This window comes from Cryptomeria japonica, chromosome 8 (assembly GCF_030272615.1).
Source record: "Cryptomeria japonica chromosome 8, Sugi_1.0, whole genome shotgun sequence".
Classification (NCBI taxonomy): Eukaryota; Viridiplantae; Streptophyta; class Pinopsida; order Cupressales; family Cupressaceae; genus Cryptomeria; species Cryptomeria japonica.
In genome coordinates, this window is record NC_081412.1 from 204,781,843 (window position 1) to 204,853,931 (window position 72,089).

A 72,089-nucleotide genomic window follows, 5' to 3' on the forward strand; every position below is an offset into this window, starting at 1 on the left:
TATGAAGGTTTTTGACACTCATTTTCAGAGTTTAAACCACTACTGAATCCAACATTTTAGATTCTATCTTGAGTAGTACATTGTTATTGGATTTAACCATCCAATTGTAGTAAGTGTGACTCCTATTTTGTGATTGAACAGTGAGCTCTAGGTGGTTGGACTTCCTGAATGTGCAGACCCCATTTGTATACATTTACTATCTACAGTAGTATCATCTGATTGTGGGTAAGGTTTCCCACTGTGGTTTTTCCCCTTACCGGGTTTCCATGTCAAAATATTTGTGTCATATGTTGTGGATGTTGTTTCTATTTTTTTTTAATGCGTTAAGTTATACCGGTGCTGCTATAACTATTAATCTATTTTATCAGGACTAAGTTTTATTTGGAATAATTTGCATTTAACTTATAATTTATTGACAATTGGTTTACAACTGATTTATCCCCCCCTCTCAGTTGTCCTTCCCAGTCCCTAACAATTGGTATCAGAGCTAAGTCCTATTTTTGCAGAAGCCTAACAACTTGAGGAGATTTTTTGCGACAAATATTTTTCAGGAAGGACAATCCGAAACTTGATTGAACTATGGTATATGGAAGATCACAATGGAAACATATATGAACTGCATTAGAAGAGATATATGGGATGTTACTAATAATGGCTATGTTTATCCTACTTCGAATCAACCTCATCCACCAACATTGGCTAAGGACTTGGAGAATGATTGCAAAGCAAGAGAAGCACTTCTAAGCACATTATCAGATCAACAAATCATGAGATTATCAGACCGATCTACTGCTGAACCTATTTGGGATAAATTAGAAACATTGAATGAAGGAGATACCATTATTAAGATTGGAAAACTGGAATATTACCGGGTCAGGTATGAAAATTAAAAAATGGAAGAAGATGAAAGAATTTTTCCATTTATGGAAAGAGTTAATGAAATTGTTTTGGGAATACAATGTTGTGGAAGATCCTTATGTGAAGATGAAATTGTGTCAAAATATTTAAGATCTTTGCCACCAAATTACAAAATGAAAGTGACTGCTATTATTGAGTTGAGTACAATGCCTAATACTTCAGTTTCTAGAGATACTTTGGTTGGAAAACTTTCAGCATTTGAGCTTGAGGAATTTTGTCCTCTTGCTATAGTAAAGACTGATTTAGCTTTCAAACCATCATCATCATTAGCATCAACATCATCATCATCCGAAAAAACTAATTGGAAAGCACTTTATGCAAAAGAACTTGAAGATATGAGAAGAGAAAATGAAGAAATTGAAGAACTTGAAGCACTATTTGCAAGAAAGATGTCTAAAGGTCCAACAGGAAGTAAGTATGAAGTTAAAGCACCTTTCAAATGTTTTATGTTCCATGAAGTTGGTCATATGGCTTCTAGGTGTCCTGATAGACATGCAAGATTAAGGAAGGAAGCAAAAAAAACATATAAGAGTAACCTTGAATATCAAAGATATAGATTTAAGAAAAATAGAGATAAGTCATGTTAGTATGTAGATGAAGGTGTTACAGATGACTTAGATGAAGATCCAATAGATAGTGAATCTGCTTTTATTGCAATAAAAGAAGATCAACAAGCACCTATTGTCAAACCGGTAGAGCAGGCATTGACATGAAAAATTGAACAAAAGGATGAATGGATAATAGATAGTGGATGCTCATATCATATGACTAGAGATAAAAGAAAATTATTATCTTTTTAGGAAATTCATGCAGGTCTAGTAAGATTTGGAGATGATAAAGCTTGTTTAATCAAAGGAAGAGGCACTATATCTTTGGATGGTAAGCATAATACTGACAATGCTTATTATATAGAAGGTTTAAAGCATAATATTTTTAGTGTTGGTTAGTTAGTGAAAAAAGGATTTCAGTTACAATTCAAGAATGGAAAATGCAAAATCATAAATAGAACTAGATTGGAGATTGCAACTGGTAATCAGACTAAAGGTATATATCTTTCATTTGAATACCAGTGATAAGACATGTTTGATTGCACACATTGATGAAACTTGGTTATGGGATAAGAGACTTTGTCATGTGAGTTTTGATTGCATTATAAAGATCAATTGAACTAAGGTAGTAAGGGATTTACTTATGATTGTGAAACCTCATAATCTAGTATGTAAGGAATATCAAATGGGAAAGCAAGTTAGAACAACATTTAAGAGCATTACTGAGAAAACCAATAATATTCTTTATTTAATTCATAGTGATTTATGTGGTCCAACAAGAACAAGAAGTCTATAGAGAGATTGATACTTTATGCTAATAATTGATGATTATTCTAGAATGTGTAGGGTTGCTTTTCTTAGGGAGAAATTAGAAGCTTTTGGAAGATTCAAGATATACAAGGCAATGATAGAAAATGAAATTGGCAAGAAAATCAAATGTTTGAGATCAGATCAAGGAGGAGAATTTACAACTAGAAAATTTAATGCATTATGTGAAGTGAATGGAATCAAAAGACAACTATTAGCACGTCGGACACCCCAGCGGAATGGAGTTGTGGAAAAGAAGAACATAACTATTCTAGATGTAGCAAGAACCATGTTAATGGAAGCAAATCTACCTCATGTATATTGGAGAGAAGTAGTTAATACAATGGTTTATACTTTCAACATAGTTCACCTCTAAAGTAAAATTGGTAAGGCCCCTTATGAACTATGGTTTGGTCATACTCCTACTCTTAAGTACTTCAGAATATTTGGATGAAAATGTTATATTAGAAGAGATGAGGATATTGATAAACTTGATCTTATAAGTGATGAAGAAATATTTCTTGGTTATTCTTCTAGAATGAAGGCATATAGATGTTTTAATAAAAGGTCACATAAAATCATTTAGAGTACTAATGTGAAGATAGATGAACATTTTAGAGGAGATTCAAGATCTATAGAACTGACAGTTGAAATGATTATAAATGAATCGACACAGATTGCATCAGTACAAAGTGAAGATCCAGTCATAGTGGCATCACGAGAGAACTCTACTATGACTAAAGAACAATAACCTATGAAATTAAATAAGAAAAAAACCATCTATATGTTCACCAGCAAGATATATGGTTCACCGGTAGCGATGATAACTTGGAGATCAATTGGTTATGTCGAAGACATGGATTGGGAGTTTTGATTTGGTATTTTTCTTATTGGTCTAATTGGGTTGACATATTTACCTTTACCGATAGATAGGTCTAGGCTATGGACCAGTACATGATATCTATTCTAGATCAGCATGACACATTATGGAGATGGTTTATTGATTGGATAATATGGTAAATGTATTGAGCTAACATATTGTATCGCATCAAGACTTATTTGTAATTGATTTTATTGTAATATCTTTAGTGAGCTGACCTCATGTATAGGTCTTAGGTTTTGTATATATGATTGTAAGATCTTACTGAAGATCAAGGATCATGATGAGAGTGTGCGAATAATGAATAGCGAAAATAAACAGATCCTTGTGCGAATCACAAAGACATTATTTGAAGGTTGAAGAAAGGTTATGAAGGTGTGTTACACTCATTTTCAGAGCTTAAACCGGTACTAAATCCAGCATTGTAGATGTTATCTTGAACAGTACATTGTTATTATATTTAACCATCCAATTGTAGTCAGTGTGACTCCTATTTTTTGATTGAGCAGTGACCTCTAGGTGGTTGGCCTTTCTGCATGTGCAAACCCCATTTGTATACACTTACTATCTGCAGTAGTATCATCTGATTGTGGGCAAGGTTTCCCATTATGGTTTTTCCCCTTATCGAGTTTCCACATTAAAATATATGTGTCATATATTGTGGATGTTGTTTCTCTTTTTGTTCAATGCATTAACTTATACTGGTACTTCTATAGCTATTAATTTGTTTTACCGACACTAACTTTAGTTGGAATAATTTGCATTTGGGTTATAATTTATTGACAACTAGCTTACAACTGATTCACGCCCACCCTGTCAATTGTCCTTCCCAGTTCCTAACATTCCACACACATGCTCATTCACTTTCTGCATAAAAGAGGTAATATTCTCATCTTCAGGCTCTCATACTTTCCTTTAAGGCTTTGTAACTTAGTAGGTTTCACATGACGGTCACCTTCATGCAAGGTCTCCAACTTTACCCAGATCTCATGAGCGATCACAAGATCGATCACATTAGTCCTCTCAAAATCTTACAAGGCACTTATAAATGCTTCCTTGTCTCTAATATTTTATTTTTCTTGCTTCAACTCATCTGGAGTAGTAGGACCATTTTGAGGAACAATATAGACACTCTTAGTGATCTTTAAGTACTCTTATCCACTACATATCAAATTACATTGCATCCTACTCTTCTAGAGAGTGCAGTTATTTCCGTCAAATCTCAGACTATCTTTCTTAAAAGAAAAGGTTGCAATCTCAGATCTGTCGAAGTTGTCAAGCTTCTTCCAGAGGATCTAGCTCTGATTCCAATTGTTGGGAAATTTTCAACAAACTCAGAGGGGGGGGGTGTGAGTTAGTTTGCACCAAAAACTACTGCAACTTAAACCACAAATTAGATCTAATAATAAACAATTAAAGCATAAAACAACACCACATCAACAACACACATGACACCGACATTTTTGACTTGGAAAACCTAGTGAAGGGAAAAACCACCATGGGAGCCTACCCACGATGAGATAATACCCTGTTAGGAGTTAGTGAAATATTACAATGGGGAATGAACATGCATTCAAGCACACTACACAAATTACAAAGACTCAGAAGGCTACAAACCTCAGGGAAGTCTCACTGACTTACATAAACATTCGAATGACATCCAAAGAATCATGAGTTGATGAAATGACATCTCAACATGGCTAAGTATAGTTCCAGTTAAGTACACTGACTGATCTTCTCTACAACACACTTCTTCACACTTCCAAAGGATCAAATCACTTGTTCACACTCTTATTCACATTTACTCGTAGATACCTCTCACAATGATTAAAGAGCATATTTATACAAGTCATCAACCAAGAAATATAGGTTGGCTCAACACATGCTACATATTACAAAAATATAATTACACAATACAATAATGCATGCGAACCAAAACAATGTCGGCTAAGACATAGTCTGGACCTAAACAACCACCACAAATATGAAACACTTCCAAGAATTATGCCTCGATCATCTGCAACATGCTACACCACCACAAATATCACATAACATGAAGAACGTCATCAGATCAAGAAAATATTCAATAATCAGCACAAAAATCAATGCAAAACACCAATACACACAACACAAAATCTAGAAACATCCATAGACAACTTGAAACGCATCGCATCAACCACAACAACTCACATTATTAGAATCATCATAATCATTCAAATGGAGCATAAGAACACAATACAACAGTCTGTCAAACTGAAATATTATCTTCTGGATCTCCAAATCACAAACCACTCAAAATGAGGACACAGATCAATGCCTAAAATACCTCCCACACATTTGCAACCAAAGATATTATAATTTCAAAGTAGAACATATGGATTTACCAAAATCACCAATACTAAAGAACTAAATAACTAGCCACAGTATTGGATCTCATAACTTGATCAAATCAACACGCAGACCTCTAAAACTATAGTTGAATCATCTAGAGATAGGTATCTCAAAACCTATTAAACAACATCATCTCATCTGCGAAATATAAGCTAAACCAACTCAACCATCTAACTGCAATACAAAAACAAATATTGACTTCACTTATGTTGACATCAATGACAACATATCAGCCAATATCCAGTATCAATTGTGTTCAAGAATTACAATTTATTTCCTTGCAATGTTGGCATCTACATTTGTCATAGTTGGTAATCTTATCGTAGGGGAACTCCATGGTAATGTCCAGAGTATCTAAATTCTTGAACTCGTTAGGTTTGGGGTGTATGCCCCTGTCTCAAGACAAAAAAAAAATCTAATGCAAACTTGTCTGAAAATAGTCAGCAATAAAATAAAGTCTAGGGAAAACAAAGATATTTACCCTCTTATCAAGGAGAATAATAATCTTATTGAACTTATATTGTTGAAAAGAAAAATTAAAAGCAGAGTCCTCTCACATGTTATGCATGACCAAATAATAGTACACTCTACCTAAAATTATTCACTTTGAGCTTTAGTTTTTGAATCCTATTAAAAAATTGATCAACAGCAAAATCCTACATGCAAAGAAAATATTATTTGATAAACAAACTTTGGATTTGTTTGAAAATCTAAACCCTACAGAGTGAACCCACAATAGTGGGTTAAACTATTTTCCCAACTTGGACACTGCAATATTTATTTTTAAAAAAACATCAAATTCAGACACCTATTACTTGTAAATCGTAAGGAATTTGTAGATGATGTGAACTAGTGATTTGTATCATTTTGTATTTAGATTCTAAATTTTTTTTTGATAATTTTTGTAATTAATTTGCTTCCATTTTTCTATCTCCCTCGATTTTTTTTGGTTTTTTTTAAAACAACATTTTTAAAGAGTGATACTCACTCTATATAGCATAAGTTTTCTTCTATAATAGATATGAACATGATTATTTTGAATTTAGTTTTGTAACATCCATATCTAGTGTTTTCAATTGGTTTTGTAACATTATCTTCAAAATTTTATATTTTATTAAGATTTGAAGTCGAGTAAACTATAATTTTGACATATGTCCATTTGATATTACATAACTTGTTGTATATGTAATGAAAATAAATTTATTTAATTTTTATTGGAAAGAGTACTTCAATACTTGGTGCGTAAATTATTTTCATAATTTTTTGGGTGACTTTTACTATTTTTTGATAAGCATTGAACAAATAAGTTCATGTTCGGTGAAAACCCTACATTTATAAGAAATAAAATAAAAATATATTAATGAAATTAAATATATGAAAAATCATAATATTTGGAAAGCTTATAATAAGGGCTAAATACTTTTAAAAAAAATTTCTAAATTAATTCATTTAACCCCCCAAAAGCTAATGTAAATTTTTTTTTTTCTCAGCATTTCATAGATGCAAAGGAGACTCCATTGAAAGTATGATTTATAAGTAGAGAGGTTCTATCTAATAAATATTCATCTAAAAGCCTTTGATCTAACTCTCTTTAATTAATTACTTCAAATGAGACCTCTTAAAGCTTATAACATTATATTTTCCAAAAAATGTATGATTTCAGCAAAAATCAGGTTGTACAAAAAAAGTGGAAACCAACATTGTGAATTCGCCCTCCAAATTCATAAAAGGTAACTAAAAGTCCCTTAAAAATATAATAGTGGGAAAAAGAGGTAAAAGGGAACTAAAAACTTAGAACTAGACACCACCATAAGCACTATGAAACCAAGAAGGAAAAAAAACATTAGTACCTATTAACACCGCATTTGATACTCATACCCATTTGAATCAGTCTCACGTCTCAATTTTATACCCACAAACCACATAAAATAGAGCATTTCAGTCAGTCAAGATCACAAGGGATTGAAACGGGTTGCAGGCTACGGGTTGCTTCGATACCCATTTTCAAGTCCTTCTTTAGGGGTTTTCGTCTATTTAATATACAGGAAATGGGGAGCCACGGATCAAATAGGCTACTCTCATATGGATCTCATGGGCTCACGCACCTCTTTAAAAATGAAGTCAAAGCAATATTTATTACAATTAAAAGTGTGAAGAAATTGAAAATCATAGAGCTTGCAAATGAATAGAATTCTCCTAGATAAATAAAAAAAATTAATCAAAATTACAGACAAACTGGGTGTTCTAGAAGCGTAGAGTGCGGCTATCTCCTTCACAGGCGGCTTGGAATAGGGAAATCGACCCATTGCTGTAATTTCTAACTACATGAAATAATGAAATAGAATATCTGTAAAAACAAACAACTCTGATAAAAGAAAAACAAAAATCGATTTACCTAGAGCAACATGAAAATGGATGTAGCAACAGTTGAATAGAGGTTTAAAGTTATATTGGGCAACGTATTGTCCTGAGTGAGAGAGGGTTATTTAAAAGAAATGTACGAGCTAAAAAGTTCGTCACCATTCCATTGGTCGTCCATATGCTTGCAACTTGACAATCACCCCTACGTGTCATATGAAATTTCTATTACGGTTTGAGTATTTCAGTGTCTTTCATTTTGACATTTAAAAAAAATATTAGTTGTCTATATATATATATATATGAAATAATCAAACGGGTGAAAGAGAGTCACAACGTCATACCATATTTGTAAGCAAGTGGTATGGCATCGTGTCTTTCACTAACACAATAGTAAAACAATCATGACAAACATAGCATCATCTTCATTATCATTATCTGATATAAACTTTAATTGAGGTTAGCACATAACAAGATACCATCATATCATCATAAGAAAATATAAAACTCACACATATAATGAGCCCATTTAAATTACCAATCCTAAGTTCCTTATCATAATAGTCCTGAATATATTGTCAACAACATAACACCATAATATCTCATACACCAATATGGAATGTATAGGACAAGTTAAATCGTCATAAGAAATAATCATGAACCACATATCCTAAATAGTGCAATAATCACAAATGTCATCATAGTCCTAACTTCAATAATCAAACTAGAGCATTGAATCAATATGGTAATCATAATGAATCTACTATTGTCAAAGAGAATATAAATATTAAGAATGAAATAGAAGGAATCCAGAACATGAACACATCTAAATTTTTTATCACATCCTCTCATAAAGGGTGAATAAGGGAGGGACACTATATCCCGCCCCACCCCCCCTAGAGCTCGACTTACTCCTAGAAGTCACAAAGCTTAAGTTAAATACATGCATGCATTAGTCTAAAAAATGTTATGAATATTGCCAAATTATACCCTTCGCTCAAGACAATTACAAACAATATACCTATTCTTCTTATTAAAGGATTCATCAATCAATAAAACATCTTAGTTCAATCATTTTTGGAGCTCAAGGTGAGATAAAAACAACCAATTTTTTCCTTTACTTCCTTCAATCATTCAAATTAATGCATTACACAAGAGGTAAAACAAGAGATACCACTCTTACTAGTTACAATGAGCATACTAAATCATTATAATATCTTCAAGCGCATCATTTAACCATATTTTTTAGGGCAAATCCATAAATCTAGTCCCCGAGCTAGCATCTTAAAATGTAAATCACTATAATTCATACTTTTCAAGCATGAAAATACACCTTAAACAAATATACATATGCAAATAAGAAGACAAATATGCTTTTTGCACAGCATTTTACACATAGACATTTCCTATCTTATTGAGGAAGTCATGTCAAACATCTATATGAGGGACAAAAATTTCCAAAAAATAAGCTTCCTCAAAGTCAAATATGGTCAAGATATCACACAATAACCAAAACTTATAATACATATACTTAATAGAAAATAAGATTTATGGTATACAAACATCTCAGCCTCCACACACAAAGCACTAATCATGTAGCACAACACTATCTTAATTATGGAGGAGTAAATCTCGCTACCTGATACAAACATTCAATGCACCCTTCATTCAATAAATCATTCATAGGCATCCTTATCAATTAGTTATACATGAAGCATACGTAGGCACTCATTGAAGACATGAAATATATAGTTCATTTACATTTAACTATTTCATATATTATAAACTTCTTAAATCCAGGTGCACTTCTATCTAACATTTCATTAAATATAGTTACCAATACATTTCATCCTATAAACATATTTCATTTACTCTACTAACATGAGTATTATCTAATTGTTTGCCTAGTCTAGTGCATTTCTTTGTGGTGTCTTCCCTTGCACACACTATCAGAGGTTCAAAATTAACATGATAGAAACAATACTTAATGCAAAACAAGGGCCCACAATGCTCAACATTCAGAATGACCACTATAGAGAGCAAAAAGAGAAAGCCCAAAATGAAAGATCATCAAATCCAATGCTAAATCACAAAAAACTGATGGTGAAATCAACAAGACATAAAGTATGACAAGTGCCACCACATAGAACAAAATGTATGAAAGAATAATCTAGTGATCGCCCCTAAAATAAATAAATCTAAAAATCAAATTAACTCCAATGATGCTTCATAGAAATCACAAATAAATCAAGGCAATATAGCCAGCTCATCCAATCCACACCATGAGGTGACTAATATCAGTTACACAAAAGGAGGTAACTATTGCACAAGAGCGGTAATGGGACAAGGAGCAGGGAGCGGTAACATGGGAGTATTCAAATTTCAAATCCACAGCAAGGTGAGAACTCTAGCTCCAATGGTGGGAGCGGACAGATGGTTGTTGGCTCCACAGGAGACAAGGATAAGCCTCTGGACTTTCTGGAAGCTATAGCCATTCATCTGACTAGAGGTACTCTACCAAAGGAGACAGTGGGTGATAGTTCTAATACTAAATGTTTAGTACAAATGAAAAGCTAACAAGATGAGAGGGGGGTGGGTGAATCATACAAACTTATTCCTTCATAAAAATATCAATTTCAACCTCGGTAACCTATACATCAGTAATATAACCAAAACTGCTAAACATGCAAACTCAAAAGCATATAAACATCATAACACTCATAACACCAGATTTAACGTGGAAACCCAAATAGGGAAAAACCATTGTGGGATTTTGGACCCACTAAGAAATATACTCTTCTAGAGTATGCTCGGTTAAAGCAAATCATGTTAAAGATTACAAAACACATTGCTAGATGTGACCTGGTTAAGGGATTTCCCTCAAATCTGTTAGGATCTTAACTTTCTTAGAAGTGACCTTGTAAAAGGATTTCAAACACTCAATCAGAATGTCACCTTGCTAGAGTATTTACAAATAGGACTGTTAAGTCCACTCGGTTAAGAGATTTTCTATCACTTTACAGAATATCAGTAATAAAAATCTATCTGCAACTTCACATGTAAAATGCTAAAGCAGATTCTTATTTGCTCAATACAATCTATTCATAGGACTTATCTTGTCCTTCTGCTGGGCTCTATAATCTATTTCTCAAACAGGTCTTCAAGCTACAGTGCTCGGTAAATACTGTGTAGCATCCCCTTTTCTTACACTTGCTTGCATACATTGTTTATCAACAGTTTCCTATATATAAACAATCTGCTAATTGCTTAATCTTCTTGATCACATTTCCCATGATCAATCATAGCCATTAGATCTTCAAACTTGACTAGGTTCAATGTATCCTTCGATCTGAAAAATGTTTTATCCAGCCTTGGAACTTGCATACATTTCTTGGAACTTGTGCTAGGGTATTGTGGTTCAATCTAAGCTGTAGATCTTCTTGTCGATTTTCCTTTGCCATAGATTCTTTAACAAACTTGATGCATGACATACCAATCATTTAATCAGTTCCATCTCATCAGCTTCCTTCATTAAATAATGCTTTTATTCATTCAATGCATTCTATTATTACTCGGTTGCAACTCGGTGAATACTAAAATTCACTCAGTAGACATTCCGCCTGAATTAACTGATAGCGATAACCTTAGGGTTTACCGACTAGGTTCTTTTCTCGGTAACATAGAATAGTATTAACCTTGCAAACAACAACATATGTAAGATATCAAAACAATCTAGAACATCATGATCTCATCATTGTCTAACTCGGTAATAGTTGCCCATTGAATAACTTATTTATCCCCTCATTCACCATATTCTTTCTGTGTCTTTTACCGACTTCTTTATACTCATCAAAACATACTTCTGAAGATATGGCAACATCATACTGAATTAAAAAATTAATTTCTTGACATGAATGAAAAAATAATAATATTAAGATAGTAAATATCCTTAATCAGTTATATCAATAATCATCAACAACCTTCCCAATATCCTTGTTGAAATGCCAACAATCTCTCATTGTAATTGGAATGTCAATAATCTCTCTTTGTCTATTATAATACCAACAATCTCCCTCTTTGGCATTGATGGCAAAACCAATTGATTTGACCTAATTGATTCGGATTTAGATTGCTGTAAAATGCTCAAATGCTCTCCCCCATACATGAGTCTTCTCCCCCTTTGAAAACAATGCCAAAAAGTAAAAGAACTAAACCATAATTTCTTTTGCTGAGAAGTGAATTCCTTGTTGATATGTATCTACTCAATCTCGGTCGTAGAATTTTGTCTTCAATTCATGTCCCCTGTTATTGTTTCTTGTACACCTTTAGAAAACCTCCTAAAGTGTGTAAATCGACATCAAATCCTATAAGATATTCTCGGTCAGTGAGTGGAAGATAGGGGTAGGACCCCTAACTTGCTTCTGAGATACTCAAAAGTGTCCCTTGGCAGTGGCTTGGTGAAGATATCTGCTATTTGTTCCTTTATGCTAACATACTCCAACACCATTATGCTAACATACTCCAACACCATTTTCTTCTCTTGAACTTCTTCTCTAAGATAATGATATTTGATAGAGATGTGCTTTGTCTTAGAGTGCATAACAAGATTCTTTGAAATGTTAATGGCACTAGTATTGTCACAGAATATAGTTACTGGCTTGGTAACTTGCTCATTTATACCTTCCAACAGTTGTTTGATCCATGCTATATTAGTGCAATTCAATGCTGCAACAACATATTTAGCTTCTGTTGTTGACTATGAAACACATCCTTGTTTCTTGCTAAGCCAACTCACTAGTCTTTCTCCTAAAAAGAAAGCTCCTCCACTTGTGCTTTTCCTGTCATCAATGTTGTCTGCTCAATCAGCATCAGTATAAAATTTTAAATCAAAATCATTTCTTTTCTGATATACTAAGCCATAATCTTCAGTGCCTTTCAAGTATCTGAAAATTCTCTTGATTGCTGTCATGTGTGTTTCATTGGGACCTACAAAAAATCTTACAACTATACCTACTACATGTGCTATATCTGGTCTATTGTGAACAACATATTGCAATTTTTCAATCATAGATCGGTAGAGTGTCTCATCAACATATGCAGATTCATCATTCTTTGATAATTTACAGTTGGTAGTCATAGGAGTACTTACTGGTTTTGAATCCTCCATTCCAAATTTCTTCAAGATTTCCTTTATGTACTTGGATTGGGTAATGAAAATCTCATTTTTCAATTGCAGTATCTGTAGACCTATAAAATACTTTATCTCACCGATTAGTGACATCTCAAATTCTTTGCTCATTTTATTTCCAAAGTTCTTGCATAGAAAGTCATTTCCACAAAATATAATGTCATCAACAAATATGGCTGAGATCAGTATTCCATTGTCTTCATCCCTCATATACATATTGTTGTTTTCACTTGTTCTTATAAAACCAATTTTGATCAAATAAGAGTGCAATCTGTCATACCATGCTCTAGGTGCTTGTTTCAAACCATATAAAGCTTTGTTCAATTTACATACCTAATTTTTATTCTTGTCTTCAACAAGTCCTTCAGGTTGTTCAATAAAAACTTCTTCTTCTAATATACCATACAGAAATGCAGATTTGACATCCATTTGATATATCTTGAAATTCTTGTAAGCAGCATATGCCAACAATGTTCTTACTCCTTCAAGTCTTGCCACAGGTGCAAAAGTTTCACCATAATCAATTCCTTCTTCCTGAGCATAACCTTTGCAAACTAGTCTTGCTTTATTTCTAATGACCTCACCTTTTTCATTCAGCTTGTTTATGAAAATCCACTTTGTACCAATTACATTTTTGTCCTTCGGTTTTGGTACCAGTGTCCATGTGTCATTCTTCTTGATTTGATCAATCTCTTTTGTCATAGCATTTATCCAATCTTCACTGTTGAATGCTTCTTTCACTATCCTCGGTTCAAATTCAGATATCAGACATGTGTTCTGTCTTAGTTTTTTCCTTGTCATCACTGGATCATCCTTATCTCCTATAATCTGACTTGATGTATGATGTCTTCTAACATATTTGGCTAATACAGGCTCGGTAGGCTTTGTATGATCTTCTTCATCACTCGGTAACTGGATATTCTCTTCATTTCCTTCAGTAGTCTTCTCAGTAAGACTTATCGGTTGAACATAGACAAATTCATCATAATATTCTAGTTCCTTAGAATTTCCTTCATCATTTCTTTCTGCAAATTCATCAATTTTCACATTTGCACTTTCTACGATTTTGTTAGATGACTTGATCAGACATTTAAATGCTTTGCTTCTAGAAGAATAACCTACAAATGTTCCTTCTTCACTTTTCTGATCAAACTTGCCATTTCTATCATCTTTGTGTACATAGCATCTACTTCTAAAGATTTTAAAATAACTTACATTAGGTTTCTTGTCATACCAGATTTCATATGGTGTCTTCAAAGTTCCTTTATTCAGTTGTACTCAGTTCAGTGTGTAAACTGCTGTGCTTATTGCTTATCTCCAAAATATTTGTGGCACTTTCTTTTCAATCATCAGGGTTCTGGCACAATCCACAATAGATCTGTTTCTTCTCTCAGCAATTCCATTTTGTTGTGGAGTTCTCAGTGCAGAGACTTGTCTTTTAATACCATGATCATTGCAGTATAAGTTAAACTCATTAGATGTGAACTCACCTCCTCTATCTGATCTAAGACATTTCAGTTGTCTTCCTGTTTCATTTTCAACTCTTGCCTTGTACCATTTAAACATTTGAAAAGCTTCTGATTTTTCTTTCAAAAACATTACTGACATCATCCTTGAGTAATCATCCACAAATAATATGAAATATTTATCACCATAATAACTCTGAACTTTCATAGGACCACAAAGATCAGTGTACACAGGATCTAAAATTCCCTTAGAAGTGTAAAACTTACTTGTAAAGCTTGATCTTGTCATCTTTCCCATCTAGCATCATCGGCACATAGCATTCTCAGGTTTCTCAAGACTCGGTAGACCTCTTACTCGGTGCTTCTTACTTATTTTGACCAGATTATCAAAATTTAAATGACAAAACCTTTTCTGTCATAACGAGGTATCATCTATCTTTGCATATAAACACTTATTCCAAGTTGAGTCAAGGTGAAATGTGTTACCTTTTGTTTGAGTCCCGGTAGCAGCTAACTTTCCATGCTTGTCATGAACTTTGACAAATCCATTCTAAAATTCTATTCGGTAACCTATGTTGTTTAGTTGTGATACACTCAACAAATTGTATTTCAAACCTTCAACCCAGTAAACATCATTGCAATTTGCATTGTCAAGAAGTGTTATAGATCCTTTACCTCTTACCAGACATAGTGCATCATTACCAAATCTTACACAGCCTCCATCATAATCTTCTAATATAACAAACTTGTGTTTATCACCTGTCATGTGATGTGAACATCCACTATCTATGATCCAAGAATCATTTTTACTTACATGAGATAGTAGGGCTTTTTCTTCATACCTTTCTTCATCTAATCCATCTTTAATAGCCACATAAACAACTTCCTCTATGTCAATTTCATCTGATTTATCATCATTAGATTCCTCATCAGCTATTAGGCATGTTTTCTTATCTCTTCTTCTAAAATCTTGGTGTCCTCTGTAATGATTATCTTTCTGTCTGTCATCTTGGTAATCTCTCTTTTCACTAGATTCTCTGTCAGGACAGTTAGAAGCCATATGTCCAAACTTATCACAATTGAAACATTTCAAAGGTAGCTTTCCCTTGTACTTACCTTTTCCTCTCAGTAGCCTTCTAGCCAATAGTGTTTCAAACTCTTCTTGTTTCTTGATTTCCTCATACAACTTGTGTACTTTTTCCATATTCTTGCAAAATCTCTCACTTGCTCCACTGTGATCTCCTTCAGTGTACTTATTCATTCTATCATTGTAATCATTAGATTCATCAAGATGAAAAGAACTGAATGTAGATTCAACTTTATTTACCGATGACCCACTGTTATCAAAATTACTTAACTCAAAAGCATGTAGCTTACCAATAGTAGCATCTAAAGAAACTGGCATATTGGGTACATACCTCAATTCATTGATTGTAGAGACTCGAATTGCATAAGCTAGTAGAAGGGTTCTTAACAACTTACTTGTTATATCCTTTTCTTGAATGGTTCCACCTGCTCCTTTGATTTGATTGACAATCTCTTTTGGCCTTGTACTATACTGGGTTATGTTCTCACCTTCATTCATCCTCATAGATTCAAGTTGTCCTCTTAGACTATCCACTTTTTCTCTTTGAACATGTTCATCACCACCATATACAGATATGAGCTTATCCCACATTGCCTTTGCATCATTGTAGCCTTCTAGATCATTAAACTCTAAGTCAGTCAATGCAAATGTTATTTCAATCATTGCTTGGATATGTTCTTGCTTTGCCTTTATCTCTTCCATTGTCAATGGATAGGTGCTCGGTGTAATGAAATCATTCTCCAGATAATATACAACATATTCTCCAACTTCTGATAAGTGCAGCTTCATCCTTTTCTGCCCTGTAGAAAAACTTGACTTGTTCAGCTTCGATGCATCCCTTTTATACATCTTTGGCTCTTTGCCTCAAGTACCTTTAAACTTTTTTTTTGGAGTCCCTAGTACCAATTGAAAGTTCTGATACTAAATGTTTAGTACAGATGCCAAGCTAACAAGATGAGAGGGAGGGGTGAATTATACAAACTTATTCCTTCATAAAAGTGTTAGATTCAACCTCAATAACCTATACATCAGTAATATAACCAAAACTGCTAAACATAAACTCAAAAGTATATAAACATCATAACACTCATAACACTAGATTTAACATGGAAACCCAAATAGGGAAAAACCATAGTGGAATTTCGGACCCACTAAGAAATATACTCTTCTAGAGTATGCTCGGTTAAAAGCAAATCCTATTAAAGATTACAAAACACATTGCTAGCTGTGACCTAGTTAGGGGATTTCCCTCAGATCTATTAGGATCTTCATTTTGTTAGAAGTAACCTTGTCAAAGGATTTTAAACACTCAATCAAAATGTCACCTTGCTAGAGGATTTACAAATAAGACTGTTAAGTCCACTCGGTTAAGAGATTTTCTGTCACTTTACAGAATAATAGTAATAAAAATCTATCGGCAACTTCACATCTAAAATGCTAAAGCAGATTCTTATTTTCTCAATACAATCTATTCATAGGACTTATCTTGTCCTTATGCTGGGCTCTATACTTTGTTTCTCAAACAGGTCTTCAAGCTTCAGTGCTCGGTAAATACTGTGTAGCATCCCCTTTGCTTACACTTGCCCACATACATTGTTTATCAATAGTTTCCTATTTATAAATAATCTACTAACCACTTAATCTCCTTGATCACATTTCCCATGATCAATCATAGCCATCGGATCTTCAAACTTGACTAGGTTCAATGTATCCTTCGATCTGAAAAATGTTTTACCCCGCCTTGGAACTTGCATACATTTCTTGGAACTTGTGCTAGGGTATTGCGGTTCAATCTGAGCTGTAGATCTTCTTGCCAATTTTCTTCCTTTGCAATAGATTCTTTAACAAACTTGATGCATGACATACCAATTATTTAATCAGTTCCAGCTCATCACCTTCCTTCATTAAATAATGCTTTTATTCATTCAATGCATTTTGTTATTACTCGGTTGCAACTCGGTGAATACTAAACTTCACTTGGTAGACATTCCTCCTTCATTAACTGATAGCGATAACCATAGGGTTTACCTACTAGGTTCCTTAGGGTTTACCAACTAGGTTCTTTGCTCAGTAACATAGAATAGTATTAACCTTGCAAATAACAACATATGTAAGATATCAAAACAATCTAAAACCTCATGATCTCACCATTGTCTAACTCGGTAATAGTTTCCCATTGAATAACTTATTTCTCCCCTCATTCATCATATTCTTTCTATGTCTTTTACTGACTTCTTTATACTCATCAAAACATACTTGTGAAGATATGGCAACATCATACTGAATTAGAAAATCAATTTCTTGACATCAATGACAAAATAATAATATTAAGACAGTAAATATCCTTAATCAGTTATATCCATAGTCATCAACAACTTTCTCAATATCCTTATTGAAATGCCAACAATCTCTCATTGCAATTGGAATGCCAACAATCTCTCATTGCAATTGGAATGCCAACAATCTGCCTTTGTCTGTTATAATGCCAAAAGCAGGTTCCTCTGGGCTCTTGGAGGAAGGGTCTAGTGGGGGACCCATCCCACGTGACGACTCTGGGGAGAGCGGAAAAGATCCAAAAAAATGGTCTTCCCTCTTTGGAACAAGACGAACTGGTAAATCTTCTCTTTCTCTTGTGAAGAATATTTCTAACCTATCTGGTGGTAAGTTTGCTATCTCTATCCCTTATCTAGTTCTGGATCACAACATAAATAGTATGTTAAACTCCTTGGTAAATAGATTTATGGGACCGCGTCAAAATATTAAAGTTGTTACGGCCTATGCTAAGCGAAAATGGGCCCTTAAAGGTAATGTGAAAATTTCAGCTTTCCCTAAAGGCCTTCTATCTTTTTATTTTTCATGTGAAGAAGATAAACTCATGATTCTCCATGGGAGCCCTTGGTTGGTAGGAAAGACAACCCTATTCCTTCATAAATGGCAATCGAACCTGAATATGAACGACTCTCTCTTGACACATGTTTCAGTTTGGGTTAAGCTTCCAGGCTTGCCTCTTGAATACTAGGCAGAAAGCATCTTCTCTGGAATTGCAAACTCCTTTGGAGAACTACTTTCAATAGACCCAATTACAACTTCAAAAAGGAGACTCACTCATGCTAGGTTTTGTGTAGGAATAGCCCATGATGCAAATATGCCAGAATAGATAGATTTAGTACATCCAAGTTGGGAACTTGGAAGCAACATATTGAATATGAATCTATTCCCTTTGCCTGCTTCCATTGTAAAAAAGGAGGCCACTGGGCAAAGTCTCATCCTTCTAAATCAAAGGTGGAATCCAGGCTACCTAAGAGCCATACTGAGAACCAAAGGGTTTTAGAAAAAATGGTATGGCAAGCCAAAATCTCAGAAAATAAAGAAGAAAACTCAAACCATTTTAATCCCTTGGGGGAGATGAAGGCTATTCCCTTGGCCCCTATCCCTAGTCCCCCACCCTAGGAAGTTCTGAGCAATGCTTGAAACAAAGTCAACTCTCCGATTACTTCTCAAACAGGGGAGTTGAAAGACCAGAATGATCATTGAAATAAAATAGTTGAAGTGGTAGTTGATACCCTTGAGGGAAAGGAACAACAAGAGGAAAAAGATCAACAAGAGGAAGGAGAGATCCCTGATTCCTAAGAAGAAAGGATTGATTCCACTTAGCTCATGTATAATCCTGAAATACAAGAAGCCCAAAAATGTGATATTTTGGGCCTAAATCTCTCAGACTTAGATTGGAGTTCAAAAACAACTAACAATGACTCAAATAATTCAAATGTCTCCAAAACCCCAAATTGGGGAAATGAAGAGGAAATTCCCAAACTCCTGAGCAACCCGGAAGTGGTTCCTGAGATAGATGCTGAGTGGAAAATACCAAAGCATAGGAACAAGAAAGGATCCACTCCCTTGACTTCTCTCCAGAGGAAATCTAATAGAATAGCTCAAGTTGACATTGGGTATACCTCCTCCCCAGGTGACCCTCTAATCACATAGTTAGAAACAAGGAGGACAACAAGAACATTACAAATAGAACCCAAAAGACTCTCAAGGAGTTAGGAATTGGTGAGTAACTATGAAGATTATCTCTTGGAATATTAGGGGACTCAATAACCCTCATAAGCATGATATCATTAGGAATATGATTAGGGACAGTAAACCTGACATTTTTTTAATCCAAGAAACCAATATGAGTAAAGAAAAAGTTGAATCTTTGAAGTTTTTCAAAAATGGTTATGTTAGTGGTTGTAGTTCTGAAGGTGCTTCAGGAGGCATAGCTACCATCTGCAATCTTAATTCTGTTAAAGGTCATGTTATTATTTAGGACAACAACTTCTCTTGTATCAAATTTGAGCATTTTATAGATGGTACTTCATGGGTTCTCACCAACATTTATGCTCCCAACACTTTGCAGGCCAGAAATTCATTTTGGAAAAAACTTGTTCATGCTAGGGACAGTTTCAAAAATCTTAGTTGGCTGGTTATGGGAGATTTCAACACTTCTTTGAGAGAGGAGGAGAAATATGGAGGAAGGCCCCCTCAGTTGGAAAGTAGGTTGGCCCTTATGGATTTCATTAATTCTCAGGTTCTTAATGACTTGGATATTCAGGGATGTAATTATACTTGGACTAATAGGAGAACTGGTAATGACCTTATCCAAGTTCGTCTAGATAGGACTCTTATTTCTAATGATTGGTATAGTCATTATTTATGTTCTCTGTCGGCCCATATTCAGGTTAGATCAGATCATTTTCCCATCACTTTCATAGCTGACTCTATCAAAAGAAGGAGAAATTTTCCCTTCAGATTTGAAAAAATGTGGACCCTTCACCCAGACATCAAAAGTAATATTTATAAATGGTGGAGTATTCAGGTGGAGGGAACTGCTATGTATAGAGTTGTTAAAAAACTTAAAAGTGTAAAGGACAACATAAGACTCTGGAATAAATCCAGCTTCAGGAACATTTTTGAGGCCAAAGGCAAAGTCCAGGAAGACCTTAAAGAAATACAAGCTCAAATCTAGAAAGATGGATTCAATACTGTGTCTATTGCTGATGAAAATGAAACTCTCAAAAAATACCATGACATCATTGCCAAAGAGGAAACCTTCTAGAAGCAAAGATCCAGATGCATCTGGCTTATGGAAGGAGACAAGAACACAAGATTCTTCCATATGTTGATGATCAAGCATAAAGCAGTCAATAGGGTCACTAAACTTGTGGTTGATAATGGGGAGATCACCAAGGAGGATGAAATCAGGATTGAAGCTAAAAGGTTTTTCTCGGATTCGCTAAGAAGGGATGAGAGGCTGGATGCTGAAGCTCAATCTTCCTTCCTTCATAACATTCCTTATCTCATTGATGAGCAAAAGAATGCCTCCTTTTCTTCCATTCCTTCGACTTGGGAAATCAAAAATGTTGTCTTCTCCTTTGAGGGAAATAAAGCACCAGGCCGAGATGGATTTCCCATGTTTTTTTTTCAAGACTTTTGGGACATTATCAGGAAAGATGTCTCCAATGAGGTCAAGGAATTTTTTGGGGCTAGAAAAATTCTGAAAGAAATCAATGGCACTTTTATTGCTCTCATCCCTAAAATTCAAGGTGCTGACTATATGGACAAATTTAAACCCATCAGTCTTTGCAATTCCTTTTATAAAATTATCTCGAAGGTTCTTACCTCCATATTGTTGTCTGTCCTCCCTGATATTATAACCCGCCAACAAAATGTCTTTTTCCCTAGTCATCAAATCCTTGACTCGATTATTACTATCCATGAGAATATCCACTCTCTTGTCAAAGCTAAGAAGCAGGGTCTCATCCTCAAGCTTGATCTCTCTAAAGCCTACGATAGGGTTGACTAGTCTTTTCTCATGAAGGTTCTTAAGTCCTTTGGTTTCTCCTCCAGAGTTTTGGATCTCATCACCCATCTTACCACCTCTGCCTCTTCTGTTGTCCTTGTCAATGGCTCCCCTTCCCCCTTCATCCAAGCTTCAAGAGGTCTTAGGTAAGAGGATCCTATCTCTCCCATCCTCTTCATTATTATGGCAGAATGTTTTGGAAGGACTATGGAAAGTTTGGTATTGCAAGGCTCGTTTAAGGGTCTCCACCCTTCCTTAGCCGATCTTGTTTGTTCTCATCAATAATTTGTCAATGATACTATTATCATGTGGGAATCTAGTATATCTGAAGCTAAAATCCTGAAGAAAACTCTTTGTAAATTTGCCTCTGCTTCTGGCCAGCTAATCAACTGGACAAAAAGTGAAGTTTTTTTCATCAACTCCCCTGAGAGAAGACAACAAAGAATTAGTAGAATCCTAGAGTGTCGGATTTTTGATTTTCCTGCTACCTACTTTGGAATCCCCATGGGCACTGCTCCTCTTGAATCCTTCTGGAGTTCATTAGTGGACAAATTCAATAAAAGGTTAGCTGGCTGGAAAGGAGCTCTCCTAAGTAACGCTGGCAAGCTCCAACTTCTTAAAGCTTCTCTTAAAAATATTTCGATTTATGCTCTTAGCCTCTTCAGAATTCCAGTTAAGTATGCTGATGCAATCGAGAAAATTCAAAGAAGATTCCTTTGGTCTGGGGTTGAAGATAAGAAAAGAATGTCTTTGGTGGCTTGGGACTAGGTTTGCAGACAAAAGAGAAAAGGTGGTTTGGGATTCAGGAGAATCGGAACCTTAAATGAAGCTCTCCTATCCAAACAAGTCTGGAGAATATTCCATTTTGATACTGAATGGTGTAAATTTTGGCGAAGTAAGTACTCTTTAGTCCTCTTCTCTTTCTTCTTTTATCAAATATGATTTTAGCATCAATTGATCCCACATATGGAATCATGCCTCTAAATGTAAATAAAGTCTAGCCAAAGGAGTGATCTCGAAAGTTGGAAATGGTAGGAAAGTTAAATTTTGGGAGGATCCTTGGCTGTTTGATAAACCTTTAATTGAAAACAATGATTGGCCCCCCTATGCTCCCTGCTATATTAGAACTTTTGCTTCCTTAGTTGCTAATTACTGGATTGGCAAAAATTGGAAGAACATTGAAAGCATCCATCCCAGCTTGTCTAAGCTCAAGATCCATATGTCAGTGGTTTGGTTGAACAAAGAGGTGGATTCCTTGATATGGAAACATGACCCCAAAGGTACCTTAACTGTTTCCTCTATGTATGGTGTCTTGTCCCCCTCTCTTTCAGATAACTCCTTTTGGTCTTGTAAAGCGGAAAAATCGCGATCGAATCCTAGTTGCTCTCCCCTCTTCCAACTCCGAGGAGAGAGAAGGGAGGTTAACTAGGGTTGATGGTTTTTCACTTAAGGGAGAGACTTTACATTCAAAAGAGGGGTTGAAACCCACAAGATCCAATCCCACACAATGCAAGATTGGATGCTAAATGAATTTCAAGGGTTAAGAAAGCAAGGCTACCCTCTTTTGTAAAGAATGTGCATAGGAGAATTAAGCTAGGAATGCATAGAAAGTGATAAAGATTCGCTTATAAACTGAGATAGGGATATAGGATGAAGCTACGGACCTGGAATTAGCAGTAAAATGTCGATACGGCGCTGTCCTGCAAATTTGAGCAAAAGTCGCTGGGACGATGGCGCCCGACCACCACGGTCCTCCAAAAAATCCGCGAAACGAAGGGGGATCTGTTCGTCTTTGCACAAGGATTCCAGATCTTCAATTTCAGCTGCGTACCTGCAACCTACACACAGAAAAGCGAAGACGATTGGGGGGTTAGGGATTAGGGGTTTGTGTTTAGGTAAAACCCCAGTTTTGGAATTAACCAAGAAATGAGCAAGTGCTGTAAATGTAAATGACTGTAATGTAAAACAAGTACTAATACCTTGTTCTAAGGATGTTTGTATCCTTATGCGCGAAGGTTTAGATGTTGTTGTTTGTTGTATTGTTGTAATATGTAGCATGTAGTAAGTGATCTCCTCTTCAATGGTTGAATCCTTGTCTTGAATGCAACACTTAGCCTTGAATGGAGGCTTAGAAGGAATGCTTGAGTGCTTGAATGCTTGAATGTTTGAATCTTGCTTTCGCCTTTTTTTCATCCACCCAAATGAGAGAGGAAAATGTAGTTTATATACTTGTCAATTAGGGCTGATAGACTGATTTTCCCGACCTTAGGCCGACCAGGAAACAATAATTTCCAAATTGCAAACAAAAAGACCCGAAGTCCCCTTAGGAGACTGGGCCCAAAATAGGCCCAGGGACTAGGGCGCTGGGCGCCATGGTCCTGGGGGACCAGGGTGCTGGGCGCTCTAGTCCCACCTCCCGGGACAGCAGGGTGCAAGGAGGTTCAGGCCAGGGTGCTTGAAAAATGAAGTTTTTAGTGTCGTGAGCAAGTTTCGGGGTCTCCATTCAGGTTGCGTGTTGCATCGCCATCGTGAAGACCGAAATGCAGTCAAAATTGCAAGTGTCGCAATTTTAGGACACTACATTTAGCCCCCACTTTAGCGGGAGTATGTATGCTCATACTTCCGGTAAAGTACAAGGAAACAACATTGAAAGACTTTCACCACGTCAAGGAGGCAAGACACACCAAGCCCCCAGTGGATTAAGGATCTTACGACTTCGATTGACAAAGTAAAAGGGAAGATCACGAGGGAGAACCATGACTGTCAGTAGTAAGGTTCCCTCACTATGAGTCATGCAAGAGAAATACCAAAAATTTTCAAGGCAAAGCTAAGTTCGCCAATAAATTTTCAAATATCTTAAAGGGATAGTCAGGGTGTATGCCCCCCTATGTTAAAGCGATCGCACATGCCTCAACGGGGGTGATTGTTTTAACGTAGTGATACACATAAGAAATGAGAAGGAAAGGAGCACGTTATCACAAAGATTTAGCCCCCAAGTGTGAGATAAACCCAAGGATAATAGGCACAAAACAGAAAGCACAAGGTGACTTCGCTTTCCTCGAGGTCAGTATGCTGTATGATAATTCATGTATATATCATATGTATGTATGCATAATTGTTCTTCATTCCCCAATCAAGGAAGGCAACCTAGAAGAAGGGAACACATGTGTCTTTTGAGTCAACATGAGAGACACCAAAAGAGATCTCAATGCTTTGCATCGTCCTCAAGTAGACAACACTAAGGACGACAAATAGAAGAATGAGAATAACATATAGAAGAAGTAACACAAGAGAGGAGGAGAGAATCTGCTATGCTAATGTTACTAGTCTAGCACGTCATCTACCCCCCGATCTTGCTGATCAATGTTTCGGGAAGGCAGGGAACATGCTAGAGGAGGAATATCCAACACAACAGATGGAGCTATCACAAGATCCAAACAAGGGCTATGTTCATGTTCCAAGCCACATTGTTCTTGTCTAGGAGCTAGGATAAGTGCTTTAGAAAATTCATTAGATAAATGGTTATCAACATCAACAAGTTCATATTCACTATCAGAAGCAAGAGAAGTAACATTTTCATCATGAATAACATTTTCATCAAGATCATCATCAAGATTTATAAAAATAGGATTTTTAACTCGCACAGGATCAAGACCATCATGCATCTTATGTTTAGGAGATTTAGGCTCAATGTCCGGCTGAGGAGAAAATGGAATAATGCTTGTTGAAGGTGTCTTTGGAGATTGTAAAGTTTGAGAAGCGGCTGCTTGAGCCCTAAGACGATGCTTTCATCGACGTTCGCGTGCAGAATGATTACGTCTAGTCTTAGTAGGAAGTGGAGAAGATTGAGGAGGAGGAATATTCTCATCCCTATCACTTGGGTGTTTAGGTTGTGGTCTCTTAGGCTGAATAATAGGAGAAGAAGAAGGTCTCTTCTCTCTATAAAAGGAAGGAGGAGGAACTGCTCCGTATAAAGGAGGAATATTTGGTTTAGGAAGGAGACCAAGTCCATCATGACGAGGAGGTATAGGTCTACTCTTAGAAGGTTTATTAGGTATAGACATAGTCACATCCATAGGGATGGGTTGAGAATCTTCTTGAGGAAAGATATTGGTTTTATCTTTCAAAGGAAGAACTTCCTTCTCAAGAATGATAGGAATGTCAAGTTTGGGTGTTCTAGGTTCACTTAGAGATAGGATCATATCTGTTTTCCACTTTTGATAAGATTTGAAAAGATGATCACTTCACGGAGGAAGAGATTGAAATTGTTTAGGCCAAAAGTAATCAATAGGAACACTAGAGGTTCTTTCGGCTGGTTTAAAGAGACTATGATTGACAGTAACAACTTCACCATTATGGGGAAATTTCAAACACTTATGTATAGGAGAAGCAATAGCTTTCATGGAAGATAGCCAAGGATAGCCAAGCTTCACACGAAATTGTTCAGAAGATGGAATAATAGCAAAGTTCACATCAAGGGATTTGTTATGGACCTCAATGGGCAATGTAATAGAACCAATCGCAGGAGAAGAAAATGCATCAAATAATTTCACAATCACATCTGTTTTGTCATAGATTACTTGATTCAATTGCAAAGTAAAAAGAAATTCTTCAGTAATAACATTAACCATGCACGAAGGATCAATAAGCACTCCACGGCAAGGCGTATTCTTGACTTTTGCAACTATGTATAAAGGACCATCAGGTGCCCCGATAGTTTCACGTGAATCAAATGTGATGGAAGGTTCTTCAGGGATTTCTTGCTGCTCTACAAAGTTAATCATATTCAGAGTCATAGACACAAGACCATCAGATGAGAGAGAGGAATCATTAGCCTCAATCGCATTAGAGGTATGAGAAGGTAATGGATCAGTAAAAATCTGAAGATTTTGGTTAGGAGGAGCTACAGATGTGTTGCCTTTATCATTCACTCCAGAAACAGAGATAGTATTATTATCAATCAAATCTTGAATTTTACCCTTTAAAGAAAAACATTTTTCAGTATCATGCCCAGGTTGACGATGAAAGTGACAAAAAGATTTGTGATCAAAATAAGGAGAAGTAATCTTTGCAGGATCAATGTGTCATACAGGAGGAAGAGTAAGCACATTTTGTTCCAATAACTTATTCATAATACTATGCAATGATTCATTCAAAGGAGTATACTTTCTTTCTTTCTTGAAAAATTTAGAAATAGGAGGCACACCTGATGCTGCATTCACATTGTTGTTGATGATGTTTTCATTGAATTTGATGGAATCTCTGTTCAGTTTAAACTTCCCAAATGGTTGTTGACTGCTATCACCCTTATCACTCGGAGCCATAGGATGCGATTGTTCCATTTGACTCACAGTCAGTTGATAATTGTGAAGAGTTGCACACAACTGTTGGAAAGAAGTAAACTCAGAAAATAGAAGTTTGTCTCGAATATCTTTTTGTAAATTAGAAATAAAGATTCTTTGAGTATCATTGTCAGGCACTGGAAAAGAAATTTGAGCATACAAATGCTTATATCTACCAATGAAATCAGTCACTTTTTCTTTAACACCTTGTTTACAATGCATTAAATCAATCAAAGTAACTTTAGGACTTATATTGTTTTGAAATTGTTGAATGAAAGCATTTGCAAGTTGTTCAAAAGAAGTAATAGAATAAGAAGGCAATGAGCAATACCATTGTAGGGCTTTATCTCTTAATGTTCTAGTAAACAGTTTTGCAAGCAACCTTTGGTCATAAGCAAAATCAGTACAAATTGTTTGAAAAGTCTTAACATGTGTTAGAGGATCACCTTTACCATTATAAAGCTCCAAATGCGGGATTTCAACATGTTTAGGAGGGATAGCTCGAACAATGTCAAGAGAAAGTGGGCTCGCAACATCAAATGTGGGCACACTAAACTTAGATTGATTCATAGAGGCAATTTGTTGCTGTAAAGAAGAGACAGTTTGTGCAAGATTGTTAATGGTAGCTTCAGTCGAAGAATTCATATTAGATGTGTTAGATTGAGATGGAAGTGTTATGTTATTGAAAGAAGGTAGAGAGTAAGGCAGTGGGACCCTATGATAGTTAGTCATAGGAGACAATTGGACAGGAGGAACACTACAAGGAGGAATGGAATGGTTAAATGAATTGCCCCCTTGCGTCATGTTCATTTGCGAAGATGTAATAGGAACACTCATTGAAGGAATGAATGAAGAAGTTGGATTGAATGATGGAAGAGGGTTAATTAAAGAAGAGGGATTGCCCCCATGACTAGTGATCACAGGGGGAATGTCTTGTATAGAGGTGGTCATTATGTTTGATGTAAAGGTAGGTATGCTAGCAATAGGAGTTGTCAAAGGAATAGAATGATTGACTTGAGTAGGAGGTTGTGTATAACCCAAAGATTCAGCGCAACTTTTCATAGGCATCACATTCGAATCCACAATGTGTGCAATACCACGCAAAATATCAATTCCATTCTTATCACTTTGAAGCATGCATTTTAGATCCTCAATTAAAGGAAGAGCTTGACTATCGGGATACTCATGAGACATCCATTGGTGAAAATCATCAAATTGGTTATCCAATTTTGAAAGTTGTTCAACAGAAACCTCATGGAGAGCTTCTTCATCATTAGGAGGATTAGAGGAATTACCCATGTCCTCGTTAAAAAGGCTATTCAAATTAGGTTCCATCTCCTCGGTAGTTAAACCTCGGAAAGACTTAATTCTACGGCTTCATCTAACAGGAATAGTGGAAGTAGGGCTTATTGTTGTAAAACTCATGCACTAGAAAGGGAGAGAAGATTTTGAATTTAGAGGTAGCAATTTTCAGTAGAATCAGCCAATTTTCCAGATTTAAGCTGTTAAATGCAATTACAACAGTCTCCTGAAATTTCGGAAAAAATGTCCGGGACCGTGGCGCTCGGAGTGCAACACGGTCCTTGCAACTTTTTTCGAAATTTGCAGGGATGAAAGTTATGATGATTTTAGAGCTAATCCGAAAAAAATGAGTAATTATACGATCTGTAGATAGGCCAAATTAAAGTTGCAATCTCAAAATTGAACCCTATCAAGATTGTCGAAAAATGCAAAATTTGAATTTTGAAAAAGAGAGGGAAACTGAAATTTTGAATTTTATGATTTTAGAGGGAATGCTAAGAGCAATGCAAATTTTGAAATTTAAAAATTGACTCAATTTCACGCAAAATTCAATTTTGAAAGCGGAAATCAAAGTTGTTGTAATTAAGCACTTAATTTCAAAAGTCACAAAATGCAAGAATTTGAATAAAGCACTGAAATTTCGAATGAATGCAAACACACTTTTCAAATTTAGGACAATAAGAAACACAATTTTGACATGAATTTCAGTTTTAATGATTTTTGAATATTTAGAAGCCTTAATCCAAGCAATCACAAGACCAACTTTGACTGTAAATTTGAAAGTGTTATAATTGATAAAAGCAACCAAAATTCTGGATTTTAGCAGGAAAATACAGTAAGATCTAGCTCCCGAAATTTCGGAAAAAAAGTCTGGGACGATGGCGCTCGGAGTGCACACGGTCCTCGCAACTTTTTTCCAAATTTTCAGGGATGAAAGATATTGTGATTTTATTGCGGAATCCAAAGTTACAGCTGATTTGGAGATGTTTTGATCGGTCAAATTGTCGGACAAAGGTTGAGTCAAGAGGGTTTCAAAAATTAGGGTTTTGACATTTAACCACTGAATTTTCAAAATTAAAGCACAAATATGATTTAATGATTTCTTATAGAAGGGCAGATCTGAAGCAAGCATTAACAATTAAATATTCCACAAATTCAATTACTAAAAGAAATTTTAGGGTTTTTATGCAATCACCTCTAAAATTTTGCAAAAGATCAAACATGGAAATGTAATCAAGGAATCCAATTTTCAGATCTAACCATGAATAATCAGAAAGGATGTTCACGTCGGGTTCACCAAAATGTAAAGCGGAAAAATCGCGATCGAACCCTAGTTGCTCTCCCCTCTTCCAACTCCGAGGAGAGAGAAGGGAGGTTCGCTAGGGTTGATGGTTTTTCACTTAAGGGAGAGACTTTACATTCAAAAGAGGGGTTGAAACCCACAAGATCCAATCCCACACAATGCAAGATTGGATGCTAAATGAATTTCAAGGGTTAAGAAAGCAAGGCTACCCTCTTTTGTAAAGAATGTGCATAGGAGAATTAAGCTAGGAATGCATAGAAAGTGATAAAGATTCGCTTATAAACTGAGATAGGGATATAGGATGAAGCTGCAGACCTGGAATTAGTAGTAAAATGTCGATTCGACGCTGTCCTACAAATTTGAGCAAAAGTCGCCAGGACGATGTCGCCCGACCGCCACGGTCCTCCGAAAAATCCGCGAAACGAAGGGGGATCTATTCGTCTCTGCACAAGGATTCCAGATCTTCAATTTCAGCCGCGTACCTGCAACCTACACATAGAAAATCGAAGACTATTAGGGGGTTAGGGATTAGGGGTTTGCCTTTAGGTCAAACCCCGGTTTTGGAATTAACCAAGAAATGAGCAAGTGCTGTAAATGTAAATGACTGTAATGTAAAACAAGTACTAATACCTTGTTCTAAGGATGTTTGTATCCTTATGCGCAAAGGTTTAGATGTTGTTGTTTGTTGTATTGTTGTAATATGTAGCATGTAGTATGTGATCTCCTCTTCAATGGTTGAATCCTTGTCTTGAATGCAACACTTAGCCTTGAATGGAGACTTAGAAGGAATGCTTGAATGCTTGAATGCTTGAATGTTTGAATCTTGCTTTCGCCTTTTTTTCATCCACCCAAATGAGAGAGGAAAATGTAGTTTATATACTTGTCAATTAGGGCTGATAGACTGATTTTCCCGACCTTAGGCCGACCAGGAAACAATAATTTCCAAATTGCAAACAAAAAGACCCGAAGTCCCCTTAGGAGACCGGGCCCAAAATAGGCCTAGGGACCAGGGCACTGGGCGCTCTGGTCCCACCTCCCGGGACAGCAGGGTGCAAGGAGGTTCAGGCCAGGGTTCTTGAAAAATGCAATTTTTAGTGTTGTGAGCAAGTTTCGGGGTCTCCATTCAGGTTGCGTGTTGCGTCGCCATCGTGAAGACCGAAATGTAGTCGAAATTGCAAGTGTCACAATTTTAGGATGCTACAGGTCTAAAGCTTGGATTAGAGGCCTAACCCCCAAAATAACTTCTTCTTCTGGACCATCCTACAAAACAAAATCTTGACCCTTGACAATCTAAAAAGTAGAGGCTTTGCCTTCCCAAATAGATGTGCTCTGTGCCTTAAGGAAGAAGAGTCTGTGGACCACCTTGCCATTCACTGTTCCTTCTTAACCTCTATTTGGGAAAGACTTATTAAAAGTTTTAATTTGGCCTGGGTGTTTCCCAAAACTATCAGTGATCTATTTTTCAACTAGAACATAAATTGGACTAACCCCTTTTTGAGATCATTGTGGCAGATTTCTCTTCCTCACATCTTGTGGGGTCTATGGAAAGAAAGAAATAACTGAATCTTCAGGGAAGTCTCCCTCAATCAAGATATTGTGTTCCAGAAAATTAAATGGGATATCCAGGAAAATATAGGGATCATTGAGGGTCCTTGTTTCTCAAATAACTCTCAGGAATCAACCAAGTGAGTGGAATATGCAGATTGTCAACAGACCTAACCCCATCCAAAATAAAAGGCTTGAAGTAAGATGGCAAACCCCCCCCAAATGGCTGGCTCAAAGTCAATTTTAATGGTGCTGCCAAAGGTAACCCGGGCCCTTCAGGTTGTGGAGTCGTTCTTAGAGACGACAAAGGAATATGCAAGGAAATGGTTGTTGTCCCTATTGGAACTCAAACTAACCATAAAGCTGAAGCTATGGCCACCCTCCAAGGCATCCTCCTAGCTAAAAAATGGAATTGTCCCTACCTCTGGATTGAAGGGGACTCAAACAACATAATTAATTATCTTAGGGGAATTACAAAACCTTCTTGGTTGATCTACAACATAATCATCACTGCTACAGAACTTATTAGCACATTTTAAAAAAGCTATATTTCCCACATTTATTGGGAGGCCAATGGCTCTGCTGACTGGGCAGCCAATGCGGCGGTAAATAAAGAGGAAAATATTATGTTGATGGGAGAACAAGGACTCCCCAAAAATGTCAGGAAAATCATTTCAAATGATCATTATAGAAGCACCCCAAATATTCTTGATGGAAATGATAATTATTAATAGTACTAAATTGAGAACTTCGAGTCATTATAGTAATAATAGACTCATTCATTATGATATCAATGCCAGTAGTTCTCACGCTTTCTAGGTAACTTTGATAGCTCCAAAAAGCTCTCAGGCTAATTTTCTCTGCAAGTTTCAAAATTTGGCTTTCAATAGTGAAAATATGGGCGGAAATAGGAGGAGATATGAACCGATTAGTTGTAAAGAATGGAAACAAAAGGATGAGGTTTTTGGTATTCTGCAAAAGGGAGGTTTCTCAAATTTTATGGAGAGACTCCATGGACGTGACGACAGAGTTACTAGTGTTTTCTGCAAAAATTGGAAAAATGGTATTCTAAAAATGGGAGACAAAATGGTGGAAATTGATGAAGATTTAATTGCTCAAGCCACAGGTCTCACAAGAGAAGGCTGTAACTTATACAAAGATAGGAAAGTTAGCAAGGAAGCAAATGAAAGATACCCATAAAGATACCCATCCATCGAGAAGGAGAAGAAATGACTGGTAAAGTTGAGCAAAACTTACTACTTGCCTAGGGCTTTCGCTAAACCCTGGCCGGAAGTTCTCTTTGTCTTAATGCGTTATATCACTCTAGATGGGAGGTTCACAAAAGTTTATGGTTATCACTTTATTCTTTTAAATCACTTTAGGCACAATGAAATGGTTAACTTCCCTTATTTTCTTCTCTGTTCTATGAACACTACCATCAAGGCTTACAAAGAAAATCCAATGGGTGATACTGCTATGCACCGAGGCCTTATGGTCCTCATCTATAACCATATTAAGTCCAACCAAATATCTTGTATGCAGCCCTTTATGGATTCTGAGGATGAGGGGTCTGATCCAGCCTTTTTAGAGGATGAGGATTCTAACAGTGACCCTTCGACTGATACGGAGGACAACATGGATGTCTCAGACTATGAAATCGGGAAGAAGATGAGTTACGCCAAAACAAGACCTTCATCCTCTAAGGGAAAAAAGCCCAAAGGTAGATCCCAGATAAGTATTTCTTCGGAAGAAGAGACTTCATATGACTTTGAGGACATGAGCCCTCAAGGGCTGCTGAAGAAGAAAAAAAAAGCTAATACCCAAACCAGGAAAAAGCACAAGAAGAAAGAGGAGACTATTAAGGAACTGGATGTCCACCAGCAGGGAAGTGACCTAGATGCTGATCAGAATCTGGAAAAGGAGACTATGGGAGAAGCTCTTAGGGTTGTTGACACAATCATCACTTGACACATTCCTAAAGAGGAATAGGCAACCCCTGTAAAAACTGATCCCCCTACTAACCCTCCCCCCGAGGGAATGAAAGGCTTCATAGAAACTATGGATTGGCTTATTAATGGTCACAAGAAAGTTGTGGATGAAAATAAAAAACTCTGCAACAGAGTTTTGATCTTGGAAAAAATTAATACTGAGGAAGGAAAGACCATGGCCAACTATATAGAGGATCTAAAAAACACCATAGTTAAAGCCGAAAATATAAGGGATGCCTTCAATCCCAGGTTTGAAAAAATTGAGAAGGATTTGCTAGAAAGGAATAAGCTTTCTGATGCAAATGAACAAACTCTCTCAAACACTGTTAATAAAGCTGGCAAAATTGAGGAGTGTCTAAAGAGAATTGTTGAACAGAGCCTTAGCATCTTGAAGATTTCAGCAAGCAACACCAACACTCTTATCAGCAAGCTGGATGAAGAAAAGGAAATCCTAGACATTGACCCAAAAACTGAAGGAATAGGGGAAGCTCAAGGTCCCAAAACCTGCATGAGAGGAAAAAAGAAGGAAAAGAAACCCAACAAGGATCTGGAAGACCTTAAAGCTATCAGGGCCACTTACGACGAGCTGGTGATAAAGGCGGAGGATCTGTTGAAGAAAATTATTGTGTAGTGCCTTCTCTATTTCTTTGCTGTTGTTAGTTTTGTTGTCCATTTTGGCTGCTGGCTTTTTGCCAATCTTTATGTTTGCAAATTTTTTTTAGCTGGACTTTATGGTGTTTATTCTAATTTCCTTTGTTAAAGGTTTTGGGTCCTGAAAACTTGCTTTTTTAATTAATCAGAACTATTGCACAACACCCAAGGGTAAAATGCCCTGAATGTGTTAGAGAGTGCATGCTAGACATTTAAGACCATAAATTTATTTATATATCCATATTTCTTTTATTATCTTTAATGTAATTCAATCATTTATGAAAGTCTAGGCAATTATCCTTTATGAAGAAATACATATGCTAGGAGATAAAGTATCTCATACATGCACAAGTAATACACTCATATCATGACTAATGTTCAATATATCGTATCTATAAAATGATCACATTTACCAAGTTATAATAGAAACAAATATTAGAACCTCAATTAATCACTTGATGGTATACTAGAACATACACCATTTCTCTCAATGCATAATAAATAGCATATAGTTGATTAGAATGTCCCTCATGATGTCATTAAACAATTTAGTCCATCATATATCTACACAAGAAAAATTACTTATAATAAATAAGTCTCATTACTTTAGGAAAAATTTAATATCAGATTCCAATCACACCTACTCCTATCACCTATGATCATTTCCGAACATACCATTAACTAGCTGAGTTTTCTATATTAAGCATAAAACTAGATATCATAGCCATACTTGCAATTGGACCTTATTTCCATTCACATTTAATGTCACAAAAATTCAAATACATACATACATTATTATATTCAAACTCATCTCCTATCAACCCTTAACTATAATCATTCTTAAACTAAATGCTTCTAGCAATTGAAGGAAAATTGTCATTTAGGAACACATTACAACCTCACTCAATTCATTGAGTAATCACTTTATTAAAAGTTGAATAGGGTAAGGAGATAGCATATTTTCTTAATTCACTCGTTTGATCCAGTAGAACATTTCATCAAGATCACACAACTCCTTCATGAAGCTAAGACTTTTATCTTACCAAACCAAATGAAGACGCAATGGTATGATTTTAAATTTTCTATACTATGCATGCAATGCCCAAACTTTACTTCATACAAAACATATATTATAGCATGATCTTTGAACCTATTAATTCTTTAAACTTTCTACATTATTTATGCAAGAGATATTCTACCTACATAAAATTTCTTCTTTTAAATGGAAATCATGGATGCAATACATAAATTTTAATTTTCAATGCAAATTTATTATTTCCAAACTTCTCTTTTAATGCATGAAAAATCATTTTTCGTTAATGAGTATTCAATGCTTCTACTTAATATCAATAAACTCCTAAGCACTATGACTCTTATACCTAAATAGAGAAAAGAGGGAGGAAGAATATTGCCAAACAATCAATTGATGCACACAAAAATTATACATAGACAATTTGACTTTCTTAGACATGTCATATTAATCATATAATGCATCTATTGACATCATTCTCTAATATATGCATATTCAACCTTCCACAAGGTCTCCTAAAATTATAATGCAGCTAGAAGTCTCAAATCCTTAAAAGTTGTGATTTATTCAAAGTTTCTTTTCTTACATGTAGGATTATACACATAGATAAACACCCAATAGTTCTATTTGGTACCCATACATCACCAATTAACTTCCTTACATTTTACATAAGAGAGTAAAGGAAAGTGAAGGGTGTCATTAAGCTACTATTTACTTATATATAGTTGCATCTCATGCAAGTTTTTAATTTACACATCATGATCTACACTAAATCATTCTTTTATGCATAATACAAACACTTTATCTTTCTATTCATAATAAAATCAATGTAATACTCAAATGTAACAAGATAATCCTATAATTATAGCATCAATTAAGGGAATACACACAATTTTCTCTCACTCTATAACATAATAATTTATATAGTAAAAACAACCTTTAACATTCAGGTAACCACTAGAAATCACAAGGCAAAGCAAGGCTACATTAAATCATATAAACATCACTCACATATAAGAGACATGCATAAGAAATAAATACACATGTTGTACAAAATTATGAATCCTAGAAAAAATTAGGGATAGAACACAAAGTATACACATCTAAAATCACAAAGGTTCCAATGACCTTTTCTAAATAGAAATCCGAATGAACAACTTAAGTTGAAGAAATAATTATAACACACCATGAAAGAATAAGAACAAAAAACTTAACCAAAGATCCTAGTGTTTGCAACATGGGCTATAATACTAGATGTAATGCCTGCCAAAATAGTCTAGAGAAAACTAACCAACTAATAAGAAAATATAGAGACAATTTTTCTTTTTTAATCTTAATTAACGAATGTAACTCAACTAATCATAAAGATTATCTGAGCATGTTCTCAAATATTACATACATCATCTAAGGATACACATAATTATTTCTACCATGATCATAATAACATGAGTACGGAAGAATAAATATTTAACATCACATAGATTAACATTCCCTAGGGTATCTCAACACCATTACTTAACATGTCACTAAGAATATAAGCAACATCATAAAACTCTACAATATCACTTCCTACATTACCTTAATATTTAATTCAACTAAATGATAGGAAACAAATCATTAATATGAGCCATCTTACTTATATTTGATGGACTTGAAAAGAACTAAGAGCGGGGGTGAATCAGTGACACCAAAAATAAAACTACTTCAAACACTAACTGGTAGATGAACTTAACAAAACTTTTAAAAACAATGCATGTAATCGAATATGATATAACGACATCCACAATAAGTAAAACCTCCACCATAACACAAGTGTTTGTACATGGAAAGCTCAAATAGGTAAAAACCACAGTGAGATGAAACTCACAAGTTAACTATTTGTAGTAATAGATAACTGATCGGTTAGGGTCTACAAAGTGCTCTGCTCGGAGCGAATCTTGTTAGAGATCTTAAAGCTTGATTAGAAGCTTATACCCTCTGAAAGGTAGTACCCTATTAGGAGTAACCTCGATGGATAATTTCTGAATCCAAACTAATGGATCACCCTATTAGAGGATTTGAACATTGAAGCTTGTTAGAGCTTACCCGATTAGGGGATTTGAATTCTGTTGTGATTGTTAGAAAATAACAGGATTGGTTTGATTTGTCTGAGTATCACAATACTTGCTTGATCAGATCCTTCTAAATATATTCAAAACTGCTCTTTTGCATACTTGACAACTTAACTCTTTTGACTTTCGCACATAGCATATCACTTTCACTCATATGAAATAATTCATTGTGATGTCAATATATATAGACATTTAGATTTCACGTCGGCCCAAAGAAATCATAACACAATTTCCTAGGTGCACTGTATCTGGTCAAGTGATCATAACTCATCACAAAAATACAACCAAAAATTGTCGGTGGGATAACTCATCACACAATTAATGAATACCAGTTGGACTTAAATATATGAACCGTTATCCTTGAATCTTCATGTTGTTGTCGATTAATGTGTATCCACTGGTTGTCTTCTATGCATATACTGGTTGTCACAAAGTACCGGTTAGAGATAAACCTCTTAGTATACCAATTATAGTGTAAACAACTTGAATTTATATCATTAGACAATATAAACATATGTGTGTGTATATGTTTCATCAATGACAACATATGATGAATTCATTACAATCATCATCAAGCCAACAATATTAAATATATTTCATCGACTTTATCCATTTCTTAAAAGATAAAACCATACAAATCTAACTCATATCTCACATCACCATTACACATGATAGAAATAAGATAACCTATTTCAACAAAGAACCATATCTCTATTAACAAGAATAGTAACCATCTAGAATACCAAGAAAGTTTTACAAGACTATCATTTCCTACAATACTCCTAGTGATCATTTCTCCTAATATCATAGTTAACATCTATTTAACAAGCCATTATATATATACAATTATAACCCAATTCACTTCTATGCTATAGGTTTATTTTAGAACACCAAATCCAAATGCTTCTAATCACTTATTCCCAACCATCATATATCCATACAATTCCAAGCATCAATTCTAAAGCATAATCATTTTCTATTCTCTAATAAAATATATCACGCAATCCTACAACATAATTCCCAATGAATCACATAAAATACACATATTTCTAATCCAAATAACATATTTTATTCAACCATGAATCTCAACCTCTAATTACATGAATAATGAGTAACCAAGATACATTGTATATCTAGCAGGATTATAACAACATCACATACTACAATATCCATAGTCAGAATGTACTATATCCATATCTTGATTATGCATGAATACAAATACGTCTTCTAATTACAAGTGCTCCAAGAATCCAAGAAACATGCTAAAAAGGTAAGAATACATGCACTAAAACATCCAATGAAGAGGAAAATCACAATGGAAGAAGGAATCAAACCACCTGACCATTTGGAACGATAAGGAACCATCCACCATGCTCTAGATAATGACACAAGATACCACACACACTCTAGATCTAGGCTGACACCTAGCTACCAAATGACATAAACATAACAACATCCTCAACTAAAAACATCGACATGAATAATAACCCAAATGACATCACAAGGCTAAATCAAAATCATAAGACTCCCAAACGCTGCCCAATAAAATAAGGCATAAGCAACTAGGATCTACATGTAGGGAAGAGTGTCATCACATGCTATCACCACATAATAGAAAAGGGAAAGTTGGGATATTTTTATTGGCATCCATTATACTCCTGTAGAATTGTCTCAACCTTTGAGTAAATCAAGGGAGTTTGGTTTTCTTGGATTACCAAGGCCTTCCCAAAGCTCATCTCAAGTTTATACTAGCACTCTAGAGCCATGAGTTGTGGAACCACAAATTGACTTATTCCCTTATTAATGTGAATCACTACTACCCATCCCACCTAAGACTAATTTACTAAGCTATAACTTGTTTACATAACAAAAATCTCAATGAGATATTCCAATGGTCTAGACCCTGACACCTATGACAAGGAGTCCTAGTAATCTATTCCTCTTTAACTCGACCACTCACTTGGAAGCCCACTCCCCCTATCATGGTCCTAGACCTTAGGGTAGCAACATACAGATTCTTATATAAACAAGGGCTCTCACATAAACATAACTCAATTATCTAGGGTTATCTATATCAAAATGATAAATCATAATAAATGCATATCAAAATGCCAATAATCTAGCCTCATACATAGGCATCATGCAAATCACATAATATCCAATAATCATAATATCACATATATCCAACATGAGCCCAATAATAAACAAGGCATATTCATCTTGTTAAATCCATAAATAGCGTAAATACCACGTCTGATTAAATAAATCAATTTAGAAACATCATAGGAACTTATAAGGATTCAAAAGTCAGTCTTTGGACTGACAAAAATCATAATAGAAAGAAAAATTGACTCATGAAATAAAATATAGTAGATTTGTGCATTTGTAGAGTGAAACAACACATTCACAAAATAACTCAGCCATTATGAAAAATAGTTGAACGCGTATAGATATCAGTTCGATGCATATAACCACAAGAATCATGCATCTAAGAGATAGTCTAGCACTTTTGTGCTATAGAAGAACACATACAAAATTATACAATGCATATAGAGTATATACTAGCTCGCATAAAGTACCCAATATAGTGCATCCATCAAAAAGTTCAACACATATGATACAAACAATAGCGCATATAAGTTAGGGGGCTAAAAAGTCTTAGAAAATGAAAAAATAAATGAATGAATAAGTTATAAATTTATACAAAAACCAATTACAACATTCGACAACAACTTTTAGGCCTAAAACAATCATAAACACGTACAAAAAAATAAACCTCAAAACAAACATCTAAGACATGTACAGGGCTTCCCAATATTTTACAAAAAAGTAATCCACAGAGTCAAATCCTCCTGGCAACACAAACTACAAACCAAACTCCAAATTCACAACATTACGGATATCTACAAGGAATTGGAACTTTAAAACTCCCAAGGAATAATAGAACTAACAAACCAAGCATATGGTAACACAATAATGAACACCATTCACAGGAATGTAGAGTCATAGGAGTTAAAATTCTAAAATACCAATAAACAAATATCGAAAGATTATAACACAGTAAATACATCAACCATTTATTTACACAAGCAAATTGTTTTACCATAGACATGGTGAATTAAATATTTTCAAATATAAATGCATAAGAAAGATTAAAAATATCCAACCTCGAATTAGAAGTTATAAAAATAATATTGTTGCAGAGACACAACCAAGCCCAAATATTCAATCTATTAATAAAATCAAGCCTCCATAAATCCAAGCCAAACTCCAAAATCCAATTCAATTCACATAAAAATGTTCATCCGAAATAGAATTCAAAAATTTCTCCAACCAAGCAACTTCCCAAACATCTCAAATCTCCAAATAAATAAAAATCAACTAGAAACTATGCAACCTTCCCAACCAATCAAAATAATCCAAAATATAATATTTCCTACCAACCATCTTGAAAATCAATATAATGATAAAATAAAATAATATTATCTCACAAGGAAAACTCCCAAAAAGGTCAATCATAAGAAGGGGCAAGTAAATAAATAATAACAATTAAATTAACAATAAATAAATAAGACAACAATATATAGATAAATAAACAATGAAAAAATAATTAAATGGACAGATAAATAGAAATGCTCTAACAAATATAATTTAAACTCAATACCATTAATATCTCCCAAAAACATATAAAATATAATAAATAAATAATCTTTCATGCATAATTATAAATGCCAAATATTATGATCCACAAAATAACATTAATAAATAATAACCCTCGATAATTAAACACGTATTTATATGTAATATCAATGCCATCCATTAATTTAATTTACTATTAATAAAATATATAAACCAATTAATTAACTAATAATTTATATAATAATCATAACTCTTCAAGGCAACCCAACATAGGGTAACATGGAATACCACATAATACTAAACAATGCAACTCAAGCGAAGACACCAAAACTGACAATATACCAGCTAAACCTGAGTATAGAATAGTATCTCATGTAACCTCTAATCAACTTGGCATTGGGATTGAAGGCATGCTCAAACCTGTGGTATGGCATCATCTGTCTCACTAATGCAATAGTAGAACAATTATGACAAATATAACATCATCTTAATCATCATTACATGATAAAAACATGAACTGAGGTTAGTACATAACAAAATATAGACCTCACATGCATAATGAGAGCATATAAATCATCAATCCTAAGTCCCTCATTATAATAGCCTTGACTATATTGTTAGCCACATGACATCATAATGTCTCATCTGTCAATATGAAATGTCTAGCACAAGGTAAATCATCCTCAAAAATTATAATGAACCACATGTCCTAAATAGTACAATAATCACAAAGCTCAACACAGTCCTAACTCTAATAATCACACTAGAGCTTTCAATCAACACAATAATCATAATGAATCCACTACTGTCAAAGAGAAATTTCATATTAAGAATGAAATAGGTGTTGGCATTTTGATAATTTTTTGATTGTCATTGATGGACACACACTTGCTTTGTGTACACTTTCTTGATGTATGAGTTATGCTCAACTGGTATTTATTCCAACTGGTATTATGTATTATAGTCTTTAGACTATCGGTGTTTTGCAGAAGATGTTTACCAATCTCAAATTATATGAAGACCTCAAGTGGTTCGAGAATATCAAGCAATACAAAGGAACAAAGCAGTAGTTAACATTTTTCCAGTCTTCATTTTTGACAATCAGTAATTGGTAAATTGTATGAACCGGTATTACTCTGCGATGAGTTAGCAACCGGTATTTCTGTGATGAGTTATCATCCACCGACACTTTGGCGGTGATTTTGTGTCATGTTACCAAATGTGTCTACATGTACTGAACCTAGGAACTTGTAATTTAATCCTATTGGACCGACATGAAATCAGACTCCTTTATAAGGACATCATGTCTAGGGTTTTAGGAGGGGATGAGGGTTTGTATGTGCGATCATAGAAGAGAAGATTAGGTCTGTGTGAAAAGAAAGAGTGTGGAGATATTGAAGACTGAAGTAATGCTAAAATGCATTAACAGTGAGCTATCAAGGATCTAACCAAGTATATTGTGCTAGTATCTAGATCACTCACTTGTTGATTACTCACATCTTTGACAAGTCTAAAACCCTTAACTAGGTAGGCCTAGCAAAACCTTTGTAAATCCTCTAACAAGGTGGTTCACAATTGTGAATCTGATATCCTCTCACAAGGTAGTCTTTGACAGGACTTATCTCCTAACAGGGACCTAGATTCCCAATAGGATCTATTCTGGTGAAGAACATTGTATGACCTTAACCGGTCTGGTTTCTATTGTGTAGATAGTTACTTGTGATTTTATGCTCACCGTGGTCTTTCCCATTTGGGTTTTCACGTCAAACATCTTATGTTATGGTGATTGTGCTCTTGTGGGTGAATGCTTTATTTTCTATTTGGCTTGCATTTATCTTAACCAGTTTATTAGTGAATCTGTTGTACCGGTTATCTGCTAAATTATTTAGAAGTTTGAGTTCAATAAATTTTGGTATACTAATTCACCCCCCCTCTCAGTATTCATCAATTGGTATCAGAGGCAACCTTTCTATAAGTCTAACCACTTGGAAGGAGATATGGGGGAACTCACTGTGAGGGAACTTACTCATTGCCTCACTCGGACTGAGAGAGCATATGATGAACTCAAAGTCAAGTATAGAGCCTCTCTGGAAAAAAGAAGAGAGCATGCTGAGAAACTAATGGAGCTTACTGAAAATAGTTCTTCTAATGAAGTAGACATGGATGCCCTAGTTGAAGAAGTTGAAAAACTGATTGAATCTAATGCCAACTTGATAAGGGAGCTGGAAGGACTGACTATCAAAATATGTCAAGAGCTTGAGAACCAAAGGAAAGCTAAAGATCTGGTAAAAGACAAAGATCATAAGATCTCCAAGCTGAAGCAAGAAATCATTGGCCTTACCGCTCATCTCCAAGAGAGTAAAGTGGAAAAAGAAGAAATGCAAGGTGAACTAAACATGGCTATTTCAGAGAATGCAACCTTGAAGGAATCCAATGATTCTATTTCCAAAGAACTTACTGAAACAAATGAGATACTTGCCAAATTCAATTAGAGTATTGTTAAGCTAGAGCAAAAGGTTGAATCAACAAAACCAGTAAAGAATACCACTAGACTTGGTTTCTCGAGTTATGAGGAAGGTGAGACCTCTGCAACAAAAGATGTAGCATCAAAGAAGAAACCAACATCAAAGGATAAAGGTAAGAAAAAGTTTAAAGTTTTTTGCTTTAATTGTCTCAAAGGACATACTGCTAATGTGTGTAGAAGCAAGGCCTACAATAACTTTCCTTATTTTCTAAACAATAAGCCTAGATCCAATAGATTCAATGGAAACTTCTATGCTTGCAACAATTTTGGGCATAGAGCATTTGAATGCAGGTCGGTTTTGCACAACACTAGGAGATACCCTCCAAGGACTCAAGGAGTTATCCCAGAACCCACTGTGAACCGGAATGCAAACCAGTATAATGCCTATGACCATCAGTCAGGTGGTGGTGGCTATCAAGCGACAACTAGTTGGAGAGAAACATGTTTGATCTGTCATGGTAGCGGTCACATTGCTGCAACATGTAGAAGGAAGAATAGTAGTATGAACAATGGACCATGGAGAACACCTAGAATGGTATGCTATCATTACAACAAACCGGGACACACTGCCAGAACCTACAGAATGAGAAAGAACCTATCGGAAAATATACCAATCACTCCAGAAGGAAAGATTGATGTTGAAACTATTCAAGTGGGAATGAATAAAACATGGAAAAAGAAACCTGAATAAGTGTCACAAGATGAACTAGTTTCTGTACCTAGTGTGGAAGTCTTTGAATTGACAAACTGAGCTTCAGAAAAGCTTAGGGGGAGCATATTGGTGAAATATTTGAACCCCCAATTTATATCGATAAAGACCATAACCAGTATACATTACTTGTTAATTGATAGAATATTTTGAAGCGGTAAAAGGAAAAATTAGGGTTTGTACGCTAGCGGTGGAGCATTAATTATGGTAGGTGAAAGATTGTTTAAAAGGGATTTTTGATGCCATTTTCACATATCTATTTTCGAGCGAAGAATTTTCAAGTGTAGAGCAACAAGAGCAATTCGTCTAGCAAGTCAAAGTGAATTAAAAATCTTGCAGAAGAATTCAGAGATCATTTTCAATCAATCAGGTGAAGGACACCAAAGTGGTAATCCAACAACCGAAGTGGTGTGTTGTGAGAAACATTGCAAAACCCTAAATTTCAAAGTGTGATGGTATTTCTCAAAAATTTTGTCTATCATTTAGTCATGGCTTCTGCATCGCACTCCAATTCTACTGCACCTGTAGACTCGGTGAATTTTATTCAAAAGAAGATGAAATACAATGCCCTATCCTAGATACCCATTGGAGTCATAGTTGAGAAAGATATTTCAGCCTATTGATTGCAAATTGGAAGACCTAGGATCCCTAGTGATCCATTCCCAGCTAGGTCTATTATGTGGGGATGACAAGAAAATCAAATCAGAATATAGCATCCTAGAGAGGAAGAAACTACACAATGCAGTTTATTTTCTTGAAGAGTTCATGGAAGATCACATCCACATCATCTTAAGCAGAGAACACGGTGATAAAATGTACCTCGAGCAGACACATAATATCACATCAGAAGCAATTCATGTCGTCACCGATTTCTGTAACATTAGTGAGGTGCCAACTTTAAGGAAGGTCATCAAGACTTAAATGACTAAGCTCACCGATTCTCTGAGCAACCAACGGGGAATGACTATCAACCCCATCAAAGATGACTTGGTTAAGTATGCTTGCATGGTGATCGGCTACCGGGTGTTTTATGCCAATACAATAAACTTTTTCCCCGCTGCAGCAGTAAATGCCACCTACAAAATGATTCAGGAAGATGCCTCATTTGATTTGTGTACTTGTTTGCAGAAGCAACTACTATTGAACCTGAAGTCCATTAAACAGGATATTGCTTTAAGGTTCAGGTTTGGACAACTTTTGGTCGGTCTATTTTTCTACTTTCAAGGCTATTTTCTTGGAGTAGGTGATATTCAATGGTATGTTGACCAATTGGTCACTAAGCAAATTAGGGAAAGTCTCCAAGTGGTGGGACCTGAATATTCTGAGGTTCTGAATAAATATCTTGATGAATTTAGGCAGAAAATGAACCAAAGGATCAGGATTTCTAGAGATATTGTAAAGAAATATGAAGATGACATCTTCTTTATCATAAAGGTAGATGAATGCATAATGGAAGCGGTAGAGCCAAGAAAGGAAGTAATAGAACCTATGGGGTATGAAGTGATGTATGACATGTTGGATGGGTATGCCTCTACCCCGATTGCCTCACCTCTAGATGCTAATAAAAAGTGAAATGACACCTACTTGGAGAGAGTAACACCAGTTGAAGATCCTATAGTGAAAAAGGGAAAGGCAGTGCCATCGGTATTTGCAACGGTTACCTTAGCCAACCCAAAAGTGACCAAGCAGTCACCTGCCAAGAAGAAACCAAAGTTGCACCCGCTAAAGTATTTGAGAGGAAGTAGAAGACCAAAAACAACTCACCGAAGTCAAAGGATACTGAACTAGAAGTGCAGCCTAAGAAAACTAGGCAATCAAGCAAGAAGGCTAAGTCTATCGGTAATGCACCTGCATCATCAACACCGGTAAATATAGACATCTCTTCTTATAAGCCTTTGACACATTGTGCTTGATGACAAAAGAATATTTTGATGATTTTTTTGATAATGAAAAGGAAGAAGTAGAGCAAGAAACGATAAATATCTGTGTGTTAATGCTCGGTCGCCATATGAAATTAGATTGGTGACACTTGATTCTTTATAAAATTCTTTGGACAATAAATGGCGCATTGCCATTGAGAAAGAACAGGAAATAAGGGAGAAAGTCTTTGCTCGGTACTTTCCCGATGCCTCCAATTCTGAATTGTTTGAGATAATGGAAAAGAATAAAGGTCTCTTCTTCATGAGAAGAAGAAGACTCGGGTTGCTAGAAGGCATAACCTCTAAAGTGGAGAAGGACACTCATCTACATACAAAAGTTGTTGTTAGATTACATCAAGTGTCTGAGGCCAATAAGAAAGTTGAAGAAGAACCTAACCTATCCTCAGCCAAATCGGATGAGGTATATGATGGTGAAGGAGAAAGAGTTACAAAATAGGTTGACACTATTAATGTGGATGCATTGGATGTTGAAGATGTCACTCCAGACAAAGAGAAGGAGAAATGGGATAAAGAGAAAACAGAAAAGGAGAAACTGGACAAGGAAAGGGCTGATAAGGAGAAAGAGGAGAAAGAGGAAGAGAAAAAGAAAGAGGAATTGAAAAAGAAAGAGGAAGAGAAAAAGAAAGAAGAGGAGAAAAAGAAAGTGGAAGACAATTTGAAACACGAAGAAGAGAAGAGGAGAAGAGGAAAGAAGAGGAGAAGAGGAAAGAAGAGGAGAAGAAGAAAGAAGAGGAGAAAAAGGAGGAAGAAGATAAGAAGAAGGAAGAACTAAAGAAGAAACAAGAAGAGGAACAAAAGAAGAAAGAAGAAGAAAAGAAAAGAGCAGTAGAGGAGACAGAAGCAAAACAAGCCAAACAAGCGGAGACTCCGAAGGCAACCGGCGGTCAAGCCAAACCAATTGACATCACCAGTCCTATTGATCTCCAATTTGCAAATGAATCGGAGCTGCTCCAAAGCATAAAGCTTGCACAAGAATGATTGGAAGCATTGAGGGGGAAGAAGGAACAAGATGTTATTCAAATTGCGGTTGATACTCTTACCAGTTTGAATCCCGGTACTAACCTCCCCAGTACCGATTCCTCTCTATCAAAGCTTAAACTTCTATGTACCATTGTAGAGGACCAAGTCCAATTCTTGGAAGAAGTTGTTGAAGAAAATGCAAAGAAGAAGCATGAAAAGGAGCTCAACACTGCCTTAGTCAAGAAACTGAATGAGCTTCGGTCTCAACTTTAGAAACAATAGAAGGATGTAAGTGTTGCTATGGATAAGGGCAAACTACTGTTGAACAAAGTCAGTCAACCCCATCTATTATGTGATGATGTGCTCAAACAGAAAGATAAAATCCAATCGGAGTTCCAAGCATACATCAACAGTTTCAAGTTTCCCTATGACTCATTCACTACATATGGGAAAAAAATTCATCATTATCAGCATCAGACTGCCAGGATAGAATTAGAGATCAACAATCAGTCAAGAGATTTGTAGGAGCTTCAACTGGTCTTATTTCCTAGACTGCAAATTCTTCAGAAATGCTTTCTGAATATGGAAGCCTTAATGGTAACTCAAGAGATGAGTACCATTGATGCCATGGAAGAATGGGTATCTCAGATGCAGACTGAGAGTGAGGTTTCTACCTCATTACTTGATTCATGGTCATTAACCATGAAGACTTTTATGCAGGATTTTAAATTTGTTTTTGACAAGTTTCATTCCTTATTGTCATAAACATTTACTCAATTTTAATAATAATGAGACACAGGGGTTATTTGGTAGTACTTTGCCATTGTTGGCAAAGGGGGAGTAGTATTTAAAATTTTGGTCAATGTTACCATTTCATGTATACTTTCATGTTACATCTTTAAGGGAGTAGTATACATTGTAATTTTTGCAAAGGGATAGTGTATATGCTTAGGGGGATTAATTTTGCATATGGCATATTTTTGTTGTAAAAACACCTTAGATGTCAAAATTTTGTTAAGTGTTGCCATCAATGCCAAAGGGGGAGATTATTGGCATTTTGATGATGTTGTGATTGTCATTGATGGACACACACTTGCTTTGTGTACACTTTCTTGATGTATGAGTTATGCTCAACTGGTATTTGTTCCAACTGGTATTATGTATTATAGTCTTTAGACTATTGGTGTTCTGCAGAAGATGTTTACCGGTCTCAAATTGTATGAAGACCTCAAATGGTATGAAGACCTCAAGCGGTTCTAGAATCTCAAGTAGTACGAAGGAACAAAGTGGTAGTTAAGATTTTTCCAGTCTTCATTTTTGACAACTGGTAATCGGTAAATTGTATGAACCGGTATTACTTTGTGATGAGTTACCAACCGGTATTTCTGTGATGAGTTATCATCCACCGACACTTTGGTATTGATTTTGTGTTGTGTTACCAAATGTGTCTAGATGCACTGAACATAGGAACTTGTAATTTAATCGTATTGGACCAACATGAAATCGGGCTCCTTTATATGGACATCATGTCTAAGATTTTAGGAGGGGATGAGGGTTTGTATGTGCGATCATAGAAGAGAAGATTAGGTCTGTGTAAAGAAAAAGAGTGTGGAGATATTGAAGACTGAAGTAATGTTGAAATGCATTGACAGTGAGCTATAAAGGATCTAACCAAGCATACTGTGCTAGTATCTAGATCACTCACTTGTTGATTAGTCACATCTTTGACAAGTCTGAAACCCTTAACTAGGTAGGCCTAGGAAAGCCTTTGTAAATCCTCTAACAAGGTGGTTCACAATTGTGAAACTAAAATCCTCTCACAATGTAGTCTTTAATAGGACCTATCTCCTAACAGAGATCTAGATTCCTAACATAATTTGTTCTGGTGAAGAATATTGTATGACCCTAACTGGTCTGACCTTAACCAGTCTGATTTCTATTCTATAGATAGTTACTTGTGATTTTTTGCTCACCATGGTTTTTCCCATTTGTGTTTCCACATCAAACATCTTGTGTTATGGTGATTGTGCTCTTGTGGGTGAATGCTTTATTTGCTATTTGTCTTTCATTTATCTTAACCGGTTTATTAGTGAATCTGTTCTACTGGTTATCTGCTAAATTGTTTAGAAGTTTGAGTTTAGTAAATTTTGGTATACTAATTCACCCCCCCTGTCTTAGTATTCATCAATAGGAAGCATTTAGAACATGAAAAAATCTAAAAGTGTTTATCACAACCTCTCATAGAGGGTGAATTAGGGAGGGACACTACACTCCCCAAAATTAGAGTATTTACGTGGGCTATAATTTATCACAAAATTCTTACGAGTGATCGACTTGCATACTTGGGAATAGTTCAAAATTTTAATTATGTTTTATGTAATCATAGTATGGAAACGTTAGACCACCTCCTTGTGTAATGCAATTTTTCATATTAATTTTGGGGAATGGATCCAAAGAAAACTACATTGAACAACTCCACTTCCAAATAATTTACAAGAAGTTCTAGAGAATTCGCCTTCACTTCACTAGAAGTCCTTTTTGGTCGAAATGTGGGTCATTTATCCACCTATATTAATTTTAAATATTTGATGGGAAAGGAATAAAAGGATATTCCCTAAGTAATCTCACTCTATTAAAAATGTGATTCAAGAAACTGAAAAAGTAATTTTCAAAAACGTCAAAGCCTCAACTCCCAATTCAAGGCATTTATCCTCCTTGGTAACTTCTTGGGATTCACATATGTCATCAAAATGAAAATACTCTTACCCCCCATTCAAAGGGAGGGTATTGGGGAATTTTATACGAAAGATAGATACAAAGTCAATTAAGTGTAAACCATCTCTTTTAGGATTCACAAAAAATATCTTTGATGTAGCTGCAAAGGGTAATCCTGGAAGTTTGGCTCTTGACCATGTTCTTAGATCACATAAGTGAAGGGTTTTAGAAGCTTTAGAATGCAAAATTCTAGATGGTTTGACCATGTTCTTAGATCACATAAGTGAAGGGTTTTAGAAGCTTTAGAATACAAAATTCTAGATGGTTCTATTAATATTGCAGAAGCTAAGGCCGCTCTGTTAGGTCTTAACATAGAAAAGAGGCTTAACATTTCCAATCTACTTATTGAAGAAGGATATTCGCTGATAACTATCAATGCTCTAGCTCATAAATAGTCATCAAACTAGCAATTAAAATACATATTTTTAAAATAATGGGAAATAATTATTTTCTTTCAAAATTATCAAATTTATCATACATACAAAGAAGGAGATAAAGTTGCAGACTATCTTGTCAATATTGGAGCTAATCTCAATAGTCGGGAAGCCTTTTTCTCACACGAAGAGCTTGTTAATATTGTAGATCTGGTGTAGGAACTGAGGGAAAACTTAAACTAAATATTTTCTAACCTATGTTTTAGTTTTGTAGATTTGATGTGTTCTATTTTTTTTGTGGTGATCTCATTTCATGTTGTTACATCACATTCCTACTGAAATCTTTCGACTTTATATCTTAGCTCATCATTTGTGTCACTTATCACACTTGAACTCGTGTGATGCAATTTATTTTTCCCATGCTAGATATTAGATCACGCAGCCATGAAAATAAAGAGATGTATGTGGAGCTCTTTCAAGTGTAATGTGAAATTGAAAATCTTTATTATATATGAGAATGAAGTCTTCAAATCCTACCAAATTAATTAATGTTCATTTCTAAACGTTCCATCTTCACATTCTTCTACAATTGTTTTCATGAAAAAAAATTCACACATGTGGCTACACCTTTTAAGTTTTTCCATTGGGTTATCTTTCTCATTTCAACTTAATTTTAATATTGCCAGGGAAGCTTAAGTTTGTTCATTTTTGCCTACTGCTAGTTTTCTTTGTCACGGTGAATTCAGTAAATAAGGCAAATAGAATTTATGCATCATACAATTATAGGATCAAATACCAATGAGATTTTGGGAGTCCCTAGTATCAATTTCAATCTATTCTTTACATCTTTTGAGTCTTTTAATTTTATTTCAAATCTTCATCCATGGAAGATGCCATTAGTGGGTGGAAGACGCCATTAGTGACTTGATTGGAGACCACATCCTTTCTCCTCAATCTCCTTGTGCCTTGTTTCCATCTCAACTCCTATCCATTTTCCTTTCAATTGCTACAACCTCTATCAATATTATAATGTTTTGTCCCATATTACATATGAATTTGTACATGATGAATTCAATGCTAACCATGCTTTTGGGGTGGTTGTGAGGGGTTTAGACCTTTTTGAAGGAGAGAATAATAATGGCATATTATTCCAAAGAGTAGAACTCTAAAAGAAGCCTAAAATAATATCAATGTATGATTTTTTAAAGATTTCTATTAAAGTCCAACATGATCAAACATTGGGTAGAGCATTGTATTCTTTTACAGATAACATTGTCTCATTGAGGATTGGAGCTATCTAGAATAGGTATAGGGAATTGTCTCTCCTCATTAATCAAGAAGGCAATCATAATTCTTAGTCCTACAAGATGAAAAGTTTATTTTTTGGTCATCTCGAGATCCTCCAATGTAATTTTCATTTGGGTGTGAAAGAGGCCGATGAACATATTAATAAGGTTTGAGTCATGGATTTTAGGGACATCAAAAAGTTTGTAAAGAAAATTAAAGATACCACAAAGGAGTGAGGTTTATGGGACTTCATCCCAAGCCTTTTGTTAAAATTTTGGCCTATTATTCTATGGGTTTAGTATGTTTTTGGATGGTAAAAGCTTTGCAAATATTCTATATTTCCTTGTCACTTGGTCTATTCTCTTGTTATCTTGGTGTTTCTATTGTGGATTACTTGCTTATCTATCCTAGTTAAATGCATATAGTTTGTAGGTGGAAACCATGTTTTTGGGTTGGTTTTGTTATTTCTCATCACCTATTTAAGATTTTCTCCCTATTTTTTGTTTCTATATCTATTCAACTCTTATACTTTATTAGATTAATATATATACATACTTTTGTGTTCTTCCAAAATAAAACAAATGTACTATATATAATTCTAGAATGGTATTTGCATATTGGGGTAAAGACTTTTATATGTATCTAGGTAAAATAAGGTAATTTCCTTTGAGTAATAAGCTTATCTCTTATGTTGATAAAACAAACCTTATTTATTCGAGTTTTTTTTGAAAAATATTACAAAGATTCTAATTCAACATAGAAATATATTTAAGATATGTGTTGTGGTAAAGGTTGTTTAATGGTTACAAAATCCGTTGTTGGCCATTAAGTACTAACAACTATTAGAAATTGTTTAAGCAAAACCTATTGGAGTAAGACATAGTACGTAAGAGAACCTTGGTTATAGGAACTTATTTGTAGTTATCTTTTAAGAAACACTGTGAGGATAATTGCATGTGACTTTGATTCATTTGAAAGTGCATATGTAGGTGGTTCTTTGGTGAATGATGCTTGTATGTCCTCAAGTCCATAAGGGAAGGATCGAGTGGAAATAACTCTATGGATTGGGTTTGTTCCTAATTTTCTTGACCTTTCCTCTTTTATAGGATTTAAATGAGGCTGAAATTTGGTAATAAATGGTTATAAAAGAGTTACAAAAACATGTTAGCTTATATTAAACACATAATTTGATTCTAATTAGCAAGCTAAAGGAAGTGAATGGGTTGACTACCTTATAGTTGGTATTTTCATTAGGGTACATTTTGAGTTGATGCCACCTTGAGGTAGTTCTATGTGATTATTATATGCTTGTAAAGCTTAACCTTAGACTGAAAAGAATACATGAATAGACTTCTAAATAGGTCGATTGTGTTACATACTTATCCATTTGTTCACTACTATAAATATTCTTAAGCATGAGCTTCACAAGTGTGAGTCATTGGAATATTTATGTAGTGTTAGGTAGTCACTAGAATATGCTAATGACCGATAAATAGATACTATAAGAAACTAATAGGCAATCACTTGCTTCACAAAGGTGAATTTGCCAATGGCTACGTTAGAGTTGATGTAGTTAGAAGGTAGTCACTAGAACATACAAATTCTAGTTTCCTAGAGCTACTATTGTATCTTTTATATTAGTGCATAGTCATCTAGTTCACAAAAAGGAAGGTTTACAAGGGGTTATCTAGAATTTGATACAGTAATAGCTACAGGGGTAGTTACCACAACTATATTTGGCACCAATTTCCGATGCATTTTTTTTGAAATTTTGACGAACTATCTTCGGATTACTGGTGAAATACTCAACAAAAATTTAATCACTAAAATTTTGTCACTTGTTTGACGTTCCTATTTTTGTCAAACTCTTGACCAAGTGTCGTTGGATGGTGTAACGAAAAAATGCGAGCTATTTTCATCAAAATATTGACAAAAAAATTTGTTAGTCTTGCGATGAAGAATCAACACAAAACATTGTTAATTATGACAAAAATATCATCGCACATACAACAACTTCATTGGATATTTAACTAGTTCATCATAATTGCGACGATGTGGAGCATGCCAATTTGACAAAATTATCATCGCACATACAACAACATCGTCGGATGTTGATTTCACAAGAGTCAAAAAACAAAGGATATGAAATGGCGAATCTTTTGCTATTCTGCATAGTCTAAATATGAAGGATGCAAAATAGAGAACCTGTCGTTGTTTTTGCAAAGCTAAAATAACAATTTGTGAAATGGTGAATACATCCCCATTTCACGAAAGATAAAAGAAAGGATTGCAAAATAGCAAACTCGACGCTATTTTGCGAAGGGCATCAATTACCACATGATAATTGGCGAAAAGGTCGCCATTTTAAAAGGAGGAAGAAAGTGGGTTTGCGAAATGGCAATATATTCTTTAATGTCATCTTGTGCGCATGAATTATGTGAATGAACTATAACATTCAGAGGAATGATGGCAAAGATTGTCATAAAAGTCAATGGCGAATGGCTGTCATAATTTAGTGTGAGGTGTTTAAATATTGATTGGACTTGAGAGAGTGTTGTTGGAGTACCATTTTATTGGTATAATGTTGTATGTAGAGTTGTCTTGGGTGCCTTACACAATGTGGAAGCCAATTTCTCCTTCCATACTGACAAGAAATTAGTCCCATTTCTTGGATGATTCACGGATAGGAGGCTAAAAGGTTTGTTTTCATTTAAGGATGAGCACTTGTATGAGGTTTTGGAGATGCTGCTGGGAGAGGAAATTGTCCATGTAACTCATCTCTATAGGAAGAACCAGGAGGCATATTCATTGATTGCAACCTAAGGTTTCCAGTTTGAGATAGGGGTGGACAAGATGAAAAATGCCTTGAGAGTTGTAATTGACTCAAGGTATCCATTAAACCTGGATAGTGTGTTTTCTCGTGTGGTCCCAATGATGGGCATTATTCTTGAGGCAGGGGTAGTTGGTTCGATGACACCCTTACCATTCATTTGATAGGTTGGTGATGATTTGAAGGCAAGATGCAAAGCTCTTTCTTTTCACGGGTGTCAGGCACTCAAAACTTTCAAAAGGTTGAACCAATGTCATTAGGTTTTAGGGGTTCTTCATGAAGTGGCATGAGAAGAGGTGGGTTGAGAGTTGCGAACAAGACCCCAGACATCCCAGGCAATGAAATGACTCTCAAACTTCTATGAGGAACTAGAGTATAGGCTGCCTCTAGGTTAATCCTTCCATGGCCTATGGAGTTTGCATTGTCTATTTTTATATTTTTTCTTTATGACTATTTTCTCCCCAATTCTATATGTACGTGTGGATTTTTGCTAGTAGTTCTAGTATGCCGATTCTACATGTAGTAGGGTTTTTTTTGGCTAGGATGGTGGTTTTTTTTGGGGGGGGGGGATGGCAGAACTCTGGTGGTTTTTCAATACCACCTATACTTGCATATTTGTAATATTTTATTTCCAAGCAATACAATACATAAATTATCGATCAATATTTTTATTCCAAGTAGTACAATACATAAATTATCAATCAATTATGGATCAATATTTTATTTTCAAGCAATACAATAATGAATGCATTCTAACCAATAAGAAGGGTCTAACAATGAGTATATTCATGTGTATACTCTGTGTGGTTCATATATCCATGTGTATGCTTTGTATTTTCAAGTGTATGCTCTATGTTTGGCTCTCTATTTTTAGTTAATTTACAATATGAGAATAACAAGAGTGAACCAAATGGGATATGAAGGTCATAGATGTTTCATGCTTCTCACCTTTGTTTGAGAAAACTAAAATTAACATTGCTTGAGGAAAAATAAATTTGGGAAGGGCGGACTATAATGTCCCTACTTTGAAATATAATTTAATGATTTCATAATAAATAATAATAATAAAATTAAGGATTAGAAACTGTAAACTTATTTCTAGGATTAGAAGAATAAAGGTATTTCTTTTGCATAAATTTACATAATTTGGTATGAGGCTTATTGTACATGTGCTAAACCAATTTTGTAGCTAGACCTAAATTTATCACTGAGATGTTGTGAATACCCAACCCACCTTTAGACTTAAATCTAAACTCATGTTTGCTAATGAGATTAGACATTTTTTTTTTAAATCTAGATTTACTTTCGAAATCAAATTTCTGGTAACTCTCTAATTTTGAGACTACTGATTTGGGAGCTTTTAAAACAACCATGTAACAATTGGTAGTAGTGTCAAGAGCTGATTTTATCATTTGTATTCTAGATGCCATTGATAACCAGTTGTCTTTCCAGTTAGAGATCCTGCTTTTTATGATTTGAATTTTCTTTTGATAGTCTAAAGATTTATTATGAACCATGAAGAAAGGAATGCCAAACTGCTTTCAAGGTAATTCTATCATTGGAAGTGTAGGACTCTAGTAATATTAGCATTTACAAGACAAATAGAGTTAAGGATGAATACCTTGGATTTGGATGAATTTATCTTTTGACCAAAATCTAATGAGTATCTTGCGAGCAAGGACTTAAGAGTTGAATAGGGAGAACTTTTATAAGGCACCCTACATAAATATATTCTCACCACTATCTCACTATACAAATCTTTCTTTAATAACTAATTTGACTATACTTGTTTATATGGGCAACCCTTAATATAATTATTAGTATCTTTTGATTCCATTTTGCAGTTGCAGATCAATAGAGGTTAAAGGTCTTTGCTTCCAAAATCCAATCAACATCTAAAATCAGAACCTTTTTTAGTCATTTACCCTAGGGGACATTACAAATTTGTAAAATTTAAACCTTATTTAGTCAAAACCTTAAGGCACCCTACAAGATATCGTTGAATAGGGAGAACTGCTATAAGGTACCCTACATAAATATATTTTCACCACTATCGCAATGCATGAAGCTTTCTTTAATAAATTATTTGACTATACTTGTTTATATGGGCAACCCTAATGAAAATAATGACTAAATGACTAAAATCGGGACCTTAATTCAAATAAAAGATTCTTAGTGAGCTTTGAAATTTGTAAGGTAGTGGCATGTGCGGATTGGCCTATTTAAAGATGCCATGTGTTTTGTCTTTGTCCAGAAGTGTTGGATGGTCACATAACTCTAGCAACCAGGTACTTATATCATTGAAAAATAAAGTTTACAGAACATAAGGTTAGAGCTTCCACAAATCATGTCAATTTATAGATACACATCACTCTCAATTCCCCATACCCAATCATATAACATTAATCATTCATTCATCCAATAATAACATATAACATTAATTCATTCATCCACTAATAATATATAACACTCATTATTTCATCCATTACTAACATATTAAATTCATTCATTAACATACACATTCATTCAATAACATATAACATTCATTTTTTAAGTTTTTACATTATCAAAAATATGGTTGTCATAATATGATTACAATCATTTTTTTTGGTTTCTTTTTTGTAGCTAAATAATGAATAAGTGGAGCATCATTTTATAAATCATCCCTCCCCCCTTCAGTTGTTTTGCCCTCTGCTAGTGATCTTAATGTATGCAGGTACTCGTGTATTCATGACATGGAGGCTGTTGCAAGGGGGGTCTATTGTAATAACAAAGAAATGTTAAATTGATAGGTTTTATTATTATTGTTACAAGTATTTTATTAATTAAAAGAACATTATATTGGTGCTCTTTACTAGATAGGGCCACATCATGTTCCTAATCTTGTCTTATAGCCTCATGCTCAACATGCTAAACACCCTCTAAATCCTCTAGAGTTGAAACACAAAAGGTTACATTAATTAATACACAAGGCACAACGCTTGTCATAGGTTTTGCAAAAAAATATGTTTAAAATAATATTAGAGTTATAATGAATAGTTCATAAGGCACAACGCTTGTCATAGGTTTTGCAAAAAACATAATTTTATGCCCCAATAAGCCGTCCCTAGTCAATTTGAAAAAAAAATAACACTTTTGTATGTGCATATGTTGGCTCCTCAAGGCATTTATACAAGTGGTCATGGAAGTTTTGTAGTTGGTTTGACTTCTTATGTATCAATGGAACTTGAAACTGGTGAAATAGTTCTAGAAAGTAGAGCACTGGTATTGAGTGATAGGGTTATTTGTTGCATAGATAAGTTTGACAAGATGTCGGATAATGCTCGTAGCATGTTACATGAGGTTATGGAATAGTAAATAGTGTCAATTGGAAAGGTTGGGATCATAGCATCTCTTAATGAAAGGACATCGGTTTTAGGTTGTGCCAATCCTAGCAGTTCACAATACAACCCTAGACTATCAAATATTGATAATATCCAACTTCCTCCAACCTTGCTTTCCAGGTATGATCTCATCTACCTAGTTCCTGATAAAGCTAATGAACAAACAAGTTGACGCCTTGCAAGGCATCTTGTTTCATTACATTATGATGAACCTGAGGACCAAACACTGGATGCATTGAACCTCCCAACCCTGACTTCATATATCACTTATGCAAGACACCATATACATCCTAAAACGTCTGATGAAGTTGTAGAGGTTCTGATCTGTGGTTATGTTGAAATGCATAGTAAGGGCAACTTTCCTAGTAATAGAAAAAGGGATATCACAACACCTCGTCAAATTGAAAGGTTGATTTAAGAATTAATGAAGCACTATCCTGCATTCAATTCACTGAGTGGGTCAAAAGGTGTGATGTGGCAGATGCATTCCACCTACTTGAAGTTGCACTTCAACAATCTGCCATCGATCATTCAACTGAGAGCATTGACATGGATCTCATCACTATGGGAGTTTCAGCCAGTGAAAGAATAAGATGAGCCAATCTTGTTTCATCAGTTAGGATTCTTCTCATGGAAAAGATGTAGGCAGGGGGATCATCAACACATATAACAAAGTTACTAGAGTAAATACACAAAGAGGGATCTGAGGAAGTCAACCTCAATGATATTCACAATGCAATTGGAAACCTTGTGAGTGAGGGGTTTGTTACAGTCCTTGAAGACAATGTTAAGAGAACTTGAAAAACATTTAAGGATGATACAACACCCATATGATAATTAGTAATGGTGTATTTCATAAGACTGATGTCTTAGTGTTGTGACAAACTAATTTAATATGCTTTGATAATTATGCTCTATAGTACATCGCTGGGTACTTTCTCTTGTAACAAAATGTTGAAGTAGGAAGGAATGGAAAGCATGGTTGTACAATTTGATGACAAAAATTGACATCAAAAAATAAATTAAAATAATGTAAGAACCATAAAATGTTTGGGCAAACCCTATGAAAGAGATTTTCATGCCCAATCCCATACAAGCTAGGCAATCTCGTGAAGGAGATGTATGCCTGCGAACTCCATCAGAGCTGATACAATTCTTTTGCCCCAGAAAGCCTTACCCACTCAATGTAAGAATACACAATACCATTTCAACCTTGTTTAGTAAATTGGAAGGATTTTATAGTAGATTTGAAGATTAATGGGAGTTGACCAAAACATAGAATGCAACACTTATAGTGGATTTGTTGACACTTGCACTTGTTCGTCCTCTCTCTCCCTCCATTTTTAAATTTATGGTTAGCTGGATGCTTTCCGGGCAGCCTTGTATTTCAATTGATCCTTGTAGTCATTATGCCAATGAGGGTTCTACTAGGATTGCTTATAAAACTTGATTATGCCATATGTATTGTAGCCCCAACTCTCCTCTCCTGCACACACAAGATTCAAATAAAAACTAGCCAAATAGACTAAAAGTTTATTTTTATACTTTTAAAATAAAATTTTATATTTCAAATAAAAATAAAAATTTGGAGCCAATTATTTTACTTTGTTTTAATTATTATGTAAACTTGAAGCAAAAAATATCTACAAAACACTTTATTTGAACACCTCCTAGAAGATATGAAGGCCTAAAAATAATAATCTAATAATAATGCAAGTTTGGGTGCATTGTCATTGAAAATTATGGTATGTGGGAATTTAATAATGTTAGCTTCAACTGATTTTTGAAATACTAGTTTGATAAGCTCCCCCAAGGAAGTGTACATATGTTTTTGATGATTTTGGACTATTGAATATCCTTTTGGTATAACACGTGCTAGTTGCTGGACATTTTGAAACATTAGGATATTTTTATTTAGGTACATGTTCGAGCTCTAAATGAATTTGGATTTAATTACCGAGCATCATTTGATAACATTTTGTTTTAGCCCTGTGTTTTTTCATTGGTTTGGTTATTATGTTATGTTTGTCTTTATTATAGTTCTCAACCAAAATGTTGGCAACAAGGGATTTATAGATGGTGACGCCCATATCTATAATATCATCAAAAGTGGGAACACAATGGAATTGTAGATGAAAAGCCATTCTAGAATTAATATTTATGATGAAAATATAGAATTTGTTTTTTGGTTAGGCCAATGAAACTACCTAAAAAGGCAACTCCATAATTTAAGGAAGGAAGAAAAAAATCCCCATTTTGTTGTTTTGCATTTGTATGCCCTTCCCATTTGTGGCTTGGAGATGTGTTGATCTCTATAATAACTTGACTATGTATCTAGGGGTGCATAGGTTGTCGTTGTATTTTGATTCTAAGTGGTTGCTCAACCCTTTTGCCTCATTGTAACCCTAAGCCTCAGTGTAACCCTAACCATGATATCAACCCTAATTTATTAAACTAATCACAAAATTTGAAGCTATAGAAGTTTTCTTATAAAAAATTTTACAACAGTACCCTACATAAAATGTCTATTCTCACCTATAGGAATGTAAATGTTTTCTATTAGAGGAAAACAAGTTTTGAAGGGTCCCTAAAACCCTTTACATCAAATATTCAAAAGATAGCCATTAGAGAGCACTAGACAAGCAAAAGACAATAGTCATAGAAACGATAGTTAGCTGGAAACAAAAAGCCAGCAGTAGAAAGACACAACACAAAGAAACTAAACACCAGACATCAATAAAAATAGAGAAGAACAACCAAGTCTAGGTGAAGCTCTTTATCAACTCGATATCTTCTAGTTCCAATTTCTCCATGGTCTCAGCAGTTCGCTTGATGTCTTCAATGTCCTTTCTTTGGTTTTGCTTCTTTCTCATACTTGTGCATGTTCTTTTTCTAGGACCTACTTCCTTATCTTTAGGGGTACCATTTGTCTCCTCAGTAGTGTCCTCGAGGACCTTTTCCCCCTGGACCCATTCAAATTTGCTGATAAGGACCTTGATACTATCAAAGGCAACCTTTAAAATCTTGTAACTCTACTCCGCAATCTTTTTGAGAGTCTTCTCAATCCCTTCAATCTTCTTTTCAGTTGCCCCAGCATTGGGAATTTATGATTTCCTCTGCATTGGTGATAGCTTAAGTTAGCTCACTTAAGAAATCAAGTAGAGAGCTAAATTTATTGATGTTAGTAGCTTCTAGAGCTTCAAGTTTTCTATCTTCCTTGACTTGTTTGGCTTTTCTGCTTTTTATTTCCTTATAAACCCAAAAGAAGACCTTATTGAAGCAGTCCATTTTATTTTTGATATAGAGGTCAAACTCCAGAGGGGAGCCATCCTGAGCCTCATCTCCCACAGGGTCCAAGTTCACCTCTAGACCCACCTCCTTCCATTCTACTATCTTGATTTCCTTATTGGGGTTGTTCTCCCCAACCAAGCCCTTACTGTGATCCTTGGAGCTGGTAGGAAGGGTCGAATATTTATTAGCTCTCAACTTCTCATCTCTTAGCATCTTCCCCTTTTTCTTCTAGCTTGAGATAATTTGAACCTCCTCGGTGTCTATCTCTATGTCATCTTCACTCACCTCTTCTTTCTCATACAAACTGTCATTGTCCTCCCCCTTCTATTTCTGACTGATCGACCCTTTACCCTATTCCTCTTTCCTAATTTACCTTTTACACTTGCTCGACCTGGTGGTATGGGTATCCACCTTAATATTTGCCTCTGTGTCATATCCCTCATCATCTTCATCATGCAAATCAACCAAATCCTCTTCTGACTCAAAAACCTCAGATATAGCTTTTTGAATAGTGGTGTTCTTGATATGGTTGTAAATAACTACCATAAGACCCTCATGTAAAAGATGGATTGGTCTTGGGTTTAGATATAGCATCCATAATCCTTGAAATTAGGGCACATAATAGGTAGTAGGGGAGGGAAATTTTTTGCTTGTGCCGGAAATGATTAAGAATAACAACATGGTAGCTATAAACTATGGTATATCTACCATCTAAAATTATGAATTCCATGAAAGAAAACAAAATCCATTGCCAAAGCAACTTGATTACCTTAGGGGAGTAGTAAGTGTGGATTCCCTTCACCAGTTTTACTTTCTCTGCCTTGTCCTTGGGGAATTTCTTCATAGCAACATATGACAGATTCCAGTCCCTATAGAATTTGATTCCATCCATCAGAAAACCCATATCCTTAGTGATCATGGTTTCATTAACCTTTAGCTTCCTATTGCCAATGGTCAGGGTCCCCTTATTCCACCCCTTTTTTAAAATCCTAGGGATTTTAGGTCTTCTTTCTTGCATTATTTCCATGAAATCCAATATTTTTGTTGCTTGCAGCATAGCCCAAACCTGGAATGGTCTTGCCATTTATCAATTTTTGTAGCCTTTGTGCACTTATGATTTTCCCCTATCTTCTTATCAATATGAGCAGAATGTAAATTCCTACAAACGTCGCTCTCTCTATAGACTATTTTTTTAAGAAGCAAAGAAGAAGCCCCTAGAAGAAAATAGATATTTCTCCAGCTTCCACTCAAAATAGAAAGAAGCACCCACAAAGAATGCATGATGTTATGGAAATTAATAGTGTACCTCACTCTCAGTTGATTATGATACCGTTTCATGATGCCATGACCACCCCTTCCATTTCAAGAAATGATATCAAATCTTGCCTTGTTTTCCATGATATCTAATAATTTAAAATGTCACATGCAACTTGAGGGACGTCCCCCTCTCCATACCTAATTTTTATTTGCCCAATCAACACTCCTTTTGCACTCTCTATAATAATGAGAAATGTGATAATGATCAAATTCCTCAAGCAACTCCCTGACCATGTCAATAATGTTTTTAATCATCCATGACAGTTGTTGCTTACCAAGGAGGTAATTAATTATATTTTTACAATCCCCCTCCAGCCATAAATATTTAGCTCCCAGTCGATGCACTAAATTAATAGCTTGGAGGGCGCCCATGGCTTTAGCCAAATGATTTGTTTGGTTCCCTAAGGGGGAGGCCACTGCCCCCATGCAAAAGCCAATGTGCTATTCCAAATAACTCCACCACAACCAGCTACCCTAGGGTTCCCTTTAGTAGCCCTGTCGAAGTTAGCCTGAATCCAATTATTGGTTGGAGAAGACAAACAACACATCCTTCTTTTGAATTAATTGTTATTATTTTCCATGTAGGTGGGGATATTCCAGCTCCTTAAAACAACATACTCTTCCTTACTGTTGCAATAATGAGATCCAATAGTTATCACATTCTCAATAAGATTGTGTTTTATCTTATCCCATGCCACTTTGGGGGAGTCAATGGCATTCTTGAAAATTCTATTATTCCTTTCTTTCAGATACCCCATAGGATATATGGAAAGGAGAACTCCCACAAAGTTCTTATAGTCATATTTTTAGTTCTACAAGACCAACTCCTGAAATAGTGTTGAATCTCCTTAGGGAACACCCAATTTAAACCCCAAAGCTAGAAAAATATCGACCAGATAGGTTGGACAAAAGGACAATGAATAAAAATATGGTTCATGGATTCTTAATCATTAAGGCATAAGTAGCATATGTTGGGTCAATGTAGAATCCCCTCTTTCTCAGGTTATATTTGGTTATTATTTTATTTTGCAAAAGAATCCATAAAAAAATATTAATTTTAGGAGTCAAACTTGAACACCAAACTTTGGCCCAGTGGGGGAAATATTCTTGAGATTGAGCCAACATAAGGATAATAGATGCCGCCAAATAACTCCCTGAAGGGGTACCTCCCCACACCAAGTGGTCCTCCCTTCTTGGATTAATGACAGCCTGGTGGAGCTTTATATTAACATGCTTTAAGTTAGGATCAATAGAGCTCATGTCCACCCACTTCCAATCTCTCTAGTAGTCAGCAAATTTAATGCCAAACTTGTTCTTGCAAGCTTGAATGGTCAACTAAGAAACACAATGATCATTGAGAGGATCCCCTCCAATCAGGCCATCATCCCAAAAATCCACCTTTGTACCACTACCAATGGCCCTCATTTTTCCTAGACTCACAATACCTTTTGCATGAGTAACATTGTCCCATATGGTAGAGTCACTCAGGATCTGATCTAAAGCAAGGAAATCTTCCATGGTAGGGTTCACACATAAGTATTAGCCTTCCAAATTTCACTCCTTTCACTTGTTCCTTGATAGATTCTCCAAAATTGTTTGGCCAAGAAGGTTTTATTCAAGGTTTTAATATTTCTCAGGCCAATCCCCCACCTTCTTTGATTTTCAAACTTTATCCCAGAAAATGAGGGAAACTCTATAGGAATGTGAATGTTGTGAATCATATTTATCCTAATTATCCCAAAAGCCATCCCATGGGTTTGTTCATATCTTTATATATTTGTACACAATCCATACCTCATAAGCCTTCAGAAAAAGTTTTAATATAACATGTGCAGTCAATGAGGACCTCTGCTCATATGCTATTCATTGTTTTGCAAGAGTCAAAAAACAAAGGATGTGAAATGGTGAACCTTTCGTTGTTACTACAATATTTATACAAGTGAATTTCTTCAGATATGAGAATTATGGGGTTTCTAGTTACAACAATCTTTGTATATGTGTTTTTTAATGATTGATCTTACTTTATCATGTCATGTTATTGCATCAACATTTCTAGGTCTTATTCAAAGACAATTTCATCATCATCAAAAATATCTAGCAAGGTATAATATTCTAGATCCAATATTTTAGTTCAAATCTTTCCTTTCCATCTATCTTCATTATAGGGTTGATTCCAAAGCCAGTGTTTGACTAAGGAAAAAATCTATTTATACATGGAAGTTTTAGACTCAATAGAGAATAAATATAGATTAGGAAAGTAAAGATTCAGAGAAAATGAATCAGATTTTAAAGAAGTAAAAGATTGTGGACCATGACAACTATTGACAATATCTAACAATATTTTGATAATTTTTTAGTGAATTACTTAGAGAGGCATCTTGATCCTGAATATATTTTTGATATCCACATTAGAAACTTGGAGAAAAATGACACCTATCAACATAATCCTAAACTTTTTTGCTCAAATTACAAACACAAGATTTTTTATGATCCTTGTTTCTAGATTTGTACTCAATGTTTTCATGTTTATTATATAACTTACTATTTATGTTGAATATGATTAATCTGCCTCATTAGAGCTAGTTACTACATTCTTTTATTAGATCAAAATCACTCAAATCATTAATCATAAAGAATATTTTAACAATAGCTCCCAACTCCCTTCCAATAGGTCTTAACTTCGGCCTATTATTTTATTCTTTAATGTATTTTATGGTAAATGACTTTTTTATTCCTACTCTACATAATTAGACTAGTAAATCCCATTTATCCTCCATTACATTTTAAGGTGAACCCAAAGTCTCTTATGCTTGCATTAACTTACATGATTCTCACTTTCATATATGATTTGTATACATTTAATTGACCCATATTTGTAACTAGTTCTGAAGTATTTCATTTATTCACTTACATTACATGAATTTAGAGGTTTAGTTCACGAAACCTTACATTTTTACATATTTTTGATTGGAGGCTTTCAGATTTAGTTTTTCATTATGAAATTTACAAAATGTGACTGGTTTTCACTTTAACATGTGATTGCATCATTTATTAGATATATTTATCAAAATCATGTGTTGAATGTTGGCTTCTTTCATTTTACGTTGCTGGAATTGATTCATTGCACTCTAATGTATTGCATAATAAGGGTTTCAAATATGTTTCCCACATTGAATTCATTTCTAAAAGCTTTAATATATATTTCATGTTGATATATGATGATATTTTTAAAGGTATTCACGGAATGTGTAGGTTTCATTAAAAATTTAGTGGATGTTTCAAGTGAGACTATCTATAATCCTCTTAGATATGTTGAGATGAATCATACTTATACTTCTCCTTGAGTATCTCTTATTCGTGAGGAAATAGCTAATACTTTTATCAATGATTTCTCCACTGGAAATTTAGCATTAAAGACAAATGATGCAACCACTTCTCACAAAGATACTTTGGTGCAACAGGGACAAGCTAAATGTATTGGTAATCAAAATCTCAACATTTCTATCATAAAAATATTTTTAAAATCATCGAATTGAAGAGTTTCAAGCTTTCCACATCCATTAACTGTAACCTTCTCGATTCTCCTTAGACCTTTACAAAAAATGGAAACTTCTCAAGGTCCATAAATTAAAGAATTCTTAAGGCTACAAGCTCTTCACAACACAACTCTATTGTTTTACAAAATTCATAATATTCTTGTGTAGGGGAAAAAGCGAGACTAGGTTAACATGCCCTAATCCTACCTTTTGACACACATTACGGAATACGAAAGAGCCTAGAGGTATCACACAATTGGCTACTTCTTCTTGTGAAAGAGAGAGCCACGGGCTACCTATTAGGATTTCTATTCCTTTGTTGAAATTGGAAGATCAAATGATGCAAGTTCAATCCCTAACCAGAAAGTGCAAGTATGAACTAATAACAAGATTGAACTTAAATGATGAAAAGCTGTAAACACAAGGACAAAACAAGAATGCAAATGCATACCCGGAGTTCAAATCTGAGTGCAAATGTTCGGGACAGGGGCGCAAGCACCACTGTCCTGATTCTGACACTGAAACTGCTCCGGAAACTGCTGTTTTCCACTTTGGAAAAAGCTGTCAAAAATGCTGAAAATGCTATCTGTCAGGAGGACCAGGGCGCCCAGCGCCCCTGTCCCAGGGACCAGGGCGCCCAGTGCCCCTGTCCTGGTCTTTTGTTCTGAAATTTGGTGGGAAGGCCGGTCTCAGTCTGCTTCTCCCGGATCTGCAACCTGCGGCGTCATCCGAGTCCCGAAACCTGCACTTATATTTCAAAAGGTGTTTGGGCGGCTATATAGGGTTTTGCCTTAGTCAAACCCCCGCTTCGGTGATTTCCACCTCCACGAATAGCCAAGTTGTATAGTAAAATGTATTGTGTGTGCAAACCTAGTGTGTGTGCAAGGTCCTAAAATGCAAGAAAGCAAACTAGAGCAACCTAGAAAGTAAACCCTAATTGCTTGTAAATGATAATGTAAATACTCTAAATCAAGATGCAAAGTGATTTAAAGCATGGATAAAGGATATATTGAAGCTTATGCAAAGACATGAAAACAACATAAAATCATACCCAACCCTCAAGGGAGGAGTACAAGCCAATCTTCAGTCGGTAATCTCCTATTGTTCTTCAATGTCTTCCAAGCCCTAAATGAATGAATGAGATTGATGAATGCTTGATAGATGGATGTTGAATATTGTTGAAGTCTTCAAAGATCTGCTCTTTCGCTGCATATGAGGTCCTTGAAAGCCAAAAATCCGGATCCTTTCAAATGAAGAAAGAGAGCTTTTATATATGAAACCCTAGGTCATAATTTTGACTTTTGGCCGACCTAGAGATTGAATATCCCGCCAATTTCTTGGGGTTAAGCTTTATTTTATGATTGGATCGCGCTCCTAAAATTTCGGGAAAAATGTCCGGGACCATGTTGCACTCCGGGCGCCATGGTCCTCTCCGGGCGCCATGGTCCCGACAACTTTTCACCAAATTTTCAGGGCCGTCGGATATGATGATTTTAGAGAGAATCCCGAAGTTACAGGTGATTTCGAGATGTTTTGACCCCCGAAACCGAGCCCCCAAGTTCGAAATAGGACCTAATTAGGGTTTTTGATTAAATGATGTATAGGAGGAATAAAATGAAAAGGGGCACACTTTAATGAAAGGGCCCAACTTTATGATATAGGAGATGATAAAATAGGACCTTAGACCTAATTAATTTAATTAATTAAGTGCTAAAGGGGAAATGCAATGCAAGATGCCAAATGCGCCAAGGCGGGTGCTAAACTAGGTGTGAAATTGTACCACCCTAGCAAGTGCGTACAATTTACGACGCTACATTTAGCCCCCATTTTAGCGGTCATATGAACACTACGTGCATATGCAAGCTAAAGTACAGAAAAGTAAACATTATTTGAAAAAAGGATATATCCATAAGTCTGTCGAACGAAGCCCCCAGCGGTATCTGCAGTACACAGTTAGGAACCGCACCCTACAAAACACACGTTAGATCACAAAATCACCTAATGCTTACTAAGGAAGGTGATGAAAATTCGAGGGTAGCTATATGCCCCCCCCTGTTTCGGCTTGCTTATTTTAGTGAGTTGAAACAGGGTATCATGTTTACCACTTCGAATTGTTACAGAATATTGATGACAAATGCTCACAAGAAGATTTGATATGACATCAAAAACTAATGGAGAATCATTTGGTAAGAAAGAGGACTAAATCTCAATTCCAACACAACAAAGAGTATGAGGATTTGGGATTTCTCTAACACAAGATGAAGGATGTAAATGGAAACAAAATGAAAAGAGAAAGAAAGGAAAAAAAGCATGAATACACACATTGGTGATCCATGAGAAGAATAGTGAGAGAGAAAACATGGACTTCTCGCCCCTAGATCTTGTCTAGGTGATCCATGGGAGAAAGGACACGAAAAACTAGCCCCTAGAGTCTGTCTAGGTGATCCATGTAAGGGAGGAGAGTGAGAAAGTCTAGCCTTATGCCGCTAGTTCCACTCAACCTCGTGCATGTGTGTGTAAGGGAGGTTAGAAGCACCTCATAGGAGTCTATGCCCGAGTATGCTACAACCTGTATATGTATAGTACGAAAAGGTGACATCTCGCTCTAAGAGTCTGTGCTCTGGTTTCGAGAATGACCCATTGCTCAAAAAGTGTAATGTTTATGTCATAAGCAAAGTAGAACAAGGATACCTACCTTCATCACAAAAGAAGATACCCCAAAAATGCAACCATGTCATAGATCCAAGCAAGAGAGTTTTGTACTCTTTAAGCAAGGATGAGATAGTTGAAAAGGGATATCTTGTAGTATGTGTAAAGGAGATCCTTAGAGGAGAAGAGATCTTTGTACAAAAGACACCTATCCCCAAGAGGAATTGTCTTAGACAAATATAACATCTTCTAGAATAAGACAAAGAAGAGAATAAGAATGCAATACTTCCTTCTTTTGCGAGTTGAAAGTGATTCTTAATGAAGGATGATGCTCCTTTTAACCCAATTGGGAGAGTGAATTCATTATGGATGTATTTTACCAAGTGCAAAAGAGGTTGTAGTCAAGGACTTACACCTCTTGTAAGAGAGAATCCTTGAACAAACAACAACAAATGCGTACAAGGCATAACATCAAGTAATAAAGTCCACACCATCCACAAAATAGGAAAAAGTGGATCCTTAGATAAAAATAAGGAAAGATCATTGCCTCAATGAGAAGGACTTACACAATCTTCTAGGGAGAGATTTGGACATAAGCAAAAGAAGAGATGTATGAAATCACTCTTGTCCCCATAAGAACAAGAAAATTAGGCTATTATGTTGCTTCAAAAAAATATGATTGCACTTGAAATTGTACCATCACGAATGACAATGAGCCCCCAGTAAATGAGCTACCAATGTCACATAATGATGAGCAACATAATAGCCATTACTGTTATTTAAAGACATGATAGATTGAATGAGGTATTTGAATATGACATGCTAAATGCTCAACTATAAGTGAGATCAAAAACATGTATAAAATGATAAAAATTGAAGAAGAAAAGTCACAAGAAATCTTAGAAGAGGGATGAGTGTAATTTATTAGAGCCTTATCCCTAGAGGAAAGGACTTTATGATGAATAGGAGATAAAGATTCATAAGTGGATTTAGAAATTTGAGGGGATTCATAAAGAGATTTGTTCATCGCCAAGATTTCCTTATGAAGGGAATGAGAGTTGATAGAAGTAGATGATGATTCGTCACTACTAAATATAGCATTCACATTAAGAGATGGTCTTTTAGATGCTTTAGTGCATTTGCAGGGATTGTAGCCAAGTCCAAAGGCATAATTGTGAAAATTAGTCTCTAGAGGAACTTTTATCCCTTGTTCATGAGCACCACAACCTTTTCCATGATACCCATGCTTAGCAAAAATACGAAATCCACGACCATAACGATCAGCCATTTCAAGAAGAGAAGGTGGTTTTTCATAAGACAAAGAATCAAACTCTTCATAATTAGAGGTGTGAGGAGAAGAAGTTTGAGAAGCAGCCACAAAATTATTGCTCATAGGTTCAAGTAAGACTGATTGATTTTTAGTTTCTTCCTTCTTCTTACCTTTAAAATCTCTAGGAGGAACCCTATACTCACCTACAAAGGTGGGATTGAAATCAAGAGATCCCCAATCGTCTTCTGCGAGAACCTTCTCAGAATCAAAAGCCTTTTCATGTGTAGACTCAAGTCGAGAAGGATCTTCTTTAGGAGCTTTAGACTCATCCAAAGAATTTTGATTATCAGAGGGTGATGGTTCATCCATAGGTATCTTGTTTAACGAGTCATCACTAGAAGAGGAAGGCTTAGAAGAATTCCCTTTGGAAGTAGATGTTTGCAAACAAGCCTGAAGTTTAGTATCACCTATCAAGGTATATGTCTTATTGTTATAAATGAATTTAACTTGTCTATGCAATGTAGAGGGGACGGCTTGCATACTGTGAATCCAAGGTCTCCCTAATAACAAGTTGTATGTTAGATTTCCAGACATAACATGGATAGGAGTAGGCAAAGTAACAGGTCCCACTGTGACAGGTAAGGTGATAATACCTAATGAAGACTTAGCCACATTATCAAAGCCTCGAATGGGATGAGAGTCAGGCTCAATAAGGGATGTATCCACATTCATCTTATGCAATAGATTAATGCTACACACATTAAGGCCAGAGCCATTATCTACCAGTGTTCGTCTTATAGCAGTGTCATTTATGATAACCACAATCATCAAGGGATCATATTGTTGTTGAATTTCACTAGTAGGCAACTCATCTTGGGTAAACACAATTTGAGCTTTAGGATTCATCACAGAGTTAACCAAAGACACTATATTACTAGATGTATTAGGTGGAGGAACATTCAAATCTTTCAAGGCATCTTGTAACATTCCATGATGAGCAGAAGAAGTTTGTATCAAATCCCAAAGAGATATCTTTGCCGGAGTAGTTTTAAGTTGTTCAATAAGATCATATTCCTTACCAAGAACTTGTGAAATACGAGGGGCTTGAGGAAGAATAGGTTGAGAAGGAGGAGGATTAGGTTGCGTATTGTTTCTTGTATTATAGGTATGGGCAACCGCATGATAACTCTCTCTAGTTAGTTGCTTAGCATACTCATAAGGGCTCTTAGAAGAATAACCTCCTTGCACAGTAATAATGGGTTTCTTAGGAGTGCAAAAAGAATCATTAGCATAACCACCTTGAACCACTAAGATAGGCTTATTTAAAGGTTGAGAATTTTGAGAAGGACAAGCACCTTGGACAGTGAAGAGAGGTTTGTTAGGTGTCTCATTCACATGTATCAAATTGATTGAGGATGGTTTGGAGGAATGAACAAAAGTGTTGAAAGAATTATTGATAGTCTTCTCTTGCACTAAAATCTTATCACGGATCAAATCAATTTTAGGAGAGAGACAAGGGATAGGCATTGATGTTCTAGTAGGAAGAGTAATACTAGGAAAGGTCATATCATCCTTTATCATCACAGGATCTACATGGGGAATAAACTCTCTAGGAGAAGGATCAACACTACTCTCTAAAGTCTCACTTTTGAGAGGGAGATCTTTGAAAGAAATGTTAACCATCTTGCTTTGAACTAGGTTTTCCTTATGAGTAGAACCAAGTTGAGGAGAGGGAGATGCTTTATTTTTAGAGGGAGAATAATTGAGATTCAAGGAAGGGGAGAAACTATCAAGGGAGTTTCCAATCTTGATTTCATCCCCTCTGGCTAGGGGTAGAGAATAATCTATACCTTCTTCTAATGGTTCATCCCAAATAGTGAGATTGTTGAAAGGAATGTTTGAAGTATTGTCAATTTCGGGAGAGGAGATAACATTGTTTATTAATTCCTCATCCTTAGGAGGGAGAGCATCAATAGATGTGTTAAACTCATCCTCTTTCCTCAAAATATGTTCAATATGATCTTTAGGGGAGAGAGAATTAAGGAAATTGCTTATTATTTCATCTTCTTTCTCTAAGGGATGCTTATGGGTAAGACAAACTTTAGGAGAAGGGTAAGCATTTATCATTAATTCATCATCTCTAGTGGGAATTTTGTTGGAAAAGGAAAGGCCATCACTAGGCAATGTAGGGATAATGTCATCTTCTTGCACAAAAGAACCCTCATGAAGGGAGCATTTTTTAGGAGACACAAAGGCATCAAGGGTATCATCCCACAAAGCATGATCATATCTATCAAAAGGTTTATCTCTTGATTCAAAAGGAGATATCTCTTCATAGAGGGGATCATTGAAAACAACCATGTTACTAGATTTAGTGGAAGAGCTGATACGAATGTACCCTTGAGAGGAATCATTCGACTTATCTTTCTCATCACAACGAAATGGCATAGTAACAATGTTTATGAGTTTTTGGTAAAATGAAGGTTTGGTATATTTAGGTTTCAAAAATTCATCTAAAGCTTCATCTAACTCATAATCATCACAAATATGAACTTCTTGCAAATAAAAATCTGACATTTTGAAATTGCATAAAATTTAAACACACAATGCAAAGAAACACACTTTTTTTTTTCTTTTTCTTTTTTAATGAAAATGAAATGAAAACACACTAAATCTAGATCTAGATCTAACAAATGCAATGCAAGAGGAAGCAATGATAGATTCACGTCGGGTTCACCAAAATGTGTAGGGGAAAAAGCGAGACTAGGTTAACATGCCCTAATCCTACCTTTTGACACACATTACGGAATACGAAAGAGCCTAGAGGTATCACACAATTGGCTAC

General features: G+C 35.4%; 1 pseudogene; it reads left to right on the plus strand.

Annotated features, from left to right (window-relative positions):
• The first annotated feature begins 33,017 nt into the window (after window positions 1–33,017).
• On the plus strand, window positions 33,018–57,982 carry LOC131043754 (DNA replication licensing factor MCM4-like; annotated as a pseudogene).
• Window positions 57,983–72,089: the final 14,107 nt, after the last annotated feature.